This window comes from Miscanthus floridulus, chromosome 17, assembly GCF_019320115.1.
Source record: "Miscanthus floridulus cultivar M001 chromosome 17, ASM1932011v1, whole genome shotgun sequence".
Classification (NCBI taxonomy): domain Eukaryota; kingdom Viridiplantae; phylum Streptophyta; class Magnoliopsida; order Poales; family Poaceae; genus Miscanthus; species Miscanthus floridulus.
Window position 1 is genome coordinate 70524265 of NC_089596.1, and position 72089 is coordinate 70596353.

Below are 72089 nucleotides of genomic sequence, written 5' to 3' on the forward strand. Positions count from 1 at the left end.
TGGATTTGGGTACTCCATGGAGACGTACCACTTGTTGAAAATAAATCTTAGCATAATTGTGAGGGTGATAGGTAGACTTGATTGGAATAAAGTGAGCGGATTTAGTTAGACAATCTATGATAACCCAGATGGAATCACAACCCTTTTTGGTAGTGGGTAATCCAACAATGAAATCCATAACAATTTCTTCCCACTTCTAGCCAGGAATAGAGAGTGGCTGCAATAATCTGGGCCTCATGTGAATAGCCTTGACTCTGCAACAGTTATCGCACCTTGCCACGTAGGCTACGATTTCTTTCTTCATCTTGGTCCACCAATAATATAGTTTGAGATCTTGATACATTTTACTGCTACTAGGATGGATGGACAATCTAGAAGAATGGGCTTCAGCCATAATTTGATTTCTAAGTTCTTTGTCTTTGGGTACTACAAGCCTATCATTAAACCAGAGAATTCCTTTGTCATCGACCCTAAAGTGCTTGGTATCTTGCTCTTTCATCTTCCGCTTGATGTGAAACACACCCACATCAGTCTTCTAGAGTCTGATAATTTGACTTCTAAGAGAGCAATCCACATTGATATTATGGAGTACTACAGGATGAAGGAGGTGTGCTAGATGAAAGTATTCACTAACTAAGGAATTGCAATGGGCCTTTCTGCTTAAGGCATCAGCAACCATATTTGCCTTACTAGGATGGTAGTGCACTTGAAGGTTGTAGTCTTTGATAAATTCTAACCATCGTCGTTGACGTATGTTCAACTCGGGTTGAGTAAAGATGTACTTGAGACTTTTATGGTCAGTATAGATGTTGCACACATTACCTAGCAAGTAATGTCTCCAGATCTTTAGGGCATGAACAACCACGGCTAGCTCTAAGTCATGGGTAGGATAATTGACTTCATGTTTTCGAAGCTGGCGCGAAGCATAAGCAATGACTCGGCCCTCCTGCATAAGAACACACCCCAAACCGGTGCCACATGCATCACAGTAGACATCAAAAGGCTTCTCGATGTCAGATTATGCCAATACAGGAGCAGAAGTTAGTAAGGTCCGCAAAGTGTGGAAAGCCTCTTTACACTTCGGAGTCCACACAAACTTCTCATCCTTTTGAAGTAGGCGAGTCATGGGCTTGGCGATTTTTGAGAAATCCGGGATAAAGCGACGATAGTAGCCAGCCAAACCTAGGAAACTTCAGACTTCTATAACCGTAGTAGGTGCCTTCCACTCTAGGACTTCTTACACCTTAGTAGGGTCAACCAAAATTCCATCTCCAGATAACACATGACCTAGAAAAAGTATCTTGTTCAACCAGAATTCGCACTTGCTGAACTTAGCATAAAGCTGGTTGTCACGTAATCGGGTTAACACAATTCTCAAATGTTCAGCATGCTCTTCTACATTTTGAGAATATACAAGGATATCATCAATGAACACGATGACAAACTTATCCAATTTCGACATGAATACCGAATTCATCAGGTACATAAAGTGTGCCGGAGCATTTATCAATCCAAAGGACATGACAAGATATTCGAACAAGCCATAACGAGTAGAGAAAGTTGTCTTAGGTATATCTTCAGGACGAATTTTGATCTGATGGTAGCCAGACCTCAAATCGATCTTGGAGAATACCTTAGCTTTGGAGAGCTGATTAAACAAAATATCGATGCGAGGAAGAGGGTATTTGTTCTTGATGGTAATAGCATTAATGGGGCGATAATCCACGCACATGCGCAGAGACTCGTCCTTCTTCTTCACAAAGATAGCTGGACAACCCCAAGGAGAAGAACTAGGCTGAATCAAACCTTTCTTTAATAGCTCATTCAACTAAATCTTTAGCTCAACCAACTCATTGGGCGGCATTCTATAGGGCCTTCGAGAAATAGGAGCCGTACCCAGAATGAGTTCTATCTTGAATTCTACTTCACGGTCCGGAGGTAATCTAGGTAAGTCATCAGGGAAGACATCTGGAAACTCACAGACAACCGGTATATCTTCAATGGCTTTGGCTAGGATAGCATTGGCTGTATTGTGGATAGCGACATCACGAGGTAACTGCACTAGAAAACCCTTCTTATCCATGGGATCCCTCAACATTACCACATGGGTTGATGTATCGATCAACACTCCATTCCCGCTCATCCACTTCATTCCTCGGATTACATCGATTCCTACCCCTGGCAGAACTACAAGATCCGTAAGGAACTCTCGATCCTCAATCTCAATCTTTACATCTTTAACTACTTGGTTAGTTATGATATTATTTTCCGCAGCACTAATACAATAACCCCCCTTGACAATTGTAATCACATTCATCTTATGCTTAGATGTAAAAGTAGAACTCACAAAGGAATGTGAAGCACCAGAATCAAAGAGCACAACTGCAGGGTGATCATTAACAAGGAACTTACCAGCGGTGACCACTTCACCAGCAGGAATTTTCTCCACAGTAGTGTAGTGAACACGCCCCTGATGGACGTTTCCCTGAGCATTCTGCTTGGGAGGATAGGGACAAGTACTAGCCCAGTGACTAGGCTTGTTACAGTTCCAGCATGGCCTGTTAGCTGGTGGGACATTGGAGCTACCCTGCCTAGAGGTATTCTTTGGCAAGGAAACTATGTACCACTTGCGGAAACTAGTTTTAGCTTGATTCTTCTTCTGAGGTGGGCGGTACCGGACATTAGCATTGGGTGGACGATATTGGGTTTTGGATACCACTGGTGCTTTAGACTGAGAAGCACCTGCCTCAAAGTTTCTTTTACGGGTCTTGGAAGCAGCATATACCTTATCATTATTCTCCTGAGTCAGGGTGTCACTGATAAACTCATTGAAGGTGACACACTTGTAGTTGCCCATAGACTTCATCAGTTTAGGGGAAAGTCCCCTCTTGAAACTAGCTATCCTTTTGGCGTTAGTATCAACGAACTCGGAAGCATACCTTACCAGGTTGTTAAATGCCTAGAGATATTCAGTAAGACTCTTGTTGCCTTGAGTTAGCTTCATGAACTCGGTATGCTTAATGGCCATGAGACTAGGAGGGATAAAATGTCCCCTGAAAGCTTCCTGGAACTGGTCCCAAACTACCTCGATGTTTGCAGGGAAGGTGGTCCTGTGATGGGTCCACCAGATGCCTGTAGGGCCTTGGAGCTGGTGTCCTGCATACGAGGCCTTCATACCTTCTGTCAATTGGAGCAGTCCAAACCTTTGCTCTATTGTACTCAACCATTCATTAGCTTGTAATGGTTCTTCTGCCTCTCTAAAGATAGGAGGCTTTGTGTCCATGAAGTCCTTAAAGCTGCTATACTAGTTCGGCTCGGGTCCCTGGCGGACATGTCGGTCATCACGGTTAGCTAGTTGGCGCATAGCCTCAGCTAGCATGCGCTGACTTTTAACGACTGTCTGCATTAGCTTAGCTGGTGTGGGTGGTGGAGGAGGTGGTTGTTCCTCATCTCCAAGGCTACAACCGTGATGAAGATTATAAGCCATCTGCAAAATGTATAGCCAATGAGCATTGACGATGTGGAAATATTGTAGATGAATTGTATAATTATGTCAAACTGACTCCAATGGAGAAAATAAATTTATACTATCAACAGAGGCACAATCATCTATTACAATCACACAACTCATCAAGCGCATCGATTGACACATTAATGCGATGAACTTAACCAACAATGAGATCGATAGACCGTACAGACGAAAATTATCAAAGGCTCACATACGTGGAGCACAACATGTTTGATAGGTTACATCCAGGCCATAGAGGTTCCAAACTGACATCAAAGATATCATAGGGTTCGATATTACATCCCAACGATTAACTAATTACAAAGCTACTCGTTCATACATGAGGATTCAACAAAAGACTAGCTCTAGCGCATTAGCTAAGTAGTAAGCTAAACTACGCATCGTCCTCGGAGTCAGTGTCGAAGATCTCTCCTCCATCTTCATCACTAGCAGGTTCTAACTCTTCATCTTCCTCCTCATCAGGTGGAACGTCCTCAGGTCCATTAATCTCAATGTCATCATCATCCTCAGCCATGATGACACCAGAGCCCATCTCATCCTCATTGTCATTCTTATCATTAGGGGGCAGGAGAGGGTGAAGCTGATTGTGTAACAGGTGAACCTCCTCATGGAGATGGTCATTGTACTCTTCGGCAGCTGCCAACTGCTGCTCCAGTTCTACCTGTCGCGCTCTCAACACATTCTCCTCGTGCCAGGCTTCATTCCGTTGGTTCAGCACGTGAATCAACATACGCTCACAGTTGTGGTGAGCAACTATCAACCTCTGAACCTCTAGGGTTTTTTGATCCCGTTCCTGCGTTACTTGCTCCAAACGGTGCTAAGCCGCACTCCTCTCAGCAGTCACCCGGGCTAGCTCTGCCCTTAGTCTTTCCGCCTCAGTAGGCTCCGGACGGGGCTCACGAGGAGCTAACCGCTGACGAGGCGCCCTGCCTCCAGTGAACTTGCGAGCAGTGCGCTTTGTGCGCGCCATTTGTAGCAAAAAGTTGCAACGTAAGGGGAGAATCATTTAAGGGATACGAAATTTAATTAGTCGAGATCATCAATTTTAAAGGAGGGAGTAATGCAAAATGCTATGTATGCTTGAACATGATGCATGCACGATCCGTACGTCCTCACAAACCTAGAAAAATTTAAAGGCTAGCGAAATATATGGTGGCATACATACGTTCTCTCGTATACGGTAGCTAGTCGATCTACAACGATACGTTGTTAGTGTACTTGCAGAAAATTTCATTTCAGCCCAATAAATTCCCAAAAAGACATGCAAAGTAAGCAGTAAACTAAATACTTTCTTACATACATCCCCCGATGTATATACTCTAGTATCACAGCTACCCGACAGAGATACCCACACTTAAGTACTCTCATAGATACATGATCGAACATGTAAGTATACGAGCAACCACAACTACTCTCCCCTAGACCGACGGTTGGACGGTCATGCTCTCACAACTCCCACTTATCAGAGCATAGAGGTATTTTGATCCATACATTACCACCCAAGCGGATGACATCCATACAATAGCACACCGTATGGACAATGAAACAGAAACAAGTAGGAACCCCCAAGTTAGTACTTTAATAAGCCATCTAAGAGTACTTATTTGGACATAAAGGATATGACCACTGGCAATACTTAGTATTTAATTTAGAATTTTCACAAATACTTTTGTTTTAAATACACAAATGACATGTTTAGTGTCGAATCTTGCTCTGATACTAGCTGTAACAGAACCGACCAAATCATAAGAACGTAAGTACAAAAACAATCACCGAAATAATCAAATTTCTGTACTTAAGCTCCCATAATCCCGGTAGTCCTGAAATCATGAAGGATTTCAACCAACTCTCGACATACAAACCAAGACCATAGTGATTCAACACAACACATCATTCGTTACAACATTTCACAAGTAGCATTCGGATTACATCCATCAGAGTTCAAATAAAATATTACAAACCAAGTTCAAATTTGCGGAAGCAACATAGTTTAGTACATAACTTCATAGTTTCAAATACATTGCCAGATCTTAGTCATGTCCCACAAAAGCATCTTCAGGTACAAGAACTAGGAGAGACCGCGCCCAACGGTCTAGTCTTCATCTCCAGCCGGGAGAAGGCAATACTTGCAGCAACCAAAGTAGAACTGGTCATCTGCAACAGGTGGGAGATAAACCCTGAGTACGAGAAGGTACTCAGCTAGACTTACCCATCAAAACCAGAAATAAAAGACACCAAGGGTCATGCAAGGCTTATGAGGTGACCTAGCTGGACACAGTTGCATAAAAGAGCTTATGAATATAGTAACCAATTTAAACTTCGCATGAAGTTTATCATCATTTACCTGTCCACTAGATTTGCACCTGTACTAGAGCACTCACTTATTATGAGCAAACAATATTAACTACAGCAGGTATAATAAGGCTGTCATCATCATATCATCATTTCTGAACTATTATGTTATCTAGTGTATCTACTTTGGAGATAAGCCCATCAAGTTCTCACTAACCGGGAGAGACGGCGACTCGAATCGAATTACAACTCAGCTGAGGGGGTATTCCTAACTCTCACCCTGGCATACTTTGCAAGGGTAGCCGTGGGTCACCTTTGGTATAACTCATGAACCAAATTCACGGGTTCGATCAGCGCCAGCGCTCTTAGAGATTACCCTTCTGCCAGGACGATCAGGACTTTTAAATCACCTGCCCTTGGACTCACGCCTATGGCTCCCTTCTGAGGTGTACTTTATACTTATGGACTCCCGGCCTGAGGTGAGCTACTCAGCTTCGTGGTCGGTCTTCAGACACGGCCAACTAAGAGAGAGGCATGCGTTCAACATGAATAGGAAAGGCTCCAAGATTCAGTCTTTAAGCGACACAGACGGAGTCACTACAAACCGGCAAGCCTCCGCCCGGTCTTCATTTCAGATTAAGATAGGTTCTTTCCCACGATAGCAAATATAGCCAACCGTGCCATGTGTATATTCCATTCCTATATCTCGTAGGTGATCGGAAATCACTTGACTTCTACCGCGTTTAAGCAGGGCTAAGCACTACATGAACTTGAGCTATATAGGATTCAGGGTTTCAATATCTAGACAAGGATTGGATAACCAATGCAGCAAGTGTTTGCATCCAACACCTAAATGTAATGCAACAATATATATATGTAACAATAATACGTTAACTGCATTTTAAAAATTAGGAGGCTTAATATGCTCCGGGGCTTGCCTTTCACAAAGTTGCATGGACGGTGATCAGGGCACTCAATGGTGACCTTGTCTGGCACTTCTCCTGAGGGTTGTACCTCCTGAACCTCCGGTGTTGGCTGCTGCTGCTCGCTCGGTTCCTCGAATTCCAGCAGTGTCACACCTTCCGGTACACCTATTGCATGCTGATGCATAAGATAAATATCATAGATGCATAAGGAATGACATGATGTTCATGATGAATGGATCACAGTAAGTGTTTAACGAAACATCACTGGACACTCGTTTACCGATTAAGAATAGCTCTATTCAAATCACTTTAAAACATGTATCTAACTTAACTTGAAGAACGAGATCTACTTACCTAACTTGCATAACCTAAGATAAAGATGCCCATCTTCAGTTAAAGGCCTAACACCTAGGAACATTACCACAAGCTTAGGAAATAGTAAAGGCATACTTAAATCTATACAATAATATAATAAGCGTGCAATCCAAAAACTCCGTCTCCTCTCACAGAACACTGTTACCGGCACAGTCAACGCGCGTTGTGTTTCCCCTGATGAACAGTAACGGGTTTTTGTAAACAGTAATTACCCATTAAGGAACAGTACCACCCTATTTTTATCTTTTTTTTGACGCAATACAAATCTTTTTTCCCCACTATTACCCGCGCAAAGCGCGGGGTTCCCTGCTAGTTAAAGTTAAGGTTTTACATGCAAACGAGTAGTTCCTTAATTCAATCATAACCAGAGTTCTATAAATTCAAATGACTTGCGAGAGGACATTCTAGAAAGCTTATGAAATTCTCTACAAATCATTTGTAAACATCAAAGCATGATTCTTACGTTAACCAAATCGAATTAAGGTAAACATAGAATCTGTCCAGAAAATGACAGGTTACTAAATTAATTATTTAGTGATGATGCAAAAGCATGATTGGACCAAACCAAGTTTACCAACTTATTGTACATACCAGAGGAACATCAGAAAGTATAGTGCCAACCTCTAATTAAATTATTTAATATCCTTTTCTAATTTATTTAGTTAATTAGGTGATTAAAGCAACATATAGTAAAACTGTTCAGAAAAACCTACAAAAATTACAGTTGCTATCTCATGCTTCGCATAGACTACCATAAAAATTTCAAAGCAATTGGTCAAACAGAACTTGCTGTATCAAAAATAACAGATGGTAGGGCTATTTCTAGCATAATTAGGAAACCCTAATGAAAAGTGTCAAGCAATAGATTTCACATTTTTCCTAGCATTATTCTAGCATAAGAATAGCACTCACCAAATTTTACCTTTACTGGATCTATAGAAAAATTATGAAAATTCACACAAGATCCATCCATGCAAACAAGAGATTTTTCTAACTCCTACATACAGTGTCCAAAATGTATGAAAATTTAACTACAAGCTATTCATGATATGAGCAGTACATCATAAAAATTTCATGCCATTTGGAGCTACATAGAAAAAGATATAATTACCCCTATTTCCCTCATGATTAAAAGAGATAATTAGCAACTCCATTTTTTATAACAGGACATGGCATAAATTATATTTTTAATATAAACTAGACATTATCATGAACTCAACAAAATTGGAACCATATTATTTGGATCTACCAACTAGGAGATACATATTTTTGAATATATACACAAATATGTGAAAAGAATAAAACAACCAGAAAATGGAAAACCTAATCCTACGGCTGGGCCGGCCTAGAAGAATACGGCGGCCCGCGAAGCATGCGCTGGCGCGGCTCAGAACTCGGCATGGCCCAGGTCAGGCTCCCGCCTCAGCTCAGCGACTGACGCGCGGGTCCCGCACGATAGAGAGATAGACAGGGGAGGAAGAAAGGATGGCGGCGTAGCTCGTCGCCGGTGATAGCTCCGGCGAGGCCATCGGTGCCAATGTGTTCGCCTCACCCGTGCACACCTAGTGGTACCCTCTGTTGATGCAAAAGTGGATCTGCAAACACAAAGGGCTAATACCCGAATCGATATCCAAAGCGTGCCAGTCGATTTGACCTGCTAATCGACAAGGATGAAGATACGAACACTTTGGTCCTGACAACAGCGATACGCCCGGAAGTCACGGCCAAGAGGTGTTCACGCGGAACTCGAGAATCGCCGAAGGTCGTATTGAAACGATGCAGCTCGCCGAATCAATGAGAACTCGTAAAAAAGGAAAAAAAAATATGTAGATTGACGAAGTCGCCGAAAAGTAAGTAGATGCAAATAAGAGTAAAAATTGGTTTTGATATTGATTGATATCTCTTTCTTACATTGCCCCTCACTCCATATTTATACCCTGATCTAAAGAGACACAACCGAACACAACTAGGACACCAATCCCATATCTAAGGAAACACGTGACTCTTACATGAATCATACTTTGACTAATATAGAAAAGGAAATCAACTCCTATCTATTTCCCTGTCCGCCTCAATTACGATGGAAATCTCACCGTCCTCCTTCCCATTGGCATACTCCCTATTTCATCGGCAGTAGTCTTCAAGTCTTCCTTCATCGGCATACTCCTTGTTTCATCGGCAGTAGTCTTCAAGCCTCCTTTCATCGGCATCGACAAAAACATCTCCAACCCCATCGGCAACGCCCGAGTCCAAATCAACCTTTCCATCGACCATCACCAGCTATCGGCAACCATCTATACAAACTGGCTTTCATCGGCTATCAAAGTATTCAATAACTTTCCCCTTACTGATTAGTCCACTCCGATTATTTTGACACGTACAAAAAACGGTGTCAACACCCTCAATCTCAGCTATTTCTGTGGATAAAGGAAGTGACGACGGCCATGGCGGCGCACGGCCACGGGTTGGCCGGCTCCGGTGAGGCGATGGCGTTACGGCCCTAGTGGCCTACTCTCCGAGCATTAGTAGCGCTCACAGGACCTAGCGCAAGGGAGAGAGGGGATGGTAAGAGGCTCGAGCAGCACGGCCATGTGCGAGCTCGGCCGGCGGCGGTCATGGCGACCCGATGGAGCCGCGCTCACGGTGAGCTCTACCTGAGGCGAAAATGGAATGATGGTGGGGTCGCAGACGTGGAGGAGCTCACGGTGGTGCTATGGCTCAAAGGAATCGGACCAAGGCGCTCGGTTGAGGGGGATTTTGGCTTGGCGGCTGCCATGGCGTCCCGGTCGCCGTGCTCGCGGAGGAAGGAGATGGCAAGTATGTGAACTGGCGAGATGAAGAGCGAGTGGCGAGGCACTGGCTTTCATCTGGAGCACGGACATGCGACGTGGAGGCGCTGACAGAGCATGCGCGCCACGTGGTGATCAGCTCCTGAGCCAGTCGGCCACGACAGGCTCTGTCGGTTTTCTGAAACTTTGATTCAGTGTTTGACGACGACGACTGACAGGCGAAATTAACAGTGTTGGATCTCTTAAACCGTGACAAGTTAGTGGAAGTAATGTATACAAAAGTTGTAGAGCTATGATAGGGCACAACTTTGATTTAGAAATCTATAGCTAATTCACCCTGTATCCTGAGTTGTATCGAGCCAAAGTTGGCTCGATCCAACTGGAATGGCATCTATGACTTAGAAAAATTTTTAAGTAAGAAATCAGTAGGGAAATATGACTTGTGAGCCTTGTTTGAACATGTTCTAGCCATTTTCATGAGATGGTCATATTGAGACTTTTGTTCCTTGATAAATTGGCTACAACTTTGGTAAAGGATGCACATCCATGCAAGGTCTCTAGGTTAGTCTTTTGAATCAGTCAAACAGTGGTACTTTATAGGTCATTCTAAGTCAAACCTCCACTTGAGGGCATTTTTGTCATTTTGATCCACATGAACAATGTCCCATCAATTACCCTAAGTGTAGTTAAGGTGTATTAGACCATAATCAACCACTTTACACAAGTGCTACACCAACTTCTACTGATCACATGTGATGAAGCAACAAAACAATCCATTTCACTCTAATGTTGCAATTCCATGCTTCACATGTTTCATGATTTTATTGTTATTTTATACTTGTCATATTACTACCATGTTGCCATGTTTCAAGGTATGAGAAACTCATGTTGCATTCACATGTTTCACTACCACCATTCACAAGCAATTCAAGTATGAAACAAACATAATTGCGAATGTTGCATATGCATGTTTCAGTACAATGGCATAATGAGATAGATGATGCATATGTTTATGAAATGAAATGCACTTTAGTGGAAGCCAAACACCTAGGGTGTTACAGCACCCGTCTCTTGGCTAAGTCAAGGGGATTTTTACAAAAATAACGTCTCCCAGACGACAAAAAGACGATCGTTGTACGTACCCTAAGGTTGCACGGTTCAGGTCTTTATGATCATCGAAAACCGAATCAGTATGTCCCGAATCAGTATGTCAAGCCTCCATCAAATCGATAATTGTCCCAATTTGATGGATGATCGGGCACTCCTACTCCCATCAACGCTCGTGCCCAATGGCTCCTGATCCCACATCCAACGTCGCCCCACGTCAGATTCGCTGCTCCGCCCGCTATCGCCTTAGCTTGACGCTGTTGGGTCTAGCTCAACATCCCAATTCCCACCCAATGCGCGTCCACCTGATTTGGGTGCCCCATCTGTTGACATTGCTCGATCGATGATGGCACCTCTAGTCTAGAGGTTGGCTTGCCTCTTCCTACATACGTATCAGGGAGAAGTTTCGATGGGGGAGAAGAGGTGGCTTCAGTGAATGGAGCGGCAATTGGGAAAAGCTCGTGTGTGGAACCGAAAGGACCAATCGGATTTGATAGGTACCCCCCGACCTAAAATAAGTGCTGCTTTGGAGTCTGTGTAAGTTAAACTTTCTTAAGTTTGACTAGATTTATAGAAAAATTTATAATATTTGTATCTCAATATAAGTTTTTTATAAATTAATCTAATGATACTTATTATGCATCATACATATTAATAATTTTATATGTATATTTAGTTAAAGTTAAAAACGTTTGATTTCTCAAAAAATGAGGATGCCGTTTATTTTAGGATAGAGAGAATACGCTAGACCACGTATGTTTTGCAAGATAAAAGAGGAGAGAAAAAAAAGAGAAAAAAATCCCTACATCGAAAGAATCCAAAAGTCTGGAGTTATATTTTTTTTAAAAAGGTAAGTGAACTGAGTAAGTATGAGTATTAAGAAAAGTGAAACATACGCATTATAAGGTTTAAATTAAATAAATAGTATATGTCAGCATTTCTCAATGTCGACGAAGATGTAGAGAGTCCCCGAGTGGCCGAGCCCTATTTTACAGCTAGCCCCCCGGCCCATCCAGATCCAGGGACCCAGCAGCTGATTCGCCCGGCCACATCGCCCGAGCCCGCTAAACCCAAACTCGTCCTCATCGCTCCGGCGCGGCGACGAGGCACCCCGCCGCCGCGCGATGGCCGACGGCACCAGCAGCAGCGGCGGGGCGCAGGACGGGGGTGAGTCGGTGGTGATCGACTACGGCCGGCGCCGCACAACCTGCGGCTACTGCCGTTCCTCCGGGCCCACGAGCATCTCCCACGGTACCGATTTCCGAACCCCGTCCGATGAAACTGATTCGCTCTGCTTCGACCTGTATCGGACCCTCAAGCTTTGTTGCGCGTGGAATCGCCCGTTGGTTCTACTATAGCGTTGAATCGCCTGTTGGTTCTAGTATCTCGACGCGTCACGCAGAGGATGTCTGACCCCGGATCACCATGATAACTTGTGAATTTCCTTTTAGATATTGCTGCCAAGGGACAGTGCAAACGAACGACGGCTTTGTAGTTTGAGCTGGGGAGGATAGTTATTTTTTCAGCTTATGGCCTTAATGAATCATGGTTGCCAATTCAGGGGCTTGGTTAATCTATGAACCTCTGAACGCTCGTTGTTACGTTTTTGTTTTGTTATTAGTTGCTGAATGCTTCAAATGCCTCATTTTTTTCCACTTAGCTTGTAATACTTGAAACAAGCCAGCAACCATCTAGTTTTGTCTCTGAAAACGATCCATATGGATCATGTAGCGCATGTTATTTGTGGTGTTATAAACAGTGATAGAGCAAAGCCCGAGGCTGCCTGGGCTTTAGCCTGGTCCAAGGCAGTTTTAACAATAGCAATAGAAAACCACTAAAAATGTACAGATGTCTATGGTTCAAAGGATTTAAGTCTGCCTAGCACTAGATAGGCCTTGGGGGAGTTGGGGCATAGTCCATTTCTGGCTCCACCCTGGTTATAAAGTATATCCAACTTTGATTTAACTAGTCAGTTTTACAAGGTAAAAAGATATAGTAGATGGGAATTGCTTTGACCTTTACATTACACATTTCATCATTTTCTCGTTTGTTGTTTGTTATTTCTTTTCTTGTTGTTCTACCTTTCATGTATATACTTGTGTATAGAAGGCTTTGCCACATCATCATTTACCGTGCTACTTTCTATCCTATTAATCTTGCAGGTATGTGGGCTAACAGTCTGAAAGCTGATGACTATCAAGGTACAAAGTTTTGACCATTTCAAAATTTTGCATTTTGTATGCTACTTGGGAACACATTATTGGTATTCCGCTTCTAGGAAAACAAGATTCTATATGGATTTTGGAGGCTTGCTACCTTTTTTACACATGGTTTAAGGTTATAAATGTTATAACACAAATACGTCCTGATTCCTGAGCGCTTCCTGTATTCAAAACCTAGTTAGCAAAACGAGTAAGTGACAAAATAATACATGTGCAATCGCTAACATTCAATTGCTTGTCTAGAATCATGTAAACATTCAAATTGTGATATCTTTATAAGGCCATACTTTCCTGGCATTATGGGTATGAAAGAAATGATGACAGGCAGTATAAAAAGGGCGTACCCAGTGCAGAGAGCTCCCGCTCTGTGCGGGGTCTGGGGAAGGGTGTCAGTGGCAAGCCTTACCCTCGCTTGTGCAATGCGAAGAGGCCGCGGCTCGAACCCGGGACCTTCCGGTCACAGGCAGTATAAGATGGCCAAAATATATTTTGAACAATTCAGCAGGGGAGCCCCCTACCTATATTTTTTCATTTTCATATAAGGAAACAATAACCCATCGGCAAGATCTTAACATGATAATGCTGCCATTTTCAGAATTAAAATATCCTGTATCGATATCCCTTCCAAGTCATGATTACTTGTCATCAACTCATCTGTACAATCCCCTGATTATCGTGCGAACAGTTACCATATCCTTCTGAACCGTCTCGACCTATATGCGCGCGACATAGAGATAAGTCCAAAATACCCTTACTTCGGGCGGCTTATAAATAGATTTCTCCGGAACCCTCATTTTCTACCTTCAGCCTCCAATCCTTGGCATTTTCTCTCTCCGGCGGCGACTCCGACGAACAACCGCGCAACCTCAACCAAGAAGAACCCTTCTCCGGCGCTAACTTCAAGTTTCCTCAAGACCATGGCCATCAACTTCGACGTCCCCGCGGTTCGCTCCACCTCCATTACCCTTTACTTTGATCTTTTCGCAAATTCATTCAGTTGGTGATTTTTCCTTTCTTCTATTCTCTGGATTCCATAACCTTAGGAACTGCGCAACAAATTAATTATCCCAACCGATCAGCCGCACGTCCAATGCCTCGGACCAATGGGCAACCCAGATCCAACCGATCTGATCAATGCAGAGGTTAACAGAATCCCCCTTAGAGCCCAGAATTTCTCTCTGAATTTGTGGAAAGACACATTCCGATCTTGGCCCAAAACCACCAAGGGGTGGAAAGATTGGTACTTGAGAGTTAATAGATTGATGCAAGTATACTGGGCAGAACAAAGATTAGACCAATGCATTAGGCTATCTATTGCCGATATGCAGAAAAATGAATCAATGATAATTGCAGATGCTTATTTCTGGTCAGACACGACCAATACTTTTACGTTTGGACATGGCCCAGCCACTCCTACCCTTGCCGATATCCATATGCTTACTGGCTTAGACATCTCAACTGCCGATGAAGGCTCCATCTATGGTAGAAAGTCTGAATACAGGGTAAATACCCGCAACATCGGCGGTTGGACAGGATACATTCAAGAATATCAGAAGACCGGGACAGTTAACCAGAGGGAACATGCCACATTCCTGAATATGTGGTTGGAAAAATTCATCTTCTGTGGTCGATCAGTAGGACCAACCAACGCCTTCCTCCCTGCAGCTGAACTTTTGGCTAATGGCGTAAGGTTTCCTCTTGGCCGATACCTTCTGAGCTCCACTTATCATCTTCTTCATCAAGTGTCTCAGAAACTTTTGCTCGGCGAACCCATCGGCAACCTGGGAGGCCCGTGGTGGTTTATCAACATGTGGCTGAATGCCCATATGCACAAACGTTTGCAATGGGACTTTTTTGCTCAACAATTCCCACGAGAAATTGCTGAAGACTATGTGCTTGGGGATGATGAATCGGCAACACGCTCACCCCTCAATTTTGGTGAAGCCATAATTGTTCTTCCTGGAACAGAAGCCAACGAAGACCAAATCGGCAGATTCTTTCAAAGCTTCTATAATGGTCTTTCTCGTGATCATAGGGCCTGGGTGTCTTATATTGACGAAGAAAACAGATTCCCCCTTCTTTTCAACTTTGCCGATGACACTCTGAATCAAGATAATGAGCTCATGATGGCTATCATCACTCCCAGGGCAATTCCAGTAAACACATTCGGCAGCGGGAAAAACACCAACATTACGTATGAATTTTACAACCCATTGGCAGTATCCCGCCAACTGGCTTTTGGGCAATTGCCGATCAAACTCTGCTTTGCCGATGTGATCAAACCCAGGGAAACAATCACCTGCGGAACAGATTGGAACAAGGTAGTACAACTCTCCCCCGATGCCGATACTACAGATGTTGATATATCCACCTGGACACCAATATCTTTCATCACCGAGTCATATAAGCAATGGTGGCGAGAGTGGAAAGAACAACTGTTCGCAACTTCTGCTCACACATATCGGCACATGATCGACCCTGAATACTCCATCCCTGACGACGCGGTAAGTCTCCTTTAACTCCCTTCTGCTTTTCCTTTCATATATTAGTAACCGATTCTCTTGTAACAGGTTAACAACCCAGCACCATTGGTGAGTAAAAGTGGGAAACCCTTCAATCTCCGGCCTGTTTCCCCAACATCGCTGATCGGCTACAACGCTCCTACCTTAGCCGCTTTGACCCACCAGAAGATTCGTACCAAGACCATCACTTCCAAGTCCAAATTGGCTACATCCAGGGCTACTCCATCGGCTGCTGCTACAACCTTGGTCAAAGCATTTAAGGTAACAACCTCGTTTATCTTTACTTATGCCGATCACAAACTGTATTAACCTTAATCATCAGGGGGTAAGAGCTGCTACTGGATCATCATCGGCAATTCCGCCGATATCAAGCACCATTTCTTTCGATGAACCTTCAGAGGTAGCTTCTTGACTTTGCATTTTATTTGTTAAATATCATCTCTTACACTTGTTTTGCAGCAACAATTGAGTACATCGGCAAACGTACCAGATGTCCAAGCTTCACAACCAACAAGTGTCGATGCCTCCCAGCCCATCGTTGCCGATGCCCAAGCAAAACACAAAGCTTCAACAGATACTGAAGCACAGCCAAAACGACAAAGGCCTATGCCGATCCCTACACCTGCCCCAATGTCATTGGCCGTCATACCTCAAGAACCCACCACTGATGAGGTCATAGAGGATATCCCATCGGTAAGCTCAGCCGATCCCCCACATGACATACTCCAGGTTGCTTCCTCCAGTCAAGCGCAGGAAATTGCCTTGAAACAGGTAAACCGATCAGCCTAGTTGATTTACAATACTCATACTTACCCCTAACTGATCTCCCTCTCTATCTCTCAGGAACAAGACTCCCCGAACAGCCTATTTTCCTTTGCCATTGACATTTCTGACGACGATGGAGAGGAGACAAGTTCTTCCCTTGCACTGGGAACAATATCGGCAGAGACTAAATCCAAGTTGGAAATCCTCCTGAACTTGCTACAACAAGGTACCGCCCAACTGGTAGATGACTCGGACCCCGCAAAGGCAATTTTCAAAACAATTCGGGGCCAGGTCCCTGCCGATGTTGAAGAAATACTCTTCCCAGCAGCTCACCTAGAAAGCCGCCAACTGCAATATCAACGGGCCGCTCAGCGCATTGCCGATAGAGCAGCTCAGGCTCAACTCAAAGAAGAGATGCTACAACTGAAACAGATTGCCGATGAGAAGCACAAGGGCATCGGCAACTTGCAGACTTCGGGTGCTGAACTTAAGCAGAAAATCTTAGATTTATCAGCAAGGAAGATGGCCCTATTGGCTGAATTGAAAGAAGTCGAGGCAGCCTTAACTCATGCCCAACAAAAAGAAAGCCAGCTACCCGATGCCATCAAGATCCTTCAGCAAGAAAGAGATATCCAAGCTCGCAAAGCTTTAGCCATGAAGAAAAAACTCAAGCCTGTGGAGGGTGCCGCCGATGACGATATCAAAGAAATGGAGGAAGCCGACCAGATTCGCCTGCGTGCGATATTAGCTATCCAATCCTTGTTGAACGTGTAATCTTATTTATTGTATCAGCACTTTATGAGACATTGACATCCTTGCATAATTCCAACCGATAGTACTGTTATCGGCACTTTTACTTTTATGCATCTATCCAGATACTAGGGTAATATTTCTTTAAATATTTTCCATTTATCGCTCTGGGAAACACAACCCCTTCGAGGGTTTCTAAAATATATGCATTACCAGGAACAGACTGATTTATCCGATATGGACCTTCCCAATTAGGAGACCACTTTCCAAACTTTGAACTTTTAGTCCCAATCGGTAAAATCAATTTCCAGACCAGATCTCCATCGGCAAACTCTTTTACTTTCACCTTCTTGTTATACCATCTAGCTACTCTTTTCTTATTTTCTTCGATACTAACTAAAGCCCTTAACCGATGACCCGCCACATCTTCCAACTCATCCTTCATAAGAGTATTATAATCATCGGCTGTCAGCTGATTTTGAGAACGTATTCGTCTAGAGCCAACCTTAATTTCCCAAGGCAATACTGCATCGTGTCCATATACTAACTGATAAGGCGTTACTTTGGTTGCACCATGACATGACATCCGATATGACCACAAGGCTTCATTTAATACTGTATGCCATCTCCTAGGACTTTCTTCAATTTTGCGCTTAATGAGTTTGATGATCCCTTTGTTAGAAGCCTCAGCTTGACCATTAGCTTGAGCATAATATGGAGAAGAATTTAAAATTTTAATTCCCATACCTACAGCAAACTCATCAAATTCTCCTGATGTAAACATAGTGCCCTGATCGGTAGTGATAGTCTAAGGAATACCAAATCGGTAAACAATATGCTCTTTCACAAAATCAATCATATTGACCGATGTCACCTTTTTTAAAGAAATTGCTTCAACCCACTTTGTAAAATAATCGGTAGCAACCAGGATAAATTTATGTCCTTTGCTCGATGGCGGATAAATCTGACCAATGAGATCAATAGCCCATCCCCGGAACGGCCACGGTTTGATTATAGGATTCATAGCCGATGCAGGCGCTCTTTGAATATTACCAAACTTTTGACACCCCTGGCACCCTTTAAAATACTTAAAACAATCTTCAAGAATAGTCGGCCAATAGTATCCATTCCTTCTGATCATCCATTTCATCTTGAAAGCCGATTGATGTGCCCCACATACTCCTTCATGAATTTCACCCATCAAGCTTTTCGATTCATCATTGCTAACACATCTAAGTAAAACTCCATCTATAGTTCGATAATATAATTCATCATCGAGGAGCACATATTTGGTAGCTTGGAACCTTATACGTCTCTCAACCTTTCTATGTGGATCCTTTAAATAATCGACAATCTCTTTCCTCCAGTCATCGGTATCAACTGCCGATGTTAACACTTCCTGAATAGGCTGATACCCTGAAGCATGCTGAGCTAGTCGATTAGCTTCCTCATTATGCAATCGAGAGATATGTTCAAGACGAAAACCTCTAAATCCTTTCAACAATTGCAAACATCTTTCATAATACGAAATCAAAGCTTCACTTCGGCATTCATAACTTCCAGCCAATTGATTTATAACTAGCATAGAATCACCAAAGATTTCAACAACATCGGCACGTATCTCCTTCAGCAACTCTAACCCTTTTATCAAGGCTTGATATTCAGCTTGATTGTTTGTTGTTGTATCAACAATCGGCAATGAAAACTCATACTTCCTCCCTAGAGGTGAAATTAACACAATGCCGATACCTGCCCCTTCACCACATGTGGACCCATCGAAGAAAAGTGTCCAGGGAGCAATCCCCAGAAAGTCCACTGTATTACAATGCTGAGTGACAAAATCAGCCATCACTTGCCCTTTAACTGCCTTAGTTGATTCGTAACGTAGTTCAAATTCTGATAATGCTAAAATCCATTTGCCGATTCTACCACTTAATATCGGCATCGACAGCATATACTTGACTACATCGTCTTTGCATATGACCGTACATTCGGCAGATAACAAATAATGCCTTAATTTGACACAAGAAAAGTATAAACACAGACACAATTTTTCGATGGCCGAATACCTCGTCTCAGCATCCACTAACCTTCTGCTCAAATAATAAATAACACGTTCTTTCCCTTCAAATTCTTGAATAAGAGCTGAACCGATAACTGTATCATCAGTTGACAAATATAACCTGAAAGGCTTTCCATGTTGAGGTGGAACTAACACTGGAGGATTTGATAAATATTTCTTAATTTCATCAAGGGCTAATTGCTGTTCAACTCCCCATACGAATTCCTGACCAGCTTTTAGTTTAAGTAGTGGGCTGAAAGCCTTGATCTTACCCGACAGATTAGATATGAATCTTCTAATGAAATTAATCTTACCGATCAAAGATTGCAATTCAGTCTTATTGGCAGGAGCAATCACCTTGTTAATCGCATCAATAGACTTCCTACTGATTTCAATGCCCCGCTGATGCACCATAAAACCCAAGAATTGTCCTGCCGATACACCAAATGCACATTTATTAGGATTCATCTTCAATCCATGCTTCCTTGTGCACTCCAGTATCTTTCGCAGATCGGCTAAATGTGCTGTGATATCTCCAGACTTAATCACTACATCATCAATGTAGATCTCCACTAATGTGCCGATGTATTCATGAAAAATAAAGTTCATAGCTCTTTGATAAGTAGCACCGGCATTTTTCAAACCAAACGTCATGACTATCCACTCGAACAACCCTACATGACCTGGACATCTGAAAGCAGTCTTGGGAATATCTTCCTCAGCCATGAATATTTGATTGTAACCTGCATTACCATCCATGAAGCTGATAATTTGATGTCCAGCTGCAGCATCAATCAACAAATCAGCAATCGGCATTGGATAGCCATCCATTGGTGTGGCTTTGTTGAGATTCCTGAAATCAATACAAACACGAAGTTTTCCATTTTTCTTATAAACAGGAACCACATTAGAGATCCACTCTGCGTATCGACATTGCCGAATAAACTTTGCTTCAATTAATTTAGTTATTTCGGCCTTAATGTCAGGAAGTACATTAGGGTTGCATCGGCGCGCTGGCTGCTGATGTGGCCGAAATCCAGACTTGATAGGTAACCGATGTTCAACTATCGATCGGTCTAATCCAGGCATCTCAGTATAATCCCAAGCAAAACAATCTTTATATTCTTTTAACAAATCTGTTATTCGCTGCTTACACTTGGAATCTAACTTAGCACTAATAAAAGTAGGTCTTGACCTATCACCATCACCAATATCTACTTCTACTAAATCATCTGCCGATGTGAACCCCTGACCTAATTTTCCATCATCGGCAAACCTATCCATTAAAACTCCTCTTCAGAACCGACTGCTTGGATCGGTGGAATTTCATAATCAGCAACTCTAAGGAACTCTTTTCCCAAGCTTCTCCTGATATGCATTTAGTTCGCTCATAAGTATCTGATTCTGCCGATGCAATGATATAAGAAGAATCACCAGGGACGACCTCAATCTTATCCCCAATCCACTGTACGAGGCATTGATGCATTGTAGAAGGAACACAACAATTAGCATGAATCCAATCCCTCCCTAGAAGCAGATTATATGCACCCTTGCCGTTGATAACAAAGAACGTCGTTGGCAAGGTTTTGCTGCCGATGGTCAATTCCACGCACACTGCCCCCTTAGTCGGTGACACATTGCCTTCAAAATCTTTCAACATCATATCGGTTTTGGTCAAGTCTTGATCCCCCTTACCAAGTTTCCGATACATCACATAAGGCATAATATTAATCGCAGCCCCTCCATCAATAAGTACCTTAGACACAGGCTGCCCATCAACTCTGCCCTTCACAAATAAAGCCTTAAGATGCTGTCTTTCGTCATCGGTAGGTTTCTCAAAAACAGCCATCATTGGATCTAGTGTTAACTGAGCTACTTGATCAGAGAGAACAACTTCTTCCTCATTATCAGATAGTGCCAAAAACTCCATCGGCAACATGAATACCATATTAACATCTGCCGATGGACCCTTATTTTTGTGTTTTACCTGCCACTTGCTGACGACCAGGCTTTTCATTGGGGGAATTTTCCTCTTGGTATAAATCCTCCTGACGCTCACGTTGCATCCTCCTCCTCTGCGTCTTTGTCAGACCCTCTGGACACCATCGAGGAAACTTGGTTTTCCAAACCGGCTGATAACAAGTCCTAGTTGGTTCTACACGACGTATATTAGGGTCCCTGTAGAATATTTCCTCATCGGGAACTCTTGCGTTTGCCATCTCCTCAAGCTCCTCTTGATTCCTTGGAAAATATCCAGCGCGTTTACCAAGCCTCTCATGTACACTAAGTCTGCCCCCCAGCCGATCATGCACTGATGCTTTGCCTCTGATCGGCTCATTGATAGACGACCTCTGATTACCAAGTTGAAACCTCCTTTCTGAGCGATTGACTCCGTAATAACCATTACACTCAGGGCAATTTTCAACAGTTGGCAATTTAATACCTTCTTCCCAGCAATGGATGAAAAACGGACATCTCCAATGATCTTTATGTCGATTCCATTCTTCCCGACGTCTCACTTCTTGCTGTTGTCGATATCGGTCATTACGTTGACGCCAACCCTCCTGCTGCCTCCGATGAGTAATCACAATGCCAGGTCGAGGAGAATTTTTGGAACTACTGCTTTCTCCTAACAAACCCTTACTTTTTGCATCATCGGTAGTTATCCGATGTTGGGGGTCCACTGACGCGTTTTTCTCAGCAGCCTCTGACGTCAAAACCTTGGTCTTTCCTTTGGCATCCAACATATTTGCTGGAAAAGGGTGTTGATCAATTTTCATCGGCTTCTGGGCCTTGGAAGTACCAAACTTAATCCTCCCAGATTCAATAGCCGATTGTAACTGTTGCCTGAATACCTTGCACTCATTTGTACTGTGTGAAGTTGCATTGTGCCATTTGCAGTACAAGATCTTCTTCAACTCTTCTGCCGATGGGATCACATGATTAGGTGACAGCTTAATTTGGCCCTCTTGAAGCAAAAGATCAAATATTTTATCGGCCTTGGTGATATCAAAGGTAAACTTTTCTGGCTCTTTTTGACCAAAGGGACATGATATCGGCTTTTTATTCTTAACCCACTCAGCTAAGCCGATAACTGGTTCTTCATCAGAGTCAGAATCTCCTACTTCTTCAACAAATGATACCTTTTTACTCCAATTCTTTTTAGGTTCAAAAACCCTAGTATCTTGATCAGAGATCCTTTGCACAAGATGACTGAGGCTTTCAAACTCCTGAGAAGCATATCTGTCTTTAAGATGTGGCAATAACCCTTGGAAAGCCAGATCGGCAAGCTGCCGATCATCCAGCACCAAGCTGTAGCACTTATTTTTTACATCTTGTAGCCTTTGCACAAAGCTCTCTACCGATTCATCATTACGCTGTCTCAATTTTACTAAATCGGTAAGCTTCTTTTCATGGATTCCAGCAAAGAAATACTTATGGAATTGTTTTTCTAGATCAACCCAAGTAATAATGGAATTTGGTGGTAATGAAATGAACCATGTAAATGCTGATCCAGACAAAGATGATGAAAATAATCGAACTCTTAATTCATCTCTGTTAGCTGCTTCTCCACATTGAATAATGAAGCGATTGACATGTTCCATTGTTGATGTATCATCTTGCCCAGAGAATTTAGTGAAATCCGGTACCTTGTACCGATTTGGGAGAGGAATTAAATCGTATGCAGGAGGGTATGGAGTCCGATAAGAATAAGTATTGACCTTGGGCTTTATCCCAAACTGATCCTTCATAATTTCTGCTATCTTATCGGCCCAAAAAGCATCAGCCTCCTGCTGACGAACCGGTTGAATTTCTACAGGTGCCTGCTGACATCCCTCCACATATCTTTGTGGCCCACGATCTCCAGCAATCGGCATATTTGCCGTTACTTGTGGTCCATTAGCCTGTTGGAAAGGATTCATCGGCTGGGCTGCCGATGCTTGATTCTGGAAACCAACTTGCATATGACCTTGTTGAATCCCTGCAACCTGCTGATTTCGCTGAACTGTATGTTGAACAGGTAACTGTCCTGACCAATCATTATTAGAACTCATCGGTACAAAACTTACCGATGGCTGGTAATTTGCTGATATTGTTGGATAACTAAAACCGGTTTGAGGCATGAACTGAACCCCAGTTTGACTCATAGCAGGGGCTTTCTGCTGCATCGGTAGTAAGCTCGCCGATGGACTTGAATTGAATGTTTGAACCATAGGCATCTGGAAACCTCCTGGAGTTGGTTGCACAGAAGTAGTTGCGGCATATTGAGGCATTTGAGCCATCGGCGAAACGGCCGATGGTATAGGCGCTTTCCCTACTGCATCAAACACTTGAGGTAATCTAGGATTGAAAGCAGATGACTCTGGAGGCATGCCATATCCCCACCAATTAATAGGAATCTGGCTATTCTGAGACACAGGGCCTGACATAGCTGATGCCGATAGATCTGTATTAAGCTGAACTCGCCCTCCTGGTAGTACCTGATCTGATTGTATCGGTGTAGATTGAATATTAGGTGAGCCTGCCAATACTGGAGGGGAAGTAACTTCTGTACCCACAACGGCCGAAGGAGCCGATGGAGTTTTTACAGATGCTGGCTCTGGTTGATGATAAGCAGGCCCAACGTAATGTGGTGCCGCTTGTCCTTCTTTGAGAGTTCGAACCACAGCATTATGAACAGTATTGGACAGCACACTGGAATGATTAATCAAAGCATGATTTACTGCAGAATTAACCATCTCTTGAAGTTTACCAGGATTGGAGTCAAAGGTAACCTGCCGAGGTAACGGCAAATCTTGCTTCTGGATGACTTGTCCACTCTTGTTCAAGCTAAATGATCTCAGGCAAAGCTGCTTGTATTCTTCTACAGCCTTTTCCATAGCCTGCCTCTGTTCTTCCTTGAGATCTTCTTCTGATACTGCGATAATGTTCCCTGAATCGATCTCGGAATTGAACATATTGATTGATTTGTCCCACTGGGCGTGCCAAAAGATGTGTTGATGCAAAAGTGGATCTGCAAACACAAAGGGCTAATACCCGAATCGATATCCAAAGCGTGCCAGTCGATTTGACCTGCTAATCGACAAGGATGAAGATACGAACACTTTGGTCCTGACAACAGCGATACGCCCGGAAGTCACGGCCAAGAGGTGTTCACGCGGAACTCGAGAATCGCCGAAGGTCGTATTGAAACGATGCAGCTCGCCGAATCAATGAGAACTCGTAAAAAAGGAAAAAAAAATATGTAGATTGACGAAGTCACCGAAAAGTAAGTAGATGCAAATAAGAGTAAAAATTGGTTTTGATATTGATTGATATCTCTTTCTTACATTGCCCCTCACTCCATATTTATACCCTGATCTAAAGAGACACAACCGAACACAACTAGGACACCAATCCCATATCTAAGGAAACACGTGACTCTTACATGAATCATACTTTGACTAATATAGAAAAGGAAATCAACTCCTATCTATTTCCCTGTCCGCCTCAATTACGATGGAAATCTCACCGTCCTCCTTCCCATTGGCATACTCCCTATTTCATCGGCAGTAGTCTTCAAGTCTTCCTTCATCGGCATACTCCTTGTTTCATCGGCAGTAGTCTTCAAGCCTCCTTTCATCGGCATCGACAAAAACATCTCCAACCCCATCGGCAACGCCCGAGTCCAAATCAACCTTTCCATCGACCATCACCAGCTATCGGCAACCATCTATACAAACTGGCTTTCATCGGCTATCAAAGTATTCAATAACTTTCCCCTTACCGATTAGTCCACTCCGATTATTTTGACACGTACAAAAAACGGTGTCAACACCCTCAATCTCAGCTATTTCTGTGGATAAAGGAAGTGACGACGGCCATGGCGGCGCACGGCCACGGGTTGGCCGGCTCCGGTGAGGCGATGGCGTTACGGCCCTAGTGGCCTACTCTCCGAGCATTAGTAGCGCTCACAGGACCTAGCGCAAGGGAGAGAGGGGATGGTAAGAGGCTCGAGCAGCACGGCCATGTGCGAGCTCGGCCGGCGGCGGTCATGGCGACCCGATGGAGCCGCGCTCACGGTGAGCTCTACCTGAGGCGAAAATGGAATGATGGTGGGGTCGCAGACGTGGAGGATCTCACGGTGGTGCTATGGCTCAAAGGAATCGGACCAAGGCGCTCGGTTGAGGGGGATTTTGGCTCGGCGGCTGCCATGGCGTCCCGGTCGCCGTGCTCGCGGAGGAAGGAGATGGCAAGTATGTGAACTGGCGAGATGAAGAGCGAGTGGCGAGGCACTGGCTTTCATCTGGAGCACGGACATGCGACGTGGAGGCGCTGACAGAGCATGCGCGCCACGTGGTGATCAGCTCCTGAGCCAGTCGGCCACGACAGGCTCTGTCGGTTTTCTGAAACTTTGATTCAGTGTTTGACGACGACGACTGACAGGCGAAATTAACAGTGTTGGATCTCTTAAATTGTGACAAGTTAGTGGAAGTAATGTATACAAAAGTTGTAGAGCTATGATAGGGCACAACTTTGATTTAGAAATCTATAGCTAATTCACCCTGTATCCTGAGTTGTATCGAGCCAAAGTTGGCTTGATCCAACTGGAATGGCATCTATGACTTAGAAAAATTTTTAAGTAAGAAATCAGTAGGGAAATATGACTTGTGAGCCTTGTTTGAACATGTTCTAGCCATTTTCATGAGATGGTCATATTGAGACTTTTGTTCCTTGATAAATTGGCTACAACTTTGGTAAAGGATGCACATCCATGCAAGGTCTCTAGGTTAGTCTTTTGAATCAGTCAAACAGTGGTACTTTATAGGTCATTCTAAGTCAAACCTCCACTTGAGGGCATTTTTGTCATTTTGATCCACATGAACAATGTCCCATCAATTACCCTAAGTGTAGTTAAGGTGTATTAGACCATAATCAACCACTTTACACAAGTGCTACACCAACTTCTACTGATCACATGTGATGAAGCAACAAAACAATCCATTTCACTCTAATGTTGCAATTCCATGCTTCACATGTTTCATGATTTTGTTGTTATTTTATACTTGTCATATTACTACCATGTTGCCATGTTTCAAGGTATGAGAAACTCATGTTGCATTCACATGTTTCACTACCACCATTCACAAGCAATTCAAGTATGAAACAAACATAATTGCGAATGTTGCATATGCATGTTTCAGTACAATGGCATAATGAGATAGATGATGCATATGTTTATGAAATGAAATGCACTTTAGTGGAAGCCAAACACCTAGGGTGTTACAGCACCCGTCTCTTGGCTAAGTCGAGGGGATTTTTACAAAAATAACGTCTCCCAGACGACAAAAAGACGATCGTTGTACGTACCCTAAGGTTGCACGGTTCAGGTCTTTATGATCATCGAAAACCGAATCAGTATGTCCCGAATCAGTATGTCAAGCCTCCATCAAATCGATAATTGTCCCAATTTGATGGATGATCGGGCACTCCTACTCCCATCAACGCTCGTGCCCAATGGCTCCTGATCCCACATCCAACGTCGCCCCACGTCAGATTCGCTGCTCCGCCCGCTATCGCCTTAGCTTGACGCTGTTGGGTCTAGCTCAACATCCCAATTCCCACCCAATGCGCGTCCACCTGATTTGGGTGCCCCATCTGTTGACATTGCTCGATCGATGATGGCACCTCTAGTCTAGAGGTTGGCTTGCCTCTTCCTACATACGTATCAGGGAGAAGTTTCGATGGGGGAGAAGAGGTGGCTTCAGTGAATGGAGCGGCAATTGGGAAAAGCTCGTGTGTGGAACCGAAAGGACCAATCGGATTTGATAGGTACCCCCCGACCTAAAATAAGTGCTGCTTTGGAGTCTGTGTAAGTTAAACTTTCTTAAGTTTGACTAGATTTATAGAAAAATTTATAATATTTGTATCTCAATATAAGTTTTTTATAAATTAATCTAATGATACTTATTATGCATCATACATATTAATAATTTTATATGTATATTTAGTTAAAGTTAAAAACGTTTGATTTCTCAAAAAATGAGGATGCCGTTTATTTTAGGATAGAGAGAATACGCTAGACCACGTATGTTTTGCAAGATAAAAGAGGAGAGAAAAAAAAGAGAAAAAAATCCCTACATCGAAAGAATCCAAAAGTCTGGAGTTATATTTTTTTTAAAAAGGTAAGTGAACTGAGTAAGTATGAGTATTAAGAAAAGTGAAACATACGCATTATAAGGTTTAAATTAAATAAATAGTATATGTCAGCATTTCTCAATGTCGACGAAGATGTAGAGAGTCCCCGAGTGGCCGAGCCCTATTTTACAGCTAGCCCCCCGGCCCATCCAGATCCAGGGACCCAGCAGCTGATTCGCCCGGCCACATCGCCCGAGCCCGCTAAACCCAAACTCGTCCTCATCGCTCCGGCGCGGCGACGAGGCACCCCGCCGCCGCGCGATGGCCGACGGCACCAGCAGCAGCGGCGGGGCGCAGGACGGGGGTGAGTCGGTGGTGATCGACTACGGCCGGCGCCGCACAACCTGCGGCTACTGCCGTTCCTCCGGGCCCACGAGCATCTCCCACGGTACCGATTTCCGAACCCCGTCCGATGAAACTGATTCGCTCTGCTTCGACCTGTATCGGACCCTCAAGCTTTGTTGCGCGTGGAATCGCCCGTTGGTTCTACTATAGCGTTGAATCGCCTGTTGGTTCTAGTATCTCGACGCGTCACGCAGAGGATGTCTGACCCCGGATCACCATGATAACTTGTGAATTTCCTTTTAGATATTGCTGCCAAGGGACAGTGCAAACGAACGACGGCTTTGTAGTTTGAGCTGGGGAGGATAGTTATTTTTTCAGCTTATGGCCTTAATGAATCATGGTTGCCAATTCAGGGGCTTGGTTAATCTATGAACCTCTGAACGCTCGTTGTTACGTTTTTGTTTTGTTATTAGTTGCTGAATGCTTCAAATGCCTCATTTTTTTCCACTTAGCTTGTAATACTTGAAACAAGCCAGCAACCATCTAGTTTTGTCTCTGAAAACGATCCATATGGATCATGTAGCGCATGTTATTTGTGGTGTTATAAACAGTGATAGAGCAAAGCCCGAGGCTGCCTGGGCTTTAGCCTGGTCCAAGGCAGTTTTAACAATAGCAATAGAAAACCACTAAAAATGTACAGATGTCTATGGTTCAAAGGATTTAAGTCTGCCTAGCACTAGATAGGCCTTGGGGGAGTTGGGGCATAGTCCATTTCTGGCTCCACCCTGGTTATAAAGTATATCCAACTTTGATTTAACTAGTCAGTTTTACAAGGTAAAAAGATATAGTAGATGGGAATTGCTTTGACCTTTACATTACACATTTCATCATTTTCTCGTTTGTTGTTTGTTATTTCTTTTCTTGTTGTTCTACCTTTCATGTATATACTTGTGTATAGAAGGCTTTGCCACATCATCATTTACCGTGCTACTTTCTATCCTATTAATCTTGCAGGTATGTGGGCTAACAGTCTGAAAGCTGATGACTATCAAGGTACAAAGTTTTGACCATTTCAAAATTTTGCATTTTGTATGCTACTTGGGAACACATTATTGGTATTCCGCTTCTAGGAAAACAAGATTCTATATGGATTTTGGAGGCTTGCTACCTTTTTTACACATGGTTTAAGGTTATAAATGTTATAACACAAATACGTCCTGATTCCTGAGCGCTTCCTGTATTCAAAACCTAGTTAGCAAAACGAGTAAGTGACAAAATAATACATGTGCAATCGCTAACATTCAATTGCTTGTCTAGAATCATGTAAACATTCAAATTGTGATATCTTTATAAGGCCATACTTTCCTGGCATTATGGGTATGAAAGAAATGATGACAGGCAGTATAAAAAGGGCGTACCCAGTGCAGAGAGCTCCCGCTCTGTGCGGGGTCTGGGGAAGGGTGTCAGTGGCAAGCCTTACCCTCGCTTGTGCAATGCGAAGAGGCCGCGGCTCGAACCCGGGACCTTCCGGTCACAGGCAGTATAAGATGGCCAAAATATATTTTGAACAATTCAGCAGGGGAGCCCCCTACCTATATTTTTTCATTTTCATATAAGGAAATGTACAAACAGCAAAGAAAGAGGTATGCACAAAGGTTACAAAACTTACAAGGCAGCCAGGCCCAAAAAAGAGAAAAAAAAGAAACATTAGGAGTAATTGTCTCACCAAACAGATAGAGGTCCTTTTGTAGCCGGCTTGGCTTTGGTACACACCAGACCAAGCTCCTCCTTGAAATGCCTCTTCCAAACCGAGAGGTTACAAACTCCATTGTCAAAAATGATGTCATTTCTAGTTTTCCAAATGATCCAGCAAGCTGTAATCATGATCTCTCTGAAAATGCAATGACCAAAGGTAGTCCGAGCTTCAATTACCATGTCAAGGGGATCCAAATTCAAGTTCCAATGGATGTGTAGGGTATTCCAGCAGTCCTGGTTGAAGGGACATGATAAGAAAAGACGGAGGAGGGTTTCTTCACAGCCACTGTTGCAAAGCACACAATTGTAATCATCCAAATTCCTGTTCTTCCTTCTGAGGATATTTCTAGTGTTTAGTTGATCTCTTAAAAGTAGCCAAAAGAAGAATTTGTGTTTGCCTAAATTGCTAGAAGACCATAGCCAGTCAAAGAGAGGTGAAGCCTCCAAAGACCCCATCATCTGATTTTAAGCCTACCTGTTCTTCAGGGTGTTACCAGACCAATTTTCAAGCCATAATAGAGCAGTATTGCCTTTATTGGGCACACAACAGAGAAGGATTCGAATTTTTCGAACAGCTTTAAAATATCCTTCCACCAGAAGGACCCAGTTGGGCATCTAGGGTGGGGTTTGATGATTACCATATAATTTCAACCAGGTCAGCTGCTGAGTTATAGAACTTATCCAAATATTTTAGAAGGGCTGAGTTCTGAGTTTTTAGATCAATGATACACAATCCTCCTTCCTTTTGTGATCTGCAGGCTGCTTCCCATGCTGTCGGACAGTTGCCTTTTCTATTTATCTCACCTCCATATGCTGCAATTTCCGCACTCGCCGTCGCCGATTCCGGCTTGGGCCCTTGGATCCTCGGCGGCGCACCACTCCATGACCGCGCCGCTATACTCCTCGGCGCCGCCTCGGTCCACCATCCCTCAGGTTCCATCGACGGTCGTCCATGGGGGACCCTATGCAGCAGGGAGCCTGTACGGCGGCCTACGCGGCCGTGCCACCTGGGGCCGACCAGGAGGGTCCCTACGAGCGCCCTCAGCAGGCCATGGGGGGCGGTCTCGACCGCTTGCCGCCCAAGACGCATCGCCTCGAGTTCGCAACGTACGACGGCTCGGAAGACCCCCTGAATTGGCTCAACCACTGCGAGCAATTCTTCCGGGGCCAACGATGGCCGGCCTCTGACAGAACGTGGATTGCGTCGTACCACCTCCGGGGCCTGGCGCAAACCTGGTACTACGCCCTCGAGCAGGATGAGGGCATGCCTTCTTGGGAGCGCTTCGTCGAGCTGTGCCGCCAACGCTTCGGACCGCCTGTTCGCGGTACTCGGCTGGCGGAGTTGGGGCGCTTGCCATTCCAATCTACGGTCCAGGAGTTCGCCGACCGCTTTCAGGCGGTGTCCTGCCATGCACGTGGCGTCTCGGCCAAACAGAAGGCCGATCTCTTCGTCGGGGGCCTTCCCGAGTACATTCGGGTGGATGTGGAGATGCGCGATCCCCAGGACATCCAGACGGCCATGTACTTGGCACGGGCTTTCGAGCGTCGCGCGGTAGCCATGCCCACGGCGCCACCCCCGCGGGGTGCCCGGCCTCCACCTCGTCCCGGCCTGCCCCCGCGTGCCCCGCCACCAGCAGCGGGGGCTCCAGCTCAGCCGGGCGCTGGCCCCGCGGGCGGGCAGGGCGCCCCTCCCGTGCGTCAGTTCCGTCGCCTCACGCCGGCGGAACAGTTGGAGCGCCGCCGTCTAGGGCTGTGCTTCAACTGCGACGAGCCCTATGTCCGGGGCCATGTGTGCCCCCGGCTGTTTTACCTCGAGTCTACGGACTTCGTCGACGAGGCAGCCGGGGAGGTGCCTGCTGCAGAAGCCGACGCAGCCGCCTTTCCAGACGAGCCGGCCGGCCAAGGTGTGGCTGGTGATGCAGCAGACGCTGCTAACGCCCTTGTCGTTTCTCTCCATGCTGTTGCAGGAATCCGGCCGCCCAACGCCATGCTGCTCCCCGTCACCGTCAAAGACGAGAGTTTCCTCGCCCCCCTCGACACCGGCTCCACTCATAATTTTGTCCAAGGGGCTGTGTTGCGCCGTTTGGGCCTGTCTCCGGCTGGGGGTGACCACCTCCGTGTCACGGTCGCCAATGGTGAGCACGTGGCGTGTGAGGGCATTGCTCGGAACGTGCCCGTCCGCATCGGCGACGAGGACTTCACCATCACGTGTGTTGGCCTCAACCTGGGCGCCTTCGACTTCATCATCGGCTTCGACTTCATTCGCACATTGGGCCCCGTGTTGTGGGACTGCGACGCCCTTACCATGGCGTTCTGGAGGGAGGGCCGCCGCGTCACCTGGCAGGGCGTGCCCGGCCCTCAGACGCCCTCCCCACAGCAGCCGGTGACCGCGGTCACGACTGACCCACGGCTACCTCTCCTGGATCGCCTGTTGGCGCAGCACGGTGACATCTTCGACGAGCCTACTGGGCTCCCTCCGGCGCGCCCCTACGACCACCGCATCCACCTGCTGCCCGGGACGGCCCCAGTGGCGGTGCGGCCGTACCGATACCCGCAGCTACAGAAGGACGAGCTCGAGCGCCAATGTGCAGCGATGCTTGCCCAAGGGATCATTCGGCCGAGCACTTCGCCGTTCTCCGCGCCCGTCCTGCTGGTGCGCAAGGCGGACAAGTCATGGCGCTTCTGCATCGACTACCGCTCCCTCAACGCCAAGACCTCCAAGGACAAATTCCCAATTCCGGTGGTTGACGAGTTGCTGGATGAGCTCCATGGGTCTCGTTTCTTCACCAAGCTTGACCTTCGTTCCGGCTATCATCAGGTGCGCATGCACCCGGAGGACATCGACAAGACGGCTTTCCGCACCCATCAGGGCCACTTCGAGTTTCTGGTGATGCCATTTGGGCTCTCCAATGCCCCGGCAACCTTCCAGGCGCTGATGAATGACGTCCTTCGGCCTTACCTGCGGCGGTTTGTGCTGGTATTTTTTGATGATATATTAATTTATAGTCCATCATGGGCCGAGCACTTGCAGCATGTCAACATCGTCCTCCACGCGCTTCGGGTACACCACCTTCACTTGAAACGATCCAAGTGCTCGTTTGGCGCATCGTCGGTGGCCTACCTGGGCCACGTGATCTCCGAGGGCAGCGTCGCCATGGACGCTGACAAGGTCGCCGCCGTGGCTGCGTGGCCCCTGCCGCGCTCTGCCCGTGGCCTGCGTGGTTTCCTCGGCCTCGCGGGCTACTATCGGAAATTCATTCAGGACTTCGGCATCATCGCCGCCCCACTCACGCGCCTCTTGCGGCGGGACGCGTTTGTGTGGGACGACGATGCTTCGGGGGCATTCGAGGCGCTCAAGCGCGCTTTGACCACAGGACCTGTTCTTCAGATGCCAGACTTTACTAAGCCCTTCGTGGTCGACTGCGGCGCGTCGGGCGCAGGGTTCGGCGCCGTCCTCCACCAGGGCGTCGGGCCCCTCGCCTACTTCAGCCGTCCCTTCGCGGCCCGTCACATCAACCTGGCGGCCTACGAGCGGGAGTTGATCGGCTTGGTTCAGGCCGTTCGTCATTGGCGCCCATATTTGTGGGGGCGCCACTTTTTGGTTCGCACTGACCATTACAGTTTGAAATTTTTGCTTGATCAACGATTGTCTACAGTTCCGCAGCATCAATGGATCAGCAAGCTATTTGGTTTCGACTTCTCGGTCGAGTACCGGCCGGGCCGCTTGAACATCGTGGCAGACGCTCTCTCTCGCCGGGACTTGGCAGATGGGGGGGCAGCCGTCCTGGTGGCCGCGGCTGCAGCAGCCCTACCTGTGTCGGGACCATCCTTCGAGCTTCTGGACGCCATCCGGCGGGCAACAGCAGCCGCGCCTGACGCCCAGCAACTGCTGGCGCAGCTCCAGGCGGGGGAGCTGGCGGCCCCATGGCGCCTGGCTGACGGCCTTCTGATCCATGGCTCCCGCGTCTACGTGCCGGACCAAGGGGACTTGCGCCAGCAAGTGCTCCTCTTGGCTCACTCAGCTGGCCATGAGGGCACCCAGAAGACGCTACATCGACTTCGTGCAGATTTCTACATCCCTCGTGATCGTGTGTTGGTGCAGGACCTGGTGCGTTCTTGCACCACATGCCAGCGCAATAAGACGGAGACGGTTCAGCCCGCGGGCTTGCTGCAGCCCCTAGACGTCCCCACCCAAGTGTGGGCGGATATCTCACTGGACTTCATCGAGGGCTTGCCCAAGGTTGCGGGCAAGTCGGTCATCCTCACGGTGGTGGATCGCTTCTCCAAGTACGCCCACTTCATCGCGCTCGGCCACCCCTACACTGCTACGTCCGTCGCTCGTGCCTTCTTCGACGGCATCGTTCGCCTTCACGGGTTTCCGCTGTCCATTGTCAGCGACCGGGACCCCGTGTTCACCGGGCACGTTTGGCGAGACATCTTCAAGATGGCGAGCGTCTAGTTGCGCATGAGCACAGCTTTCCATCCGCAAACGGATGGCCAGTCCGAAGTGGTGAACAAGGTCATCGCCATGTACCTCCGTTGTGTGACGGGGGATCGCCCCCGCGCGTGGGTGGATTGGCTGTCGTGGGCGGAGTACTGCTACAACACCTCCTTCCACACGGCTCTTCGCGCCACACCGTTTGAGGTCGTCTACGGTCGCCCTCCTCCGCCGCTGCTGCCCTATTCGCCGGGTACAGCTCGGACCGAGGCTGCAGATGCGCTTCTTCAGTCCCGTGATGAGATCCTCGCCGAGGTGCGCCAACGTCTTTTGCAGGCTCAGCAGCTGTCCAAAAAATATTATGATGCCGGCCACCGCGACGTCGAGTTCCAGGTGGGCGACTGGGTGTGGCTGCGGCTGCTCAACCGCACAGCCCATGCACTCTCTCCAGGGGCCAAGGGCAAACTCGGTCCTCGCTATGTCGGGCCGTTCCGCGTCTTGGAGCGTCTTGGAGTGGTGGCGTATCGTCTACAGCTGCCCGAAGGTGCCCGTCTTCATGATGTCTTCCACGTGGGATTGCTCAAGCGCCACCGCGGTGACGCTCCAGCAACGCCGGCCAGCCTGGCGCCGACCTTTGACGGCCGTTACACTCCTGCCCCGGCCAAGGCGCTACGTGTCCAGCGACGCCGTGACACCTGGCAGGTGCTGATCCAGTGGCATGGTTTTCCAGAAGAGGATGCGACATGGGAGTGCGTCGACGAGTTCCGCACCTTCTACCCCGACTTCCAGCTCGAGGACGAGCTGTTTGAGAAGGCGGGGAGAGATGTTATGACCGGCATCCAGTACTCCAGGCGAAGGCCCAGCAGTGGCTAGAGGATGCGGCGGGTTAGGGGGCTTAAGGCCCATATTTATCATATTTTACATAATATTAGAGTTATTTTCTATTATTATTCAGAGACATATAAATACCTGTAAACTCTATTGAGGAAATTAAGCAGAAACAATTATTGTTTTCGGCTTCCTCAGGGAGCCGGGAGAAACCCTAGCCGCCGCCTTCTCTCTCCCGTGAACAGTACCGCGGCACTGTAGCGCCGGTACTGTAGCGCCGCCACCCTCTCCCTCCGCGAGATCACGGCGCCCCGCCGTGGTCCATCGCGGTTTAAGCCTCGACCCCCGATCACCCACCGCTACAACCTACGCTCGGTCAGAGGAGGAACCTCGGTTCCTATCACCTCCATTCCAAAGACACTTCTTTCTGTAGCTGTCTATTTGCTTGATGATCTGTGGGGGGAGTTGTAAAGTGCACATGTAGAATGTTGGCAGGGCTGAGAGTACAGAATTAACCAGAGTAAGTCTTCCATGATAAGAGAGGAACTTGCTGATTCCAGTGAGTCTCCTTTCAATCCTTGTCAACATAGGAGAGAATTCTTGCAGAGTAGGTCTAGTTGTGCCCAAGGGAAGCCCAAGATAGGCAAAAGGCATTGTTCCTACTGCACATCCAAAAGTATTGGCAAGGTGAATAGTTTTTGACTCTGACAGGTTAATAGGCACTAAAAAGGATTTCTGAAAATTCACATGCAAGCCAGTAGAATCAGAGAAGGATCTGAGCAGGCCTTTTAAGTTGAATAGGATTCTAGCTTCAGCTGGCAGGATGAGCAAAGTGTCATCTGCATATTGGACAATGGGAAAATCTCCACCAAAGCTGTCACTGAGTGGGTGCTTTAAAATGCCAATATTCCAAGCTATGTTAATAATAGTTTGGAGCAAATCTGCAGCTAAAACAAATAAGAGATGGCCAAAATATTGCGCAAAGTAATTGCAAGATGCCTATGTTATCTTTCTAGAATCATCTAGCAGTCGGTCTAGAGGGTAGACATCAAGAGCAGTAGACAACGGTAACGCTGTAGACCTAGAAAGCTATCTAGAGGAAGGAGAAGGTGTCGAACCTGAGATCCCAGAGGGAGTGGATCCAGAGGCCTCCATCAGCTTTGTCGGTGAAGTCTGCTCACGGGCAGCGATGGTTGGAGTAGAGGCTGCACGGACGTCGATGCAGTGCAGACGGGGCGTAGCAGTGACGACGGCGAGGGTCAGCGGAGCTTCCCGTCGCTGGCTGCGCGCCCTCTTAGATCGGTCTAGGGTTTGTCGGTGGGGTTTGCGGCTCACGGCGAACCTCGTGCTTTGAGCCGCCGGCCCCCACCTCTTTATATAGCGCAGTGCGACGGGGGCCCACCAACCATGTAGGGTTGGGCGCCCCCGATCAGGGCGCGTGACCAAGGCCCAATAAGCCGTTGGGCTTATTGGTTAGGAGATCAATCTAACAGCCTATCCTTATTGTGTTTTCGTGTCATAAATCATAGTGTAATGTGTTCTATGGGCAATTCGTGGTTTTGGGCTGTGCTACAGAATTTAGTTCATTACTAATCAACATTTTCTGTTATGGCCCCAAAAATACTGCTTTCAAGTTTCATCTACCTGTTATGTCGAAATCTAGAGAACAAAGGTTTTTTTAAATGATATTTGGACAGCCTTGTAAACATTGTTGAGGATTTATGTGTTTGGACAGGGGAAGTGACTGTAATGTTTCTGGAACAATAACTTGGAAAGTTGATTTTCTTGGATAAATTTAGGATTCAAAAGCCCCATTAAAATTTCCCAGACCTAGGCCCTGAACTGGTAACTGGTGGTCACTAGCCAATTCTCAATCCAATCCCAATCTCTTTCACTTTTTCCTTAGTTATTTTCTGCAGTCAACTGATCCCAATTTCCAACATGTTCTGTTAGCCACAGGGATTTTTCAGTTCCTGTGGTGGGATTTGGGACCTACAACATGTTCTGTTAGCTCACGGAGTTTCATGCTAACTTGTTGATTGAAATGTGGCTTTCCAACAAGATAGCGAATAAATTGAACTTCAATTGGGGGCTTATGGTTTCTTGCTAGATCCAGGATGTGCATAGATCAAGTCCTTTTATTTTTGTTGCTATTTTCTTGTTGCGTGGTACAGGTTTCAAAAGTGCAACATACTGCAATATAATGTTCACCCAGTGGAAGGCAATTGCAGTTTAATTGTAAATCGTGACTAGGCATTGACTAGTCGGCTCAGGGCAGGGTATTGCACTATTGCCTAGCCAATAGGCTGTCCCAGTAGGCTTCATGCTCAGGTCGAAGGATTTTTCTGTTCCCTGCTTGTGCTCATTTCAGCTGGCAGCTAGGTCAAAGCCAGAGGAGCCTGTGTCTTAGTATATATAGGATAGGATGTGGACATGTGATGGTATGGGATGGGCCTTGAATACTACTGGGCTGGAGCCCAAGTTGCCGTCAGCCTGTCAGCAGCAACTAGTTCAACTAGAAAGGGATGACTAGTCGTGAGTAGTTGACTGATCGACTGACTAGGCAAACTACGATGTACCTGATCGTTCGCTTTTGACTATTTCACTTCACATACTGGAGAAGACAAATGTAACTAGAGATGCAAGCTCCACTTGCTCTGGGTCATTAGGACCACTCAAAACTTGCTAAATGAGCTAAAATGACATTAATGCCACCGTAATTAATTAGCTTACTCAGGCACCATTGGATAACCATTTGCATCCCTAAATGTAACCCAACTTTAACATGTAATACAATAGTTTGAGATGTCAAATTGGATTTATTAAAAACAAAGGTATGACAATTGCAGCACATTCGAGGAAAACTGCCACATCCAGCAATTTGGAACAGTGAAAATCTGCATCCTGAAAATAAGTTTATTGAGAACAAAAAAGTGTGCACTTCTGAAATACAAATTTAACTAGAGGGTTAACAGAAAGAGGGAGTTTAACTGAAGTTGAACAACTTGGTGGTGCCGTAGTATACTAACTACTTCAGGTTCCAACCCATAATATTTGCTATTCCATATTTTTCCCAAAGTGAATAAAAGGCACTTTAGCTTAGATGGCATGACTCTTGACTTGTGATCGTAATTGCAAATTTTACAGCTCTTCTTGATCGGGGTTGGAGGAGAGCTGGTTGTTTTCTTTACAAACCTGAGATGGAATGGACATGCTGTCCCTCATATACGATACGCTTGAAGGCAAATGATTTTATTTGTTCCAAAGAGCAAGCTCGTGTACTTAAAAAGATGCAGAGGTAATTCTGTTCATTTTGATCCATATGCCCTGCTAAGTTTATAATAGACTTCTTAAACTGTCCTGTGTTGTGTTTTTCAACCCATCCATGTGCAGGTTCCTTGATGGTGAGCTTGATCCACAGATTGGAAGTCCCCAGTGTAAGGCAAGTCCAACAAAGCGCTCACTTGGTGAACCTCTGAATTCACCAACCTCGAAAGTATCAAAGGTATCAGCAAAAGAGTTTCGAGCAGGCACGTGTCCAAATATATCGAAAGAAGATGACGTCACTTGTTGCCTGGCAAGCAGAATCAATGAGGCCACAGATACATGCGTCCAAGGGGGGGTATTGGGTTCTGTTCAACTCCCCAAAGCTGTTGTGAAGACTGTTAAACCTCAAGTCAAAAGGAAAGTAGGAGAAGCAGTACAAGAAAAGAAAGTCGGAGAAGCAGTGCAAGATTTGGTTTATACGTGCAATATAAGTTTCCAAATAGTGGCAGCAGTTAGACGTGCATTGCCTAAAGAAAATGGTGCTAATCAAACTGAAGTACTAGTAGATCTTTCTCCAAACTCTGTTGCAGAAAAGCTATCCATGGCAATGGAACGTCTTGGAGAACTAGCTGGTTTTGAAGTAAAAGCTTGTAACGGGCATCTTAATTTCTATTTGGCCACCAATCAGGCAATGCAGAACCATACCAGCGTTGTTGTGCCTGTGCAAGCTTCAGACAAGTCTAGTGGTTCAAAGCAAAGCTCTGTGAACAAAACTAATGCGAGATATCCTCTGAAAAGAAAAATCCTGGAGATTAGGTTAAGCACATCTCATTTTGATCCTGAGGAGTTTGCTCTGTACCGAAGGTATCAGACAAAGGTGCATAAGAAGACAGTTACGGAAAGCTCATACAAGAGATTTCTAGTAGATACACCAATCGTGTTTGTCCCCCCAAAGAGTGGTGATAATACAGTTCCACTGTGCGGGTTTGGGTCTTTTCATCAGCAGTACAGAATTGATGGAAAACTTGTGGCTGTTGGTGTAGTTGATATCCTTCCTAAGTGTTTGTCAAGCAAGTACTTGTTCTGGGATCCTGACCTTTCTTTCCTATCTCTTGGAAAGTATACAGCTCTGAAGGAGATAGATTGGGTCAAGACGACACAGGAGCACTGTCCCAGCCTTCAGTACTACTATCTCGGTTACTATATACATTCTTGCAATAAGATGAAATACAAAGCTGCATATCGACCATCAGAACTTCTATGTCCAGTCCGTTACGAGTAATTTTCTTTCACCCTGCCACTATATTTCGCAATACATAACCTTGTATAATGTGAATGACTGAACGTAACAATAGTCAAACTTTACATGTTGAAGTTAAAGGAGGCACACTGAGTTATGTCCTGGTATGCCGTATGTTTACTAATGTGGTTGAAATGGATATTTTTTGGTGTCTTCTTGTTCTAGAGTAGTAGGAATTTGTAGGAGACTGCTGTTGTCACTTGTCACTGCCTTCAGATAATGGATTAGTGAAACGTTGAAAGCATACTTTCATCTGGTTAAAAAGTTTACCTGAAGCTTGACTGTTGAAATTATTGGTTAGCTATTTTTATGTTTCTATTCCCAGCTACTCAAGTCAAAGGCTTTTATGCAAAACTTGATGCTATTTAACCATTAAATTTCATGCTTCTTTCATTCTTCTCTAACTTCTAATTCTCAACATTGCAGGTGGGTTCGCTATGATTTAGCCAAGCCTCTATTGGATACTGTCAATATTCCATTCTATCTGATTATGCTACAATGCAAGGTGAAGTGCCCCAGCCTCAGATTTGTAGTCCCTCTGATGACTCTTCAGCAAAAGTCGACCACCACGAGTCTCCCAGCGATGAGGATGATGATGAAGATTTCAACGACTATGAATCAGAAATAATGGTCGATGAAGAGATAACTCATTCAGAAAAGCCTGATACAACTGAAGGCAGTTCCAACATAAATGACATAAAAAACATCACGACCTGAATGGCTCGTGGTTAAATTTAAGGTACATACACAAAATCTGACCTCAAATCGGAAAGATGATGATGGTCCTATGCGATCTGTGCAGAGAAATAGGAGTACATCGTCAGTGGGCACTAAATTTGCTTTTGTAGTATTTATCAGGAAATTTGCCAGCCTTTTCTGTTATTAATCATCCATTTCTCCATTAGTCTGTTCTAAAGAACATGTATAAAAGATTGAACAATTATCTGTATCACATAATTTGTAAAACCATGTAATCTGTGACTAGAAAATTTTGATTTTATTCTCTGGTTTTGATTTCTGTACGATCTGTTTAGCTAACTCTCTCCCTTACAGGGCCTTCAGCAAGTGTTTGGGCCAACCGAGAGGCGACACCTCAATGCGCTAGAGGGGCAACTGAGCAGATACGTCAAGGTTGTTGGGAAGGAGCTATCCGATCGAATTGTGTATTGCCTTTCTTGATATGCAGCCAGTCCGAGAGGCCAATTCTACTATGAACGATGCACATAAGAGTTAAACTAGTTTCATTCAGAAAGAAAGGTCATAGCTCTGTTATATTGCTGCATGTTTATGCTCGATTTTTGTTGTAAAAGATACGAGAGCTCGCGGTCGAGGCTGACATAGAACATTCTCCGGTCGACGATTGTGTGTGTGTGTTGGCACTGAAGTCTTCTTGCATGGCTTACGCTGAAGAGGAAAAGTGGCGATTACGAACACCTCAATGGGCCTGAAGGGCAATGGAACCGGCACGGTAAAAAAGTTGCAGGGAATGGGCTTCTGTCGAAACGGCAGTGTTTTTTTTTTTTTAAACAAAACAGCGACCGCTCGTGACCAGAAATTCTCGTCGTACGTCCACTGCAAAAGGCCGCACCGCACCGGCGCTCAGTAGGGGCCTGCCGCCTGCATCGTGTCTCACCTGCGTGGTCATGAAGTGGCGCAGAGGCATCCCAATTCCCAAGCTACCACCGCTTTGCGCCAGAGGACAGGACAGACCCACCACAGCGGCACGTACCATCGCACGCCTCGTGACTCGTCGCTTCTGAGGAGGTGGCGCGTCCGCTCGTCGTAGCCCGGGTTCGGAACGTGTCGTATGGTAGTACCCTGTAGAACGTACAACGTAGTACCTGGTTTGCCGTATTTGCGCAAACTACAACTGCGAGCCGACAAAGTCCACACGTCCTTAGCAGAAGCACGATGAAATTCCGGAGCAGGCGAGCAGCTGAATCGATTCTTTGGAGGGAAAAAAAAGCTACAACAATTTTTTTACTACGAGTACATTGTCCGTACTGCTTTTGTGCACCAACGTACTCGTATTAAAAACAATAAATTTTCTTTTACTCTTTACCTCAGCATACTACCTGCTCACAGCCTCCTATTATACTTTCTCTAAGATAGAAGGAACCTTTACACAGATCGAGAAAACCCCAACTTCCTTCCTCACTAATGTACAATGGCACCGTTGACTAACAACCTCCTATTATACTTTCTCTAAAGATAGAAGGAACATTCTCACACGGATCCAGAAAACATCAACTTCCTTCCTCGCTAATGTACAACGGCACCGTTGTCTATGTGAGACTCTGGACCCTGTTGACTACGTGAGACCCTGGATCAGTCTTTAGACGTATCGTTGCTTATGTGAGACCCCGGACCCCGTTACCTATGTGAGACCCTGGATTGGTCCTTAAATTTGGCTTTTACGTAGACCAGATGAGAGGCTTTCCGTTGGACTGTCAGGTTCGGCTGGGTTTATACGATCATATACGATCGTTGATTATAAGCTGAAACAGTATTTTTCTCTCACACCAAACCAGCCAAATCAGTCAGCAGTAAATAATCCACGATCGTTTACGACGAAACAAACAGGCTGTGTGTTCCTACAACAGTCCCATGTAGGATTCTTTTTTAAAAAGTACTCCCTCCATACTCATAAAACGTGTCGTCGTGGGCCTCTACTGCGTTTTCGCGAAACATATCGTTGTGGCCAAGTGACCCCGTACGTGATCGCGTTTGCCCCTGGAATCCTTTCGGCTGCCTTCCTTCGCTAATCACGCGCGCCGCCGAGCATTAATCGCGTTTGCCGCTTCGTTTCCTTCGTCGACCATTCACTCGCAACCCATTATTGCGTCGCACTGCCATTCTTGCCGCACGACAGCGTGGCACTCCCTTCATCGTCGCAGTACATCGTCGCCGCCGTTCCTCGCCGCCATGGATGGATCGCTCGCCTGCACGGTCGCCGCACTCTCGCCGCACGCTCACCTGCACGCTCGCCGTACGCTCGCCGCGCGCTCGCGGCGTGGATCGCTCGCGGCCACGCTCGCTCGAATTGCAGCTGGACAACGTCGAGATGACGCCGCAGGAGTTGTCGGACTCCGTCGCGCCTGATCTGGACTCCGTCGTTGAGGTGCCGGCAACTGTGCGGCGTAGCACTCCAAGCGTCAGGCCTGTTGAGCACGCGCTCAATGAAAAGAAAATAGCGCCAGTGAACTCAAACGAAAAAAAACGAACGAAACAAACGAGCACCAGTGCACAGCGACATGCATCTTTCGCGCGCGCCAGGCCAAAATCGCGTAGAAACGCGCTCAGCCGAAACAAAATAGTGCCATGCAAAATCAGGGCACTAGCAAAAAATATGCGCCCGCCAGGAATCGAACTCGGTCCTCAGGGCTCACGACGCACTACGATAGCTGTTTGAGTTATGGTTCTTTCTCGTATGGAATGCACCTGCAACCCTATTTAATAAGAGCACATAGGGAAAAATACCCCCTAATTAATCACTCCTTGGTAAGCACAATCATATCCTAAACGACATGTTTTATGGATATGGAGGGAGTAGGAATCATATAAGATCCCTAGTTTCTGAGACACATTATTGCAAGACTGTGTTCCTACAACAGTCCCATGCAGGATTTTTTTTTAAAAAAAAGTAGGATTACGATTTTTGTCCGTATGTTCTAAATACGTACATACACCCTCCGTCCCTGACGTGTGCCCTGTTCATTTGGCTGATAAGCCATGTCTGAAACTACTTCTGTCTGATTTATGATGAGAGAAAAATACTATCCGTTGGTCGAAAAAGTACATATTATAAACCAAACGAACGTGGTAGAGTGTAGTCCTGGCATTGAAATGTTGTTACAGTACATTTTAGACACAGGATTTAAAGGCGTTACGGTGTCACAGGATTTTAGACACAGTAATGCCATGTTTGGTTTCTACGTACGTTCCTAAAATTTCTATTACATCGAATATTTAGACACATGCATAGAGTATTAAATATAGACTAATTACGAAACTAGTTACACAACTTGCGACTAATGTACGAGATAAATCTTTTAAGCCTAATTAGACCATGCTTTGACAACTTTATGCTACAGTAAACATGTGTTTATAATAGATTAATTAGACTTAAAAAATCGTATCATAAATTAGCCTCCATTTATGTAATTGGTTTGGTAATTAATCTATATTTAATATTTTTTATTAGTATCTAAATATTCAGTGAAATAAATTTTAGAACATAATAAATGCACTGGACCATAGATTCGTACTTACTGGCACTGCACGGGGGCCTAGGCCCGGCGCCCAAGGCACGCCCATCAGCTGTCGACCTTACCAGGGCACTCACAATGCAGACTCTATCATAGAGTCTAAGTCTATTTACTACCCTCCTATTTATTATACTTTGCTGATGTGGCAGTCTATTTATTGAAGAGAGAGGGAGAAAAAACTAGACTCTAAATCTTATTTAGACTCCAAGTCTATGATATCTTCAAGATAATAAATGACTTAGACTCTATGGTAGAGTCTGCATTGTGAGTGCCCTCACTCTAGCACGGCTACTCAGGCCCCACTGGTCAGAGAAATGTCGACACGCCAGGACTAGCTGAGCACTTTGCAGCACAGCTGCAGCCTAGACTGGGCTGGGCGCGGTAGGCGGTGCCGGTGCGGCCACGGATTGGATAGGAACAAATGAAAAGACGGTGATGCCGTTCTCTATTCTGGGTAGTAGGTGGGGAGAGAGGAAAAGGTGGAGAGAGAGAGAAAGAAACAGAAACAGAGAGATGCCGGATGCATAGGAAATGGGGGGCAGCCAGTCAGGCACTAACCTCCAGAAGCGGTGGGCCGGCTCGGGAATGCCAGATGCGTGACCTGCTGCTTTGGGAGCGGCGACGGGACGCGAAGAGGAGGGTGGGTGGCGTCTGGGCCCTGGGGCCGTGGTCGGGCAACGGCGGCTAACGGAGACCTTCCAAGGCCCGTTATTGAGGCGCGCGCGGGATGCAACTACCCGCCAGCAAACTGGGTCCCGCGGCCCTCGGGGATCCGCGTGCGGCTTTCCCGTCCTGTGGTGTCTAGTGTTGCTAGGACATCGAGAGGGCTTTGGGTTTCTTATTATTTTATTTTATTTTATTTTATTTTATAGACGCATGTGTAAGGCTATCTTCAACAACACCACCTAAAATACAAGACTCATTCGTATTTTGGGTAGCGCTACAGGCAAAAGGTTCAATACCTATTCGATATCTTCTCCAACAACAAGACCCAAAAGAGAATCATTTCTGCAGATGAGTTTCCAGAAGAGAGGATACCCATATTTGGGTTGTGTCTCTCAGACGACCCAAAATAGGTTTCCCATATAGGTACTCTGTTGGAGGCTCATTTTAGGTCTCTCACTACCCATTTTGGATTTAAGTCTCCTTATTGGAGACAGTCTAAGGACGCGGTCCCGTTCGAGCACACCCACCACGCCCCATCCCGTCCCCAAGTAACAGAAATAGGAGCGCGCCCGTCGCACCCGCGTCACCCCGTGGGCCACGTCCACGTCGCGCCCGCGTCACCACGCAACATCCAGTCTCCGCCATGACCCTTCCTCCGCCTTGCTGCCCTGTCCTCTGTCGTGCTCGGTCTCCGCCGTGCCCTTTCCCCATATGCAACATATACAACACACATCTAAAACATGTTTATATAGCGATTGCAACATCTTGATGCTTGGGTAAGGGCGCGTTTAGTTCGTGATTTTTTTGGGTTTGGCTACTGTAGCACTTTCGTTTGTATTTGGCAATTAGTGTCTAATTATGGACTAATTAGGTTCGAAAGTTTCGTCTCGCGATTTCTCACCCAACTGTGCAATTAGTTTTTTTCGTCTACATTTAGTACTGCATGCATGTGCCGCAAGATTCGATGTGACACTTTAGGGTGAAAATTTTTAGGAACTAAACAGGGCCTAAGTGGGGGCTCGCCGGCATGCATGCGGAGCTCGATGGCGGCGGCAGGCAAGTGGAGGCTCGCTAGTGCAGCAGCGGTGCGTCAAGCTTGCTAGCACGGCGGCGGTGCACAGAGCTCCTCCCCTTGCATGTTGCTAGAGCGTCTATCGTGGAGGTCCGCAGTGGCGTCACGCACATGGAGCTCGCTGATGGCGGTGCGAGCGGAGCTCGCCGACGCGGCCGTCGCAACCTCTGCCCCTAGGTTCCACATCAAGTTTGTCGCAGATGGGCTATTTCTCCCCGTGCCGCAGATGGGATGTTTCTGTTCGTGCTGTAGAAGATGAGAATGGATCGAAGCACGTGGGAATAAGGGTCCATCTGTCCACTCAAGGCATATCGTTATCGTTTTTTTATGCCCCAATACTTTATAAATTGTGGTACCTACAAGGGACGGAGCTACAATTTAGAAGTAGAAAAAGAATTTAAACTGACAATAATCATGCACGATAAAATACATGCACAACAAACTATATATACTAACTAAATAAATATTTACGTTACAATATAAAAGAAAAATAAAAAGTAAAAAACGAACATTGAATATTTCAGAGAAAAAATGAGCTGAATTAATAGCCCTAGGTCGGTAACCGTTTACCCAATCAATCTAATTCTTAGAAAAATAAAATCATGATAATAACAAAAACAAAGAAGATCAAGAATACTAATTCCAAATAATATAAGTTAATGAAGATTAATTTGGGGGAGGGTAAACAATATAGCACTAATTACATTTAACTAGCTAATTAGAGGGTGTAATGTAGGGAAGAACTAGATGTTTGGTACTCCCTTTGTTCCAAATTATAAGACGTTTGTCTTTTCTAGATATATTATTTTGCTATGTATCTAGACATAGTGTATATCAAAGTATATAGCAAAAATTATGTATTTAAAAATGCTAAAACGTCTTATAATTTGAAACGGGGGAGTAGGTAATGATAAAAAGAACAAAAGAGATGGAGAAAATAATAGGAAGACTAATTTATAATTATATAAGACGATTAGAGAATGTACCGTGGGATGAACTAGACGATTGGTAAGCAATAATAGAATGAACAAAAGAGATGGAGAAAACAATAGGAAGACTAATTCTTAATTATATAAGATGATATTAGAGATTAATAAGGATAAAAATAAAAGCACAAGTAGCATTATTTTTTAAATTCACAAGTACCATTATTAATTTGCAAATTAGAATATAAAGTAGCTAATTGAGGAGGTGTATTACAGGGCATATAAATGTTGGGGGTGATTCCACACCCCCCCCCCCCCATTCAACATCCGTCCTTCCCTCACTGGGCTAAACTTATACACAAATTTACACCACATGCACACACACACAATTTATAAATTAGACCTACACCTATATCTAAAGACACACACACGTGGCTGAAAGGTATTCAAAGATCACTAGACATCAAATGTGATAGACCTAACACCTTAACTATTGTGGAACATTCGTGTTTGAAGCTGCAATGAAAATAAGAAAAGACCCTGGTGAAAAACCTATGTCGAGCAGGTTGTGAACACAGGTCGCAGGTGCTCCACTGAGCCATCGACTCGTTCGCAGAACTTTGGGTTCTTGAAGGCTGAAGCAAAGTACACATGGCCAAAAAAAAGTGAGAAACATTTCACTGTGTTTGGTTGGACCTTTGGCCCTAGCAACCTAGTTAGACAGCACCATTCGGCCTTGTAGCGTCTAAAATCGAACACCTGAGATTAAACATGCCACTTGATAATTTAAAATAGTCCCATGATAGTATCCTTCGGTTGATCCAGCCTCAACTTAGGATATTTGTGTGGTACCACACACATCGCTAACATTAAAGACAAATCTATATGATTGCTGTCTAACTTTACCATAACTAATACTATACAGTGTGGTAGCAAGAAAAGTTTTAAATAGTTACGGGGTAGAACCAAACGTAATTATAAGAAACTACGTCACACCTAGGTGGTGTGATGTGAAGATTTGACGACCACACTTGCTATACACGTTATCCAAGACAGTCATTTTGGATTTTTGGAGGCAGACACGATGTCTGTTTTTTACTTAGCGTCGCTGTTAATCACATGCTTTCTAGAGGCGGGCGCCTTAAGCCGACTGCCTCCATTAATTTAATTAACAGAGGCGGGCAACATAACCCGTCCGCCTCCGTTAAAAAATTAGTGGAGGTGGCGGTCCTAAGCATATGATGCCCCACCGATTCGCCCTCAAAGCATGCTTACAAGCACTGCCAACAAACTTTGTCACTTGTTTCATGAAAGAGAGCACTATCCTTGAGATCTTGTACATCTATTTTAACCTTTCCATGATGGTAATTAACCTTATAGCGAAAAAATATATTATAGATGCATCAATATATGAATCATCTTATCGTACAACGAGATGGTGCATGCAGAACCTACATCATTGTCCCTAGGAACGCCGCCGCCCACATCCTCATCTTTTAGTGAGACATCCAACCTACATTCTCCATTGATTTTTAAATATTAAGTTAGCAACTTGTTTATGTTTTCATAATATATAGTTTACATGTTGTGAAACTACATTGATTTTTTTTTGAAATTGATGATTGAAGTTTGAGATTTTTTATTATACTGCAATGTGAAGATAATCTGATTATGCTGCAGTTATATTCAAATGTGATGTTAAACGGATAGATGTAGAGTTATATAGGCAATGATGTGAAGATGAAATGTTTGTTTGGACATGAGTTAGAGGCAAATGATGTTAGAGGCAAAATAAACAGATTTTGTTTTTTATGGGCCATGCAACAAACCCACTTGGCCATGTTGGTGTGCTGGCATAGGCCATACCTTCTTGCTTTAATTTTCACCTTTCGGAGATCACTCCGTGATATACAATGAATGGCAAGCTAGAAGAGGATGTTACAATATTGGTCTTGTCAGAGATCTTTGCAATATTGGTCTTGTCGGAGAATGTTACATAACTATGGAACTGATTTCTGATTACTATGAGAAACATAACTTGTGTGTTCATGATTAGTCATGCAGGGTCCCCCACTTCCTCCTCGGGCACCTGAATTCCTCCTTGGAGCTACGCCATTTGCACCAAATTTGCAGCCAACATGATTCCCATTTATGACCATAGTAAGTATTAATCTTTTCTTACGCTCAATTTAATGTATATTCTATTTCATCCTAACACACTTTTGTAATTTACCTTAGATGATTGAGCTGATTAGATGGCTCAAAGATACACTATGGTTTCTCGGCGTTAGTGACATTAGGCATCAGACATTCATCACCCATCATGGAGAGAGATTTTGTTGTAATGTATCTTCCAACATTCCTTCAAAATGGGATGGGCCTGAAGAGATATTAGAAATTAGCGTTGCGGGAACGGTGGGGCTAAATGAAAGAATTGCTAAGAGAAATGCTATGAGAATGTGTCTGAGTGAGCTTGGCATCAATGGATACATAATTCATGACTTCTCATACTTTTGGTGTGAAGCTTTAGACAAGGGCATTGCAAATGTGGCAGCAGTTAGTGAGCTGACTGCTAGGGACAATGACACAGATGTGGTATAGTGGAAGTGGTGCTCACATGTGTATATATATTACTTTTCCATTCAACATAGCTCACATTCTATTTGTTGCATGACACCACTTGCAGGTTCGGTTTCATGATTCAACGTACGCTGCATGTAGCTTCCAAGCCATTCTAACTCAAGTGATAGAGAAACTTAGGTACCACTGGTACTATGCAGGTTTAAGGACCACAACAGAAGGATTGCAAGGTTACTTGAATTTTTTTGTAGGTGATAGCCTATTTGATGAGCCTCCAGCTTGTTCATTCTATGATACATCGTGTGCTTGTTCCTTTGAGGCAAGGGAGAGTGCACTAATCCATTCGTTGATATACATCATATAGAATAGGGGATCTTCGCTACATAGACTACGTCATTGCATGAGGTGAAAGAGATTAACTGAGAGTAGTGTGAGGTGAAAGAGTAGTGGGTGTGAGTACTGATCCAACTTGGGTTTATTGTAATGGTTTAATAGTATAAGAGAGTAATTAAGAGTACTGGGACTTTAGTTTAGTTTGCAAGGACATCATTATGTAGCTACTTGTTAAGTTAATTTGACCTTACAGGGTTAGTGCGGCATGCTCACTCTTGTCAGAGCAGGCGTGCCTAGTTGGGCTCGACCTCACCCCGTTCCTCCTGAGGGTCAAGACGGTGGAGAAGTCGTGAGTCTCTTGTGTGTCGTGCGGCTAGGGCAGAAGTGAGGGGTCATGGCCGACCTTGGCCTTAGCCTCTGGCCTGGTCCGCTTGGCTTAGCTAGGCCTTGATCGTTTGGGCCTTCGCCAACTGATATATCGTGGGCTACTTGGCCCGCTATCTAATCGATGTCTTGAGACACCCAGGGATCATAACCCCGATAGTAGCCCCCGAGCATTTTTGTGATCACGAAGTGATTGTGAAAGCGCTGAGATGCGTGCATGTTGAGTGTCAATTCATAGTCGTGGTGTGTAGTTATATATGATGTATTCTACCTAATGCAGTGGCACTCAATAATGCACTGTCGGGTGTGCAAGGATCCAATAGTGGTGCCATGAGTGCCATAGTCGGGTCATGGCCTAAACCAATAGTGGCACTCTGCATATCACTGTCGGTTTATGATACAACCCGATAGTGATATCCATGAGTGTTGGGGTTATGATCCCCGGGTGTCTCAAGACATCGATTAGATAGCGAGCCAAGCAGCCCATGATACATTAGCTAGTGAAGGTCCAAACGATCGAGGCCTAGCTAAGCCAAGCGGACCAGGCCAGAGGCTAAGACCAAGGTCGGCCACGCCCCCTCCCTTCTGCCTTAGCCACACGACGCACAAGAGACTCATGACCTCTCCACCGTCCCAACCCCCAGGAGGAATGGGGAGAGGTCGAGCCCAACTAGGCGCGCTCGCTCTGACAAGAGTGAGCTTGCCGCACTAACCCCTCAAGGACCGAGGGGATAGGGTCACCTTAGTCTGGCCAGACATCATCCTTGTGCCACGCAGCACAGACAAGTCAACACAGCATGGCGGTGACTACCAGTACGGTGAACCACCATCCAAATACTGTCCAACAAGGCACATGTACGATTCTACCCACCATGGGATGGGATCCAAAATGGAGGCCTTGACTTAGAGGCCATCCCAACCAACGGGAGCCATGACCCCAAAGCTCGAGATCGTGGCCTCCTACTCGACGACCTGGGGGCGGCCACCAACTCCTATACAGCGTCCCTAGAACATCATGAGATGATGACGAAGGCCATGACGTAGACCACGTCACATAGGACGGTTGGCAAACCACAATTGTGCTAACTGTGCTGCCACGGCTGGCATAGTAGCACCACGTCACACCTTACCACGATGTGGGCACAAGATCATGACAACACCCACGCCTAGACGTGTACCACAAGACTGTGTAGCTTGCAAGCCAAGTTAACTAGGCCCCTCCCTCAGGCTCATGACCCCTCGGTCAGGAGAACCTTTTTCTTTATACATGCTCTAGCCCCGAACTCTATATAAGGGCAGCCAACGCATCCTCTCGATTCATCTTCAACACATTCACACCACTAGACTCCTAAAGCTTTCCTTTAGGCAGTTCGTCTCTTAGCTCTAGCTCTCCTACCTCTTCCACCATTCTCGCACCCCTCATTGTAAGAACTTTAGAGCATTGAAGCGAGGAACACGCACTGGATCATCTCTAAGACTGGACGTAGGGCTCCGACCTAAACTAGTATAAATCCTCATGTCTTTTGGATGCTACCATCATCTTCCTAGAGCTACGCGACAAACGTATAAGTTTACTAGTCTGGTTTACAAAACACCAATAGTTGGCATGCTAGGTAGGGGACAATCACACAATCTCGATTGTTGAGAAGGAAGCAATGGCTCCTCGCACCATCGGTGGACTCGCTCATGGAATGGCCCACAACAACCACATCCACCACAAAAACTACGAGTTCATCAGCGTCGAAGGGCTAGTGCCCATGTCCGCCTTCAGCCATGGCCTAGATCTCCGCTCTAGAGATCTAGACCCCATGATCTACAGTGGACACACTCTTGGAACTACCCTCTGTGGTAGCATCCTAGAATTCACCTACATAGGGGGGCCAGTACCCTCTCTCGTCACTAGCCATGGCCAAGTCTTCCACCCAGGAAGCCAGAGGCCCATGGCTCATGGCGAACTCACCTAGAGAATGGCATCAACTAGCCACATCCTTCTAGGGAACCGCAAGGTCATCCACACCAATGGGTCAACGCCAATCACCAGCTTCTACCCTATCTAGGCCAACCACGTGGGGAAGCCTGGGTCTAGCGGTAGAAACACGCCCTAAGCAACATCTCCACCACCAGCGGAACACGGCATGTCAGGGCATGCATGGATGATAAAATCACCCACCGCCACGCGGCGATGTCATCAATGATCAGGTGGCTACCTAGCGCCAAGCCTCACAAGGTCAAGCCTAGAACTAGGGTCCAATCCCACATGATGGATAACCCATCCATCATGCCCTAACAAACTATCAGCTTCCACTCAGAGACACATGCATCCGAGGAAGCGGGCTCCCTGAGTGCACCACGCACCGCGTCGAGCGGACCAAAACGCATTGCCCTCCAAACCTGCTTTCATAGCGATAGGTCACGCTAGCTCTTTGTCAAGAGCAGCAACCACACCAAGAAGTGGAGGCACGACGACCATGATGTCATCACGCCATGAGAGCTCGACCACTAGAACGCATGAGCCCTCTCGATTAGAAACTACAGCGAGCCGAACATGAAGAAGTCATCCCCGGGGGCTCGTGAGCCTACCGAGGACATCGAGCCGGCAAGGGTCAGAACAAGGTAGCCCAAGAGGGTGATGCACACCACTACAACCACTCCGAGTGGTAAAGAAGCATCATCACTAGCTCGTAGCCCAGGGACCACGACAACTCCACCACAAGTGAGCGCTTGGGAGTTCGCCTCAACATGAGCAGTAGCAACAGGGCAAATGTTCGCTCCCTGAACAAACATCAGTGATATCAATCATGCCCCTCTCTTTATTATTCGAGCGCATTTGCATACGCGCATAAGTATGATGACAAAACTAATTGACTAAAATGGAGCATAGAGTAAACTTAGGGACACAAAACCCACATGTTTCATCTCAAAGGCACTCATCTTCTGGACATCCTGACCCGCTTCTCACGAGCGGTCTATGTCATGATCTGTGGGGGAAGCATACATGAGGCCCCTGCCAGCACACACTCTCGCTGCCTACGCCATGCAACACCATGAAGACACGGCACGACAGCATGAATGAATAAAAGCAAAAAACCACCAATAAGCCACATGCACAGATGATTTAGGTTTTACAACTTCGCCCACTAGTGAAGCACATAGACCTATGGACCAGGAACACCCAGCGCCACCTAGGAAACCTAGCCACATCCACGAAGACTACCTTTTGGTGTTTTTGGACCACTGATGAGTAAATTTGTACTTGCGCGTCTAGCTCGGATGGTGTGCTCAGAGGACACAAGGGTTTATACTAGTTCAAGTGGAACATCCCTACATCTAGTTCGCTGCTGCTCATGTTACTGGCACTTGGTTTGTAGTAGGGGTTACAAATAGGCGAGAGAGGGAGAGAAACCCAAGTCTCTAGTGGAAGGAGTGAACGGGTGCTAAGAGCTCGCTTGCCGCTCAGTCGTGTGCTCTTGTCTTCCCCCTCGCCGTGGGGCGCCTTGCTTCCCCTTTTATAGGCCAAGAAAAAGTGTGGGTTATAGAGGAGGAAAAGGAGAAGAATGAGAGAGAGAAGAAGGCTTCCAGGGTTGCTGGGTCCTTCTTCTCCTTCATGCGGGTTTTGTTGATCCTATAGATATCAACAGGGATGGCTCCATGTTGCGGCCTTGTTCGTCACTGGTGCCATGTGCAGGCGTCATCTACCGGTTATGGCATTCCACTCCGTCCCGACGAACGTCGTGGTGAACTGATGCACCTATCAGCGTCCGTACGAGGATTAGGTAGAATAGCACCGCACACTAGACACTATTCTTGATGTGAATCCCTACGTATGGCCCATCATGGCCACGGGTTACATCGAGGCATGCCAGCCTTTTCCCTAGCATGAGAGTTTTGACCCAGGCTCATACGCTTAGACCTGGAGTGGTTGGCGGCGGTATGGGTCCCTGTCGGACGAGGCGGAGCCTATGACCTTGGGTGAGATAGAAACCACGTCCTTGGGGTCAGGCTAGATGGAGCCCGTGTCCTTGGGGTCAGGCGAGACGGAGCCTACACCTAAGGGGTCGAGCGAGACGTAGCCCGTGGCCTCGAGATTGGGCGAGATAGAGCCCGTGGCCTTGGGCGATAAGGGACCCATGTCCTTGGGGTTGGGCAAGACGGAGCCTACGGCCTCGAGGTCGGGCGAGACGGAGCCTGCGACCTCAGGGTCGGGCAAGACGGAGCCCATGGCCTCAGGGTCGGGCGAGACCTTTTATTATGTCTCGAGCCATCCGGGGAAGTCAGCGTGGGTGCTAACTTCCTTGCTTTGGGTATCCCTAATATCAATACTCGACAGTAGCCCCCAAGCCTGTGGAGGAGTAGAATACTCCTTTAGAGGATTTTCTGGACGGGAGGACTCTGAGGGCCTTGGCCTTCTTTTTGTGGCCCACAGCATGTCATGGTAGGACGATAATTCCCTTTTGTCACGATTTGTCTTCTTAGGGGCAAGTAACCGTAGGATTTAGGAGGTTGAAAAGATTTTTCTTGATCCGGTCCCCTAGGATCCAATCGGTTCGTCGTCGTACTGTGACAGTGCGTTCGGTCTCCTTGCGAGTCCAACTTCCCACGAGCCCCCACATGTACTAGGGGTCCGGTCGTGGGTCAGCTCGTCTTTGTGATCGTCATCCCTCAAGCATTTTTTGATAAAATAGAGGGGCTAAGCCATGCCATGTTTTTTCTCGATGGGTGAAACATGGTGCTCAGTGGGCTGTTAACTGGGCTAGTCTAAGTAGGGGCCCTAGGCTTCCCATTCATGGGGTCTAGCATGGGTCAGCTGGTGACCAACTCTAGACTTTTGGTGGCCAATCCATATAGTTCTTAGGTCTATTTGCCCAGTCCCGAAGTGCTTGTTGCCTTTCTTCGAGGAAAAAACCATGGACTGGGAACCGACCAAGACTCGAACATGGGCCGCTCTAGAGGAGCCGCTCTAGAGGAGCTACCATTGTAAGAGAGGTCAGTACAAGGATGTCCCTGGTCTCTAGTCTAGGTGGCTGCCCTCGATGAAGCAGTAGAGGACATGGGAATGGGGGAGCATCCACATGGAGGTTGGGGACAGTGGTTCAGTGCCTTGACCACTATTCTAAGCTCGATGCATGACATTATCACCCTGGATGGCCAGGTATGATATGACTGTGCTTCTGACCCTCATGTTCTCTTTCCACGCCTCTAAGTCTTGTCTTCTTCAGTAGATCCTTATGGCCCACAGCTAGGAGAAGTCCTAGTTCCTTGCCAAGGAGATGCGACAGAGTGGGGGGCTAGCCACACAGCTCACTGTCACCCATCAAGAAGTGGCTGAGCTTGCCCCTACCAGCCAGGAGGTGACCGACCTCTAAGTTAGGGAGAAGGACGCTCGCGACGATGCCTACGAGGCCAAGGAGAAGCTCGCAGCCCTAATTGAGAGGGGGCGCGCGGACGCCATGGAGGCCGAGCGGCTATGGAAGGAACGGGACGATTTGCTCTAGGCTGTAAAGGAGCTCCACATAGGGATTGACCTGGCTTGCTAGGAGCGTGCCAACGCTCAGCAGCGGATCAACCACCTCGAGGATGAGCTTCAGAGGGAGTGGGACCTAAAGGTTGTAGCCAAGGGTGTGGCCATCAGGCTCGCCATGGAGGTCGATCAGTGCCAAGAAGAGGTCCAGCGCCTGGAGGCCGAGGTGACCCGGCAGTACGATGAGGTGTGCATGCTTCAGGCGGATGTGAATGGTAAGTCTCCTGTTTCCCTTGTTATTTTTCTCCCTAGAATCCATGGTAAGCCTTTTGACACGGTCGGTACGTGACTTGGGTAGGTCTTGATGATAAGCTCGGGGTGAAGGTGGTGAAGAGCCATGGCCTAGAGAAGGATCTCAACAGGGTGAAGGACACCCTCCAGAAGGAGAGCAACGAACATGACAACATGTGCATCACTATCTAGCTGGTCTATGATGAGCTCGAGCTGGCCACAGAGCTAGAGACAAGCTCGCTCATGGTTCATGCCACCCAGATCATGAACTGAGCACTTGATATGGCAAGGGGCGCACTTTGATTTAGCGTTCACTGATCATTCACGATCGCCCGTTCTCATTATGAGAACATCAATATGGCGACGATGAGCTAAGGCTTCGCGTCTGTCTATACCGATGCCAAGCTGGACGACATCGAGAAGGAGGTGGCCCCCCTAGCGCATGACCTTTCTGCCAAGATAGAAGATGAAATCATCCCCCTGAGGGTTAGTTTAGTCAGATAGGTCAGGCGGCACATTTGTAATAAGCAGACAAGTTCCAACCCATTTGTTTCGTTTAAACAAGCTTGTTCTTTTGTTTCGGTTGAACAAATTTGTTCTTTCTCCCTTTTTATGTGTAAAAAGGGTTAATGCGTTCTGACCCTTCCTGTTGTTAAGATTGTAGAGCTTGATGTGTGGGCAAAAAACTCTAATCACATTGGTAAGCAAGAGTGTCGTAGCCGCTGGGGCATAGGTTTCTTGCAGTCCCACCAGTTTTACTCAGCGTTCGTTTTCGCAAACCATGCCTCTAGGTTTTTAACATGAGAAATGGTAGGGCATTGCGACTATTTCAGAAAGGATATATATACCCTTATCAGCCCCCGAGTGAGGCCTAACCCCTTGCCATTGCTAGGGTCAGGTTTCACTAAAGATCAAGGAGATGATAGCGAAACTGGTAAGGGAAAGTGTTTTTTTGTTTTAGAAACGTTATTCTTAGTTTTTGTATGTACCCCTCCCTAGGATCCGAGCCATCGCCCTACTGACCACGTATTCGGTCTCCTTATGAGTCCAACTTCCCTTGAGCCCCCACACATTGCAGGGGTCTGGTCAAGGGGTCAACTCATCTTTGTGATCAGTCATCCCTCAAACAGTTTTTTCGATAAAACAGGAGGGGCTGAGTCAGTGCCACATTTTTTGCTCGATGGACTAAAACATGGTGCTCGATGAGCTATTAACGAGCTAGTCTGAGTGGGGCCCCTAGCTTCCCAGTTCATGGGGGTCCAGCATGGATCAGCTAGGTGACCGACTCTAGATTCTTCAGTGTCCTAATCCATATAGTTCTCGAGTCCGTTCGACCGGTCCCAAGGGCTTGTTGCCTTTCTTCAAGGAAAAACTACTGGACTAGGAACCGACCAAGACTCGAACAGTGGGCCGAGATGCCTACGACACTCGTGCGCTCGAGTACTAGCCTGCTAGTAGGCCCATCCCTTTCCACCCCTCACTCTAAGGGCGCCCTAGAGCGGTTGTGAACCCGTCGGAGGGCTAGCCTTTGAACTCCTAGGCCTGAATGAGCCGTAGGAGCGTTTTGAGCTCCGTATCCCACCTTACCTATGATGGTTCTCATGCCTATCTACACCGATGCCAAGCTGGATGACATAGAGAAGGAGGTGGCCCCTTTGGCATAGGACTTGCCTGCGATGGTTCTCTCGCCTATCTACACCGATGCCAAGCTGGACGACATTGAGAAGGAGGTGGCCCCTCTAGCACAGGACTTACCTACCGAGATAGAGGATGAGATCATCCCCCCTAAGAAATTAGTTAGGTAGATAAGCCAGGCGGCGAACTTGTAAAAAGTGGACAAGCTCTTAAATTTCGTTATGGCCAAACAGATTTTTAGCTCTTCTCCCCTTTTTGTATAAAAATGTTAATGTGTTCTGACCCTTTCCATCATTAAGGCTGTAAAGCTCGGGATGTGGATGAAAAAACTCTGATCATGCTAGTGAGCAAAAATGCCATAGCCGCTGGGGCGTAGGTTTCTTGCTAGTCTGACCAGTTTTACTCAGCATTCGTTTCTGCAACCCTTGCTTCTAGATCTTAACATGAGAAAGGGTCGGGCACAACAAATGTTTGCCAAGTAGATATGCTCTTTAATGTGTTTTGACTCTTTCCATAGTTAAGGCTAAAAAGCTCAGGGTGTGGGCAAAAAACTCTGATCACGCTGGTGAGCAAAAATGTCATAGCCGCTGGGGCATAGGTTTCTTGCAGTCCTGACCAGTTTTACTCAGGCCTTTGTTTCTACAACCCTTGCTCCTAGATCTTAACTTGAGAAAGGGTTAGACATAGAGAATGTCTACCGAATAGATATCTCTTATCAGCCCATGGAGTGAGGCCCAACCCTTTGCCATTGCTGGGGTCGAGTGTCACTAAAGATCGAGGAGTCGATAGCGAAAATCGATAATAGAAAGCGTGCATACATTTAGGGTAAAAGAGACATAGCTATTCGATGTTCCAGGCATTGACAAAGACTTTGCTGTTGATGGTCTTGAGCTTATAGGTGCCCGGTCAGAGCACCTCTGCGACGACGTATGGTCCCTCCCACAGTAGAGAGAGCTTGTGGAGGTTCTTGTTGCTCTAGACAAGGTGAAGCACTAGATCACCGATGTTGAAGGCTCGACCCCACACTTGATGGCTGTGGTACCAGCACAATGCTTGTTGGTACTTGGCTGAGCAGAGGAGGGCAACATCGCGCGCTTCATTTAGCTGGTCCATGGCATCCTTGAGGGACACCTCGGCTCCCTGTTCGTCATACGCCCTGACCCTCGGTGCTCCATAATCGAGGTAGATTAGAAGGATTGCCTCAGAACCATAGACCATGAAGAATGGCGTGTAGCCGGTGGCTTGACTAGGGGTTGTCCTTGGGCTCTAGAGCACCGTGGGAAGCTCTGCGACCCATCGTCTACCAAACTTGTTCAATCGGTTGAAGATCCTAGGCATGAGGCCTTTGTAGGACCATGTCGTTTGTGCGCTTCGACCTACCCATTCGTGCAGGGGGTGTGCCATGGCGGCCCAATCGATGCGGATGTGGTATTCGTCATAGAATCGAAGGAACTTTTCCTGATGAATTGTGTGTCGTTGTCCATGATAATGAAGTTTGGGACTCCAAAGCGATAGACGATGTCAAGAAAGAACAACACGGCATGCTCGAACTTGATCACGGAGATCAATTGAGTCTCTATCCACTTTGTAAACTTGTCTACGATGACAAGCAAGTGCGTATAGCGCTCGGGCGCCCTCTTGGGAGGTTCGACCTAGATCGAGCCCCTAGACCATGAATGACCACGTGATGGGGATCGTTTGGAGTGCTTGGGCCAGCAGGTTTGTCTGCCGAGCGTAGTATTGACACCCTTCACAGGTGCACATAATCTATTCAGTGTTGGCTACTATGGTAGCTAGTAGAAGCCTTGTCGGAACGCAGTTTCTGACTAGGGTCCTAGGTGCGGCATGGTGCCCGTAGACCCCACCATGGATATCACTCAGCAACTGATTCCCTTGTTTGATGGGGATGCAGCGCTGCAGGATCTCGGTGTGGCTTCACCTGTAGAGCTTGCCCTTAATGATGACAAAGGACTTGGCGCGATGCGTGAGCCACTGAGCCTCTGTTTTGTCTATCGGCAGCGTCTCACGGAGGAGGTAGTCGAGGTAAGGCATCCTCCAGTCAGCTAGAGGGTCGAGCTCTATCACTGGATCCTCATCAAGCTCCATGACTTTGGGGTTGGATGGAGCCACCAGCTAGTTAGCCCCTGAGCTTAGGGCAGGCGGCCCATCATCAATTTGTCCTGGCTCCTCATAGCGAACCGAGGGCTTGTACTGATCACTAGCAAAGATGCCCATCGACACTGGCTCTCGACCAGACACCATTTTCGCCAGTGTGTCGGCCGCCTCGTTGAGACGCCTTAGGATGTGATTGAGCTCAAGACCGTCAAACTTGTCCTCTAGCTGGTGGATCTCTCAGTAATATGTAGCCATCTTGGTGTTGTGGCAGCTTGATTCCTTCATGACTTGGTCGATGACCCACTAGGAGTCACCCAGGCGTCAAGCCATCGGATGCCCAACTCGATGGCGATGTGCAGGCTGTTGATGAGTGCCTCATACTCGGCCACATTGTTGGAGGGGAAATGGATGCAAACTATGTACCTCATGCATACCCCAAGGGGCAAAACAAAGACTAGCCCTGTGAGGGTGCCTTTCTTCATCAGTGATCCATCGAAGTACATCATCTAGTACTCTTGGTCGATGACTGCTGGTGGCATTTGGATCTCGATCCACTTTGCAATGAAATCAGCCAGCACTAGGAACTTGATGGCCATCCAAGGGGCATATGAAATGCCTTGGCCCATCAGCTCGAGTGCCCACTTCATGATTCTTCTTGTGGCATCCCGATTTTGGACGACCTCGCTGAGAGGGAAGGACGTCACGACCGTCATCGAATGTGACTCGAAGTAGTGACGCAACTTCCTCTTGGCGATAAGGACGGCGTACAGGAGTTTCTAGATTTGGGGATAGCGAGTCTTGGAATCGGACAAGACCTCGCTAACGAACTACATGGGATGCTGTACTTTGAGGGCATGTCCCTCCCCTTCCCGCTCTACCACCAGGATGGCACTGACCACTTGCGTGGTGGCCGCAATGTAGAGCAGGAGCGGTTCCCCGTCGGTCAGGGGGACCAGGATCAGGGCCTTCATCAGGAGCTACTTGACCTTGTCAAGTGCCTCCTAGGCCTTGGGTGTCCATTTGAAACATTCGGCTTTCTTCAACAGCCGATAGAGGGGGAGACCTCATTCGCCGAGGCGCGAGATAAAATGGCTGAGCGTGGTGAGGCACCCTATAACTCGTTGTACATGGCTGAGCGTGGTGAGGCACCCTATAACTCGTTGTACCCCCTTTATGTTTTGAATTGGGCCTATCCTCATGATGGCTGATATCTTCTCTGGGTTGGCTTCGATGTCGCGCTCAGAGACTATAAAACTCAGCAGCATACCCCTTGGGACCCCAAAAATGCATTTCTCGGGGTTGAGTTTGATACCATTTGCTCAGAGTTTTGCGAAGGCCTACCCTAGGTCAGCTACAAGCCAGTCAGCCCGTTTGGACTTGACCATAATGTCATCTACGTAGGCCTCAATGGTTCATCCGATGAGGTCCTCAAAACACCTGAGCATACAATGCTGATACGTAGTCCCTGCGTTTTTAGACTGAATGGATTATGTCATAGTAGAACAATCCGAATGGGGTGATGAAAGATGTCGCGAGCTAGTTAGACTCTTTCATCACAATTTGATGGTACTTGGAGTACGCATCAAGGAAGCAAAGGGTTTTGCACCCTGAGGTCGAGTCGACTACTTGGTCTATGCGTGGCAAAGAAAATGGATCCTTTGGACACGCTTTGTTGAGACCCGTGTATTCAACACACATTCTCCATTTCCCACTCTTTTTTTGTACAAGAAAGGGATTTGCTAACCACTCGGGGTGGTATACTTCCTTGATGAACCCGACCACCAAAAGCTTCGCAATCTCCTCGCTGATGGCCCTACGTTTCTCCTCATCGAAGTGACGCTAGCGCTGCTTCACTAGCTTGGAGCCTATCCTGATCTTTAAGGCATGCTCGGTGACTTCTCTCGGAATGCCTAGCATGTCCAATGCACTCCATGCAAAGATGTCTCTATTGGCACAGAGGAAGTCGGCGAGCGTGCTTTCCTATTTGGAGGAAAGCATGGTGCCGATGCGCACCACTTTGCCCTCGGAGCCGCTAGGGTCTATGATGACCTCCTTGGCACCCTCTACAGGCTCGAAAGACCCAGCTGACCACTTGGGGTCGGGCGCTTCTGTGACGACCTCCTCCCTGATGGCCACAATATCTTTAGAGGCAACAATTGCAGCGGTGTGTTCGCAGCACTCGACCTAGCACTCGTAGGTGAGCTAGAAGGAGGTGCCGATGGTGATGACCCCGCATGGACCTGGCATCTTCAACTTTAGATAGGTGTAGTTGGGGACGGTCATGAACTTCACATAGCATGGATGTCCAAGGATGGCGTGGTAGGTCCCATGGAACCCGACCACCTCGACGGTAAGGGTCTCCATCCTATAATTGGTCTGATTCTCGAAGGTGATGGGCAGATCGATCTGCCCTAAGTGGCATCACCTTGATGAGAACATGACACCCATGCATATGACCATGTTTGGCGCATGGTATGGAGGGGTAGGAGGCCAGCAAGGGTGTCCAAGTCAAGAAGGAGTCCCGAGGCTAATTTGGTTCGAGTCCCCAAGGTGGAGGCCCAAAGCAACTCAAGTTCATGCCTGTCTCGGAGTCCAGGAGCAGCACATACTAAAAATGACACCCAGGTCGTATACGGTGTCCGTTTTTGACGATCCACATATGTATGGAAAGCTAATTAGATAAGGAAGCCAATGCAAGTGGTATCACATCAAAAGCCCTTCGGAATCAATAGGAATCATCGAAACAAATCAACGTCTAGAATCTGCAAGGGTGCTGCGATACCGTCTTTTGGTCCATTGGGCCATGTATTATCTTAGAGCCCATTAGGGGGCACATCTAGGGGGTGATGTCTAGGGCTCTATAATTAGCAGCCATTGTTCTCCTTAGGGTTTGGGTTTTCACTTAGATTAATTTGTCAAGAGTAGTTTTGCACCGTTCATCGATTTATGAGACCCCAACATTGTGAGATTAATCATTCATCTACAATTTGGTTGTTTTCTTTATTGTTCTTGCTTGTATTCTTCGTTGCGTAGGCAAGGGGTTAGCCTTCTTGGTGAGGTCAACTAGATCCGTGTCTCGGTTGATAATCAGAGGAGTTGTGGTGCTAAGATTGCAGGGTTCGATCTTTCGATCTGAAGCCAGATTGGTGTGTCATTCTCCGTCACAATGATAGTTACCTCTACCTGATGGAAGATCGGGATCCCCATCCCCATTAAGTGGTTCCCCTAATGGGCCCTAAGATGATACATGGCCCAACAGACCAAAAGATGATGTCGCAGCACCCTGGCATGGGGACAGGGATCGATTGTGCTTGAATTGATCCTACACAACACAAAGGAGAATGGGGTTGCAAAGACAAAGGGAACTTAAATAATTGTGAGAAGGAACGTGATCATGTTTCCAAGTTTCTAGCGTGTCATCTCGCATAAAAATTTTAGCAAGCATGTAGACTCCATGATCCGATTGCACATGATGTATGTCAACACTATCCTACAAAAAGATTAGAACTGACCAAAGACAATGTAGGAATAGATGGTCTAGCAGACATTGGTAGCAACCAACAATGGTCCCCTTCTTGGAAGTGAACTTGTTTCTTTGAGGAACTTGAGAAAATGTTTGTATTATTATGGCTGTCCTCTAAACAATCATAATCTTGTACAACAAAAGGAGAATTCATATTACTATGAACGTATACTCAATGTATCATATATTGTCCTTTGTTGTTATTTTTGCTAATAACATGATATGTGTGTTTAGAAAACCAAGGCAAATCAACATATTTAAAAAGGCTCTCCTCCAAATAAACTAGTACAAAACATCAAATTCAATGTAACCCAAAGTATGTAAAGAAGACAACTAGTTTGAACTCATCAGTTTTAGTAGCAATATGAATAACATGTTTATTTTTAGCACAAGTGACTGGTTCCAAAACATGTAAAGCTGAAGCATCATCAACCAATTCATCTTTATCACAAGAAACTTCAAGCAAATTATCATGGGATAGAGATAAATCAAGAGAGAGTTCCACTAACAATTGCTCTATGATAGCATGGTTTGTGGAAAAATTTAGTACATTAAAACAATTCTCACCTTCCGTGAGTGTAGCACCATGGGCACTAACTGTGTTCTCAGTAGGAGTAATAGGTGCATTGTGAAGTAATGGTTCTAAATTTTCATATGAGGTTGTGAGCTCCTCATTTTCTTCCATTTCGTCCTCTCGCTTATGTACATTATCCTGTAGAAGGTTAGTCATAGCAAGAGGAATAACAATAGACTCTTCCTCTAAATGGTGCACCTCAGCATATGAAGTCAAAAGAAGAGGTGGATTAACAAAGGTTTCTCGCATAAGGAGTTTCATATCATTCCAAGTTTGAGGTTTATCAGAAGGATATAAAGACTCCCACCAAGATAAAGCAGAATATCGCAAAACACTAGCTGCATTTTTTACCTTCCACCTTGGACACATAAAGCGAGTAGCAAATATGTTATCTATGGCAATTTCCCACTCCATGTACTCATCAGCACCTATACCATCATAGGTCGGTGGATACAAACAACCTATCATTGTTAGAAGACAACAAAAGACAACACAAAACTATTATCCCTATTAAATGACTATGTGGTTGCAGTGGTGTCACTTTTCACAGCAAGTGGAAGCGTCTTACCAAGCTCTTACAAAGTTCTTACCAACGCAAGCAGTGGGTGGTACAACCGACGACTGGTTCATGATACACGTGAGGAAGTGGCACCGAGATTGCAAGGGCCTTTTTCTGTACTGATCTGAAGTATATATGTGGAGCTTGGGAGGCTTAAAATATGGTAGCAAGGAATAGCAATAATTTAATTCAGAAATTGCAAGATTGAAAATTAGTCCCATGCTAGTCTATGTTGTCGGCCTAAACTCATCCCAGACCTAGTTCAAGAAAGCAACAATAGAGCTCGGCACAAAGACTCAAGGATGCAAGCACTTCTAAATTGTTTTTTTTCACTTTCTTTTTTTCTTGCTCTTTTCTTCTTCTTTTCTCTCTTGTTTTGGTGTGGCTTTTTATTTTCTTTTCTTTTTTTGCACCTTCTGCCTTTTGCTTTTTTTAATCAGTAAATGGCACAAAAAGATATTATAAATAAAGATATCAAGAAGCTGCACTGTAGCACAATATGAACTCTCTGTCAATAGAGCAACATGAGCAGGACTGCCTGGGCGTGTGGACACCCTGACAGAAACTTTCCTTTCCAATTGGCACAAGAAATCCAAAGGAGATGCCCAACAAGGATCAAGACTAACTGGCAATAGAAAATCTTGTGCGCATATTATTTCCAAAGGAAACTATCACTGCTAATTAATGGTTTCCCTTTTCTTTCTTTTTTATCTACCAGAGTGAACAGAAAGGAGATGTAGAACTACCGTCCAGAAACAGTCCTCAAAAGGTGGCTAATATTTGATTCCTCACTAGAAACTATGTTTCCTCTATCACAATTCACACGTACTGAAAAAAAATCTTCTTTCTTGCCACAAACAAATAACAATATGTGTCCTTTTGTTGATCAAAGATAGGGAACGATGGACAATAGAGAAAAGTGACACACTACAACGACCAATGAGATCAGATGGACGTAACACAAGGAAAACAATACTTGACAACAGAAACCCAAGAACAAGACCTAAACACAACAACACGATGACATGCGAGGGATGACCATTCAATAAAGCAAACTGAAATGAAAATATTGCAACGGCACAACAGGTGATAGGATAGGGAGAAAACAAAGATTAACACAAATATTTTTGTGGGGCAATTTTTTGGGATTTATAGGACAAAGACAAAACAAAACTAGGGTAATGATAAACCTGATTGTAATACCTGAAGCTCTGATTACCACTTAATGGGGATGGGGATCCTGATCTTCCATCAGGTAGAGGTAACTATCGTTGTGGCGGATGACACACCGATCTGGCTTTAGATTGAAAGATCGAACCCTGCAATCTTAGCACCACAACTCCTCTGGTTATCAACCGAGACATGGATCCGGTTGACCTCGCCAAGAAGGCTAACCCTTCCCTACGTAATGAAGAACACAAGCAAGAACAAGAAAGAAAACAACCAAATTACAGATGAATGATTTATCTCACGATGTTGGGGTCTCACAAACCGATGAACGACGAAACTACCCTTGACAGATTAATCTAAGCAAAACCTAAACCCTAAGGAGAGTGATGGTTGCTAATTATGGAGCCCCAGATGTCACCCCCCTGGATGCACCCCCTAATGGGCTCTAAGACGATACACGACCCAACGGACCAAAAGACGGTGTCGTAGCACCCTGGCAGATTCTGGACACTGACTTGTTTTGACATTTTCCATTGATTCTGAAGGGCTTTTGATGTGAGACCACTTGCATTGGCTTCCTTATCTAATTAGCTTTCTATCCATATGTGTATTGTTGAAAATGGACACCGTATACGACCTAGGCGTCGTTTTTAGTATGTGCTGCTCTTGGACTCCGAGACGGGCTCGAACTTGAGTTGCATTGGGCCTCCATCTCGGGGACTCGAACCGATTAGCCTCGGGCCTCCTTCTTGACTTGGACACCCTTGCTGGCCTCCTAACCCTCCATACCATGCACCAAACATGGTCGTATGCATGGGTGTCATGTCCTCATCAGACCTGCTTTCCAAGCACAATGCCATGGAAAGGTGCCCCGATTGTCCAGATGCGCGATCGGTCGATGCCCATGGCGTCGAGCATTTTAGTGCACATGATGTTGAGGCCGCTGCCTCCATCCATCAGCACCTTGGTGAGCTGCTTCATGCCGATGATCGGGTTGACCATGAGCGGGTACCTTCCTGGCTATGGGACTCTTTTCGGGTGGTCGGTCCGATCAAAGGTTATGGCGGACTCAGACCATCGGAGGAAGGAAGGCGCGGTTGGCCTAGCCATATAGACCTCACAGCGTGCAAGCTTCTGGCGGCGGTTAAAGTCATAGGATGCTGACCCTCCGAAGATCATGAGGTAGCCATCCAGCATCGAAAATCCACCGTCCTTCCCCTCAGCATCGTCTATGGCCAGCTTAGGCTCCTTCCTATGCTCCCTCTTGTTGGAGCCTCCAGACAAGAACTGCTTCATGAGGACATAGTCCTTGTATAGATGCTTGATGAGGAAAGCATGGTTCGGGCATGGCCCTTTGAGCAGCTTCTCGAAGTGGTCTAGGGTACCCTCGGTGGGCTTCCGACCCCCCTTGTGGTCGATAGTAGCCACGAGCGAGCCCTCGTGCCACTGCTTGTTCTTCTTCTTGTTGGGGCGGTTGGAGGCACCTTCGCCGGCGTCCTCATCCCGCTTTGCCTTGTCCTTGGGGTGGTCAAAAATTGCCCTGACCGCCTCCTCACCCAAGGCGTGGCTGGTGGCGATGTCGAGGAGCTCCTTGGTGGTTCATGGGCCCTTACGTCCTAGCTTGTGAACTAGGGACTCACAAGTGGTCCCACATTGGAAAGCTCCTATGACATCGGTATCGGCGACATCGGGCAGCTCATTGCACTACCGGGAGAAGTGCCAGATGTACCCACAAAGAGTTTCTCCAAACTTCTGTTGGTAGTTTTTGAGATCCCATGGGTTCCCAGGACACGCGTATGTGCCCTAGAAGTTTCCCACAAAGATCTCTTTTAGGTCCGCCCAACTTTGGATTCGGTTGGGCGGAAGGTGTTCCAACCACGTTAGCACCGAATCGGCCAAGAATAATGGAAGGTTACGGATAATGAAATTGTCATTATCCCCTCCACTGGTTTGGCAAGCAAGCCGATAATCCTTGAGCCACTGTCTAGGGTTTGTTTCCCCAGAGTATTTTGGGATTTTGGTCGGCGATCGGTACTGAAAGGTCCTAATATGGCTAGAGGGGGGGGGGGGGGTGAATAGCCTGTTTAAAAATTTACAAATCAACTAGAGCAATTTGATTAGTATGACAAATAGCAAAAAGCAAATTTGCTCTAGCTCTACAAGGGTTGCAAGCCACCTATCCAACAATTCTAGTTGCAATGATTACTAGGCACACAACTTGCAATGTTACTACTCACTAAGAGCTCTCAATCTTGCTACTCTAAAGAGCGCCACTAGATGAACTTAAAAAAACAAAGCAAGCTCTCAATTCTAATTACACTAAAGAGCTTGCCACAACTAGTTTGCAAGAATATAAATGAGTGAGTAGGGTGATTATACCGCCATGTAGAGGAGTGAACCAATCACAAGGTGAATATTAAATCAATCACCAGGAGAATACCAAATGGCAAGAGACAACCAATTTTCTCCCGAGGTTCACGTGCTTGCCAACGCGTTATGTCCCCGTTGTGTCGACCAACACTTGGTGGTTCGGCGGCTAAGAGGTGTTGCAAAAACCTCGTCCACACAATTTGGACACTGCAAGAACCTACCAACAAGTGAGGTAACACAATGACACGAGCAATCCACTAGAGTTACCTTTCGACGCTCCGCCGGGGAAGGTACAAATCCCCTCACAATCACCGGAGATGGCCATGAACAATCACCGACTCATGCCAATCCTCCTCCGCTGCACCAAGCCATCTAGGTGGTGGCAACCACCAAGAGCAACAAGTGAATCCCGCAGCAAAACGCGAACACCAAGTGCCTCTAGATGCAATCACTCAAGCAATGCACTTGGATTCTCTACCAATCTCACAATGATGATGAATCAATGATGGAGATGAGTGGGAGGGCTTTGGCTAAGCTCACAAGGTTGCTATGTCAATGCTAATGGCCAAGAGAGTGAGCTTGAGCTAGCCATGGGGCTTAAATAGAAGCCCCCACGAAATAGAGCCGTTGTACCCCTTCACTGGGCACAACACGGGGTGACCGGACGCTCTGGTCAGATCAACCGGATGCAGGCCCCTAGTGTCCGGTCGCCCGATGCTTGCCATGTGTCATCGGCTTCAAATGCCGAGCGCCCTATCTCAACAGTCAAGTGATGATCGGACGCATCAGTTAGAAAGTGACCGGACGCAGGACCCCAGCGTCCGGTCGTTTTCACAAACATTTCCAAGAGTGTTAGCACTCCACTAGATCCTAAATGCATATGCAATGAGTTAAAACATCTAGTGGCACTTTGATAACCGCATTTCAATATGAGTTTCACCCCTCTTAATAGTACGACTATCTACCCTAAATGTGATCACACTCGCTAAGTGTCTTGATCACGGAAACAAAATGGCTCCTACTATTTATACCTTTGCCTTGAGCCTTTTGTTTTTCTCTTTCTTCTTTTCCAAGTTCAAGCATTTGATCATCACCATGCCATCACCATCGTCATGATCTTCGCCACTACTTCATCACTTGGAGTAGTGCTACCTATCTCATAATCACTTTGATAAACTTGGTTAGCACTTAGGGTTTCATCAATTAACCAAAACCAAACTAGAGCTTTCAATCTCTCCCTTTTTGGTAATTGATGACAACCCTTTCACAAAGATATGAGTTGAAATTTAATTGAATCCATGTTGCTTGCCCAAGCATATTTACCATGTGTAAAGGATATGGACAAGTTTCATGAATCCTAAATGGTAGCAATTGCTCCCCCTACATATGTGCTAAGAGTTTGGATTGTAGCTTACACATATGCTTAGATAGGAAATATAGGAGATAATTTCTACCGTATGACGCTAAGGTATAAGAGATGGACCTTTGAAGCGTGATACCAATCGGAGTGCACCAATATACCATCTTTAGCACCATTAGTAACTATATATATATAAAAACTAGAATACCCCATCAGATCAACATTACAAGCAAGGGTCTAGTTTCTATAAAATAAACATAAGTCTAGTTACTTTAGCCTATGCATGCTAGTTTTTCATTTCACCATTCAAGCATATAACTAGCATACACCACACAAGCATGGATATTAAAATTTAGAACTTGTGCTATGCAAGCAAATATATGAAATGCACATCAAAATGCAACATACAAGTTTATGAGCTTGCTCCCCCTACTTGTGTGCATTTTTTATTTTTCCCCTTACAATGTCATTTCATTTGTTTGCTTCTCCTATCTTACTATCTTTGTGAATTTCTCTCCCCCTTTGTCAATAATTGGCACAAAAGGTGAGCTCAAATTATATATAGGTTGGGGTGAAACCATATGAAATGAGGATCATTTTCCCAATTTGGTTCAATCTAGATTACTTGCAAAAGATTTTTAACTCAGTTTGATCCAAGGACAAGCTTCTTCACACCTCCAAATAAGGGTTATCTTGTACCATGTTGAGTTAAACACTTATAGCTTATTTTCTAGATCAAACACTAGGTTTACAAGTACACAAACATGTCATATGCTACCACTAGATCATTTCAAGCATACAAGCAATAGTGGTACCATACAAGCATCAAATTCATTTGATTTTCATGAATGAGCCTATTCAAATGTGAAATGTCTAGATGCACTAAACATGTCCTTAGCAAGGATGTATGCCATGCCAATCAACTTTTACCTTGGATTGCTCAAAGGAGAGGCATGTCATATAATGGGGGGGGGGTGCATCAACACATATTTGAGAAGTCAAGTATGTTCAATTCATTCCTTAACTTGCAAAACCTCTTTTCATCAAGTGGCTTGGTGAAGATATCAGCAAGTTGATCTTCAGTGCCCACACTCTCAATGCAAATATCCCCTTTTTGTTGGTGATCTCTTATGACATTATGGCGGACATCTATATGCTTTGTTCTTGAATGTTGAACCAGGTTGTTTGTGAGCTTTATGGCACTCTCATTGTCACATAGCAATGGCACTTGCTTGAATTTAATTCCAAAGTCACTCAAAGTAGCCTTCATCCAAAGTAATTGAGCATAACAACTACCAGCCAAAATGTACTCTGCTTCGGCGGTTGAAAGTGCTACACTATTTTGCTTCTTTGATGACCAAGACAAGTGATCTTCCCAATAGTTGACATGTGCCTGATGTGCTCTTTCTCTCAACTTTGCATCCCGCATAATCGGAGTCTGAATATCCAATCAACTCAAATCTTGCTCCTTTGGGATACCACAATCCAACATTTTGCGTATGCTTTAAGTACCTTAATATTCTCTTTGTTGCTTTCGAATGACTTTCTCTTGGTGAGGCTTGGAATCTAGCACACATGCATACACTAAACATCACATCCGGCCTTGATGCGGTCACATAGAGTAGGCTTCCAATCATAGACCGATACATCTTTTGATCCACCATGTTGCCACTAGCATGACTATCCAAGCTTCCACTTGTCCCAATTGGTGTAATGATAGCTTTACTATCATCCATTCAAAACTTCTTGAGCATGTCCTTGATATACTTGCCTTGACTCACAAATGTGCCATTCTTAATTTGCTTGATTTGAAGACCAAGGAAGCAGCTAAGCTCTCCAATCATAGACATCTCAAACTCACTTGCCATCATCTTGCCAAACTCCTCACAAAAATCTTGATTTGTTGACCCAAAAATGATATCATCAACATAGATTTGTATTACAAACAAGTCATTTCCAAGCTTCTTGGTGAAGAGAGTGGTGTCAACCTTTCCCATCTTGAATCCCTTAGAGAGTAGGAAATCTCTCAATCTCTCATACCATGCTCTAGGTGCTTGTTTTAATCCATATAAAGCCTTTCTCAACTTGTAAACATGGTTGGGTTTCTTCTCATCTTCAAAACTAGGAGGTTGCTCAACATACACAAGCTCGTTGATGTACCCATTGAGAAATGCACTCTTCACATCCATTTGGTACAACTTGATGTTGTGGGCATAAGTATAGGCTAACAAGATACTAATTGCTTCCAATCTTGCAACCGGGGCATATGTTTCTCCAAAGTCAAGACCTTCAACTTGAGTGTAACCTTGAGCCACTAATCTTGCTTTGTTCCTTATTACTATCCCATCTTGATCTTGCTTGTTCTGAAAGACCCACTTGGTTCCAATCACATTATGATCCTTAGGCCTCTCAACTAACTCCTATACTTGGTTTCTTGTAAAGTTGTTTAGCTCTTCATGCATAGCATTGACCCAATCAACATCCTTCAAAGATTTATCTACTTCTTAGGTTCAATGGATGACACAAATGAGAAATGCTTACAAAATGAAGCCAATCTTGATCTAGTTTGCACACCTCTTGAAATATCACCAATGATAGTGTCCAAGGGATGATCTCTTGCAACATTGGATGGTTGAAGCGCTTGCACTTGATTGCTTGCATTTGATAGATCACTTGGTTGAGATGATGAACTGGCCACTTGTTGTTGATCTTGCACTTTGTCATCACTAGTTCTTGCTTGAACTTGATCATGAGAACCACTAGCTTGCACATTTGAGTTAGAGAGCACTTGATTCTTGTCATCCTCAATGTCAATCACCTCTCTAGGCCATATATCACCAATGTCCATGTTCTTGATTGCATTGACCAATTGAGTGCCTCTTACATCATCTAGATTCTCATCTTCCTCTTGGGAACCATTTGTTTCATCAAACTCCACATCATGAACCTCCTCAAGAGTACCACTAGGCAAATTCCAAACTCTATAAGCCTTGCTAGTAGTGGAGTAACCAAGCAAGAAACCTTCATCACATTTCTTTTCAAACTTGCTCAATCTAGTGCCTTTCTTCAATATGTAGCATTTACAACCAAAAACCCGAAAGTATGCTATGTTGGGCTTTCTTCCATTCAATAGCTCATATGGTGTCTTCTCCATCATGGGGTGTCAATAGAGTCGGTTGCTATAATAACAAGCCATGTTGATTGCTTTGGCCCAAAATGAATGACTCACATTGTACTCACTCAACATTGATCTTGCCATGTCAATCAAAGTTCTATTCTTCCTTTCAACTAAGCCATTTGATTGAGGAGTGTATTTGGCCGAGAATTGATGTCTAATTCCAAATTCATCACACAACTCATCAGTTCTAGTGTTCTTGAATTCACTACCATTGTCACTTCTAACTTTCTTGATGGT

General features: G+C 45.8%; 1 protein-coding gene, 1 long non-coding RNA gene and 1 pseudogene across 4 annotated transcripts; 2 read left to right on the forward strand and 1 right to left on the reverse strand.

Annotated features, from left to right (window-relative positions):
* The first annotated feature begins 11982 nt into the window (after positions 1-11982).
* Positions 11983-17339, forward strand: LOC136517809 (uncharacterized). 3 transcript variants are annotated; one of them, XM_066511456.1, is made up of 7 exons: positions 11983-12269; positions 13181-13219; positions 15528-15744; positions 15811-16023; positions 16085-16162; positions 16222-16533; positions 16606-17339. In XM_066511456.1, the coding sequence occupies exons 3-7, from the start codon at positions 15709-15711 to the stop codon at positions 17299-17301; spliced, it is 1335 nt and encodes a 444-aa protein (XP_066367553.1). In that variant the 5' UTR covers positions 11983-12269; positions 13181-13219; positions 15528-15708; the 3' UTR covers positions 17302-17339. The 3 variants fall into 3 exon arrangements, with proteins under 3 accessions (XP_066367553.1, XP_066367555.1, XP_066367554.1); XM_066511458.1 differs by lacking the exon at positions 16085-16162; XM_066511457.1 differs by lacking the exon at positions 15528-15744.
* Positions 17340-27641: 10302 nt separating this feature from the next.
* On the forward strand, positions 27642-40903 carry LOC136516259 (arginyl-tRNA--protein transferase 2-like; annotated as a pseudogene).
* LOC136516260 (uncharacterized) lies at positions 28873-37951 on the reverse strand. Its single transcript, XR_010773981.1, has 3 exons — positions 36318-37951; positions 35228-35822; positions 28873-30361 (listed from the first exon to the last, which is right to left on the reverse strand). It is a non-coding gene; the product is annotated as an uncharacterized lncRNA (long non-coding RNA).
* Positions 40904-72089: the final 31186 nt, after the last annotated feature.

Excerpts from the sequence above, each read along its gene's own strand:
- LOC136517809 (XM_066511456.1), top strand. The coding sequence starts at position 15,709 with ATGATCGACCCTGAATACTCCATCCCTGACGACGCG. Across the intron at positions 15,745-15,810 it reads ACTCCATCCCTGACGACGCG|GTTAACAACCCAGCACCATT; the intron begins GTAAGTCTCCTT and ends CTCTTGTAACAG. Across the intron at positions 16,024-16,084 it reads CCTTGGTCAAAGCATTTAAG|GGGGTAAGAGCTGCTACTGG; the intron begins GTAACAACCTCG and ends CTTAATCATCAG.